Source organism: Papaver somniferum, unplaced genomic scaffold (assembly GCF_003573695.1).
Source record: "Papaver somniferum cultivar HN1 unplaced genomic scaffold, ASM357369v1 unplaced-scaffold_137, whole genome shotgun sequence".
NCBI lineage: Eukaryota > Viridiplantae > Streptophyta > Magnoliopsida > Ranunculales > Papaveraceae > Papaver > Papaver somniferum.
The window spans coordinates 13,675,576-13,747,664 of NW_020622934.1; the positions used below are offsets into that span (position 1 = coordinate 13,675,576).

A 72,089-nucleotide genomic window follows, 5' to 3' on the forward strand; every position below is an offset into this window, starting at 1 on the left:
AATAAAGACATGTGATAAGAGTGTAAAGTGTATCTACACATGTGTAAAGAAAGATCGGATGTTACGACTACTAATCACCAAGAGATAGTTTCTCAGGCTAAGAACCGAGGTCGAAATCTATCTAGCTGTCCGGACTTTACGAGAATTGTGAATGAGTTGGAGGTATTTCACAATTACTCGCGTTGTACATCAATGGCATACACCCTTCCTTGCTTATAACACAAAAACACAAAAGATGACTCTTTACATGACTCTTATTTACATTGGCTACTCTCTTTTATTTTTGGAACAAGAGAGGATGGAATTGATAAATACTTGATTTTTTTTTTACTTTTTTTTTTTTGGAAAAAAAATATTTACAACATGGTAACTCTTTTGATACACAAGCAAAAAGAAACAAAAAATTACATGACACTTTGCAAGAGGTAGCCCTTTTTGATGCACCCAGTTAAATTCAATGATTGTCTTTCTTAATGTAACCTCCACCTGCTATCCCAACCAACCAAAGAACAAGCTAGTCAAGTTTCGTTCAGTATTCTAAAGTGATTGGCAATCGTGACTTCCGATAGAACACCTCAAGGATGAGGCTATACATGTATTGGTAGATCGTGCGCGTGCAAGTTTCTTATCACTATATGAATTGTGCTAGAATCAGGGTGCCTAAATATCTAGACTAAGAATCCTTATGTTTACATACATGCACAAGAGTCAACATTTCAAGGTAAATGAGCTCCATTTTTATGTTTTTTTTTCAATTTTTTTTATTTTTTATTTTGATTTTTTTATTTATTTTTTTTCAAAAAGAAAGAGTTCTGTTTTCAATTAAAGCATGTTATCAAAGTATCTACTTTTCACCCCCAAACCTAAACTAAACATTGTCATCAATGTTTCAAAAGATAAACATGATTATAACACATACCATGAGAACGATGCTAAGTGTAGAAAAAGGAAAGAGATTACCGGATATTGGCGAAAGCAAGTTTTGAACTCCATTATTCAAGGAAAAACCCAACAGTAACTCAACTGAATTCACATTGGGTTAGCACAATATATACAAGAAACATATGATTCCACTAAACATTACCTTCCAGATTATATACAAACAATTCACTATATACATACAGTCTAAAGAGTTGAGGATCAACCCAAAAGACAAAGTGTTGAAACATAGACAGTTTCAAACAACTATAGTTGGACTGAAATGCGAGTGAGAGTGAAAAACCAAATGAATCACCCCTAAACCTATATTTTTCAACATGTTTACTTTTAAGCACAAAATCTTTTAATTTTAGGGGTTCAGGATTCACAAGGTCTAACTCAAAATGGACTTTTTGCGGGATGGTCAGAGAAATTAATTCCAACTGTGGCTCTTTAAAAATGTTGTATTTTGATGAAAAATAGTCCAAAAGGACTTGGGAGGCACACAGTTTCAATCCTAGGTTGGGAATTTTCAGAAAAGTTGGTTTAAAAGTTTTGTTACAAACCAAATCTAGGTTGGGTGGAATAATCTCAATATGCGATTTAGGTAAGAAAGTTGGTACTTCTAAGTTATTTTCATGGATAAGATCAATAGTACCAACACATACTTCCCCTAAATCAGAAATTGGTAAATCATGCTCACATTCATCGAACAAAACATCAAGACCTAAATCGGTATCATGATTGTCCGTAGTACTCAAATAAACATCGGAAGAAATAACATTTTGTGACTTAGGCAAGGAATCATACACATCAAATTTGTTTTCATGCATATTAACATTAGTGTCTACAGAAGATTCAACTATTCCTATGTCATGCTCATCTTCGAAGAACAATTGTACGAGTACCATATCAATATCAAAATCATATGATTTGCTATGAGTATTAGAAGAAACAACATTCATGAAGGTCGAGGGAGAGAAGCCATATGTTATTGAACCAAAAGGTTCCACAATATTTTCATGTTCTTCTAACATAACATCATTATCATCATAATCTTCATAATCATCATCATGGTAACATGCATATTGGTCCTCATTAACAGTGGTGGTGTCATTAGTCGATTCATGTTCCTCTAAATTAGGTTTATATTCAACATCATTTACATGAATGGGACTAGACACTTCATTAGGGACAACATACATTTCCTCATGAATTTCCTCCTTTTGTAGGTGAAGCAAAATCTGATCTAAATATGCCTGAATTCGTGATGTAGATCTAGCAAAGTTTTGCTCACTGAGTCTGAAAGCTTCTGTGGTGGAGTCTAAATTCATGGGAGTACAAAATTCTTCATGTTCAAATTGTGGTGAATGGTACATGTGTGCATGGTCATTAGGGTTTATAAAAGATTGATCGCAACCCTCAAAGGATTGATTATGGTCCCAATAACTATCAGCCTCACAATTTGTGGGCATTTCATAATTTGATTTTCATGGGATTCTCTAAATTGCCTATAATCATGCAAAATATAACAATATTTATCAGGGTGGTCTAAACCACCACATAAGGTACATGCATAGATTTCAGGTCGTCTATGTGAACTAGATGCTACATATTTCTCATGTGTTTGCATTTCTAAAGCAGTGATCCGAGCCTCTAACTGATTCACAAGTGACGAATGTGTGAGTTGGATATTGTCTAGATGTTCATTTTCACTCAATGGTGGATGATACATGTGTGAATAGTCATTAGGGTTTGCATATTGAGGTTCATGACCTACAGAAGGTCCATAATAATAATCCCTATAACTATTGACATCATGGTCTGTGGAAGGCTCATAAGGTGAATCTTGCCCGTAAGCTTCTCTAATAGATTTATTCCCAGTGGCAGACCAAAATCCAGACATGTTATGTTTATCAAACAATCCCACAATTCAAAAAGAGAAATAAGGCCCACACTTTTCAGTTATGGGTTTCAAAATTTTGGTTTTTTAGGCTTTAAAGGTAAAGCCTATTTGGGATTTTTGGTTAAAAAGAGGGAGAAAAATTTTGGTTTTTGAATGGGAGAAAACTTTTGGTTTTAATTGGGAGATAAAAAGAAAAATTTGGTTTTTAATATTGGGAGAAAAACTTTGGTTTTAAAATTGGGAGCAAGCCCACATTGGTGGAGCAAGAATTTGGTTTTGAGTTGGGAGAAAAATTTGGTCTTGTTGTTAGGAGCAAGCCCACATTGGTGGGAGAATGCACAACCCACTAGAAGTTTGAAAAACAGCCTACAGCTGTGAATTTGGATGAAGTTTGAACAGGCCCAGTTGGTATTTTAACAGGTCCCAAAGCATAGCCCAGTAGTCTTCAGGAGGCCCAACAGGTTATTTGAAAAGTGAGGATCCCAACAGGAGTTTTTGAAATTGGAAAACTTTATAGATTTTCAAAGATTTTAAGCCCACTGTTCTCAAAGTTCCAAAGTTGTTGTTTTGAGTACAAGGCCCAGTTAATGTTCAAAGTTATAAGCCCACAGTCCAATTAAAATTACAAGCCCAAAAGTCCAAAAACACAAGCCCACTGTTGGGTTTAAAATAATATTACAAGCCCAGAAAAAATATAAACCCAACAGACAATAAAGAAGGCCCAGTTGGGCTTTGCTAATGGGTTCAGGCTTACTTGTTTTTGGAGGGAAGCCCAGTTGGGCTTTTATCCCCTTTTCTTTTGTTGCACAGCCCAGTTGGGCCTTGTTCAATCTTTCAACTCCAACAGCAGCAGGATCACCTCTTCAGTGGCAGTAAGCTAGCTCACATCCCACAGCAGCAACAGGTCATGGTCTTTGGCAAACCAATGCAGCACCACAATTCAGAATTTCTTCAGCTATTTTCTTCACAGCACCACACCACCTGTTTGAGGCACTAGAACATTTTTGTTCTGCTTCTCCTTCTCCTTGTTTTGCACAGCAGTTGCAGGTACCTGGTGGTTTTCAGAAGAGAGAATTAGTTCTCACAACAGCAAATTTCATGCATTCAAGATGACACTGCTAACTCAGCATACAACTCAGGCATTCACAGCATTAAATTTCAGCAAATTTCACAGTTGACAGCACCACACCACATTCACAGCAATAGATTTCAGGCATTCAAGATGACAGCAGCACATTCAAGCATTCACAGTATGTTAAACTTCACAGTTGCACTTGTTATAGAACCAAAAATGACCCAATGGTCAATATGCAGACTTAATTCTCAAGTACTCCAAGCAAATGCAGTAACAGATGCAGTTGTGGCAAGGACAAGACTGGGAAGCAGGCAGTTACAGGGCAGGGCAAAGCTACAGACAATGACAAAATGAGCAAAGCCACTGATGCAGTGATGCTTTGCAGGTATGCAGGTGACAGAACAAAGAGAAAGCTAACACATATATACACAAGGTTACTGTTTGCTAAGTATGCAAATGAGGCAGACTATGTTACATGGCATACTAAGCTAACACACGGCAGGCTAATCTAACATATATATACAAACAGTAAGCCAAGATGAAGTGGAATGCAGGGAAAATGAAAGTGCAGAGAAAATGAAAATGCAGTGATGCTAAGTTAACAACTACAAAATGGCAGATAAACTACAGCTACGATGAAGTGGAATGATGATGTTATTAAACGATTACAAAATGGCAGATCAAATAAACTAGTTACATATAACACTATTAACAACAGAAAAACCAAAAATCTAACACATATATACAAGCAGTATATTAAAAATAAGTAAAGTGGAAGAAAAGAAACAATCACACCGCTACCGAGTCCCCGGCAGCGGCGCCAAAAACTTGGTGTGGTTTTAAAAGAACCTACAACTTAGACCTGCAAGTATACAGGGTCAGTTGTAGTGAGTGAGGTAAGAAGGGGTTTGTCCTCAGGGAAAAGGTGGGTATTAAAGTTGCTTCTAATGGTCTTTACTAACTGATTCTATGCAAGAGTAACACAATTGTTGTTTGGTTGGGTGTCGATACGACGAAGATGATTGATAGTAACAGAAACAGTAAAGTAATATGCAAAGAAAGTAAATAGATCAAATGATGAGAATGGTACTAGGGATTTTGAGTCCACCACTAACTTACACTAGTTATTCTTCTCATAACACTAACCTTGTCCTTATATCTGATAACAAAAGGGATGTCAATCCTCTGTATATCTAAGGTCACCTTGATATGAATGATTCAATCACAACTAAGGTATTTCTCCTAAGCATTAACTGTCTTTTCAGGGAACTCTAATCAAAAGATCAATATATGGGATTAAGTATGAGTTGCAGTTCTTCAGCACAGTATTATTCTAACTACAATGGATACATGGCATACACTGTGAACGTAAAGTACTGAAGCCCTAAGATTGAATTTTATTCTAAAACAATTAAGCACAACAAGGTTACTGCCATTAACAGGAATAAATAGTAGCAAACTAAGGCTTCATCTAAACCCTAGCAGGTGAATTTAGAACAAGATGAAGATGATGAAATCAAACATGAACTACTGCTTGGTGCACCGGCTAATCCGGGCATACCCCTAACATTACAAACACCATGTTCTATTTATAGTGCAGAATCCCCAAATTTCTAAACCCTAATTTTTGAAAACCTAAAATTTGATTTGGGGATTTTCAATTTGACGTACCCACTTGCGATTTCACCTCGACCCATACCTTCTTCTGTTCTTCCCACTTGTTCTGCTGCTTTTGCTGCTCTTCTTTGTGAACTGTGAACCCTAGCTCGAGTCGTCTCATCAACTCCACACCCTAGGTCAGTGGGATGTGAATTTGATGAAACACCTAGGCTAGGTAGATAGATGGTGGAGTTGTCGGGTGGTTGTGGTGGTGGTGTGGTTCGAGGTCTGGTGGTGGCAGTGATGGCAGGAGATGGTGGTGGCGGAAGTTGCAGGTGATGGAAGAGAGGAATTTGGGGAGAAGAGGAGAAGAACCCGATGGAGAATGGGTTAGGGAGTGTTTGTGTGAAGTCGATAGGTATTTGGCGATTGGGTGTTGAGCGGGTGTAGCAAATTCGATGTCCAGCGAAGATGATACGTTGGATGATCACATCTGAATTGAATCGAACGGCTAAGATGGAACAAGCTTGCAGCGACCATTGGATGCGTGATACAACAATTCTGACGGCTTAGATTGGAGTTAGGTACTATGATGTTTTACAGGAGCTTCAAGATTTGATGCTCGGTGATGAGGCGAACGTTGGATGATGGATGGATCCAATCTGACGGCTCTCATGGAAATGGTTATGGATATTGGAAATGGATTTGGGTAAGGGTTTTGGGCCTTGGGTATGCCAAGCCCATATCTTCTTTAAGGACAATTCTTCCTCTTCAAGCCCACTTCTCGTTGATCCGGCTCTTGCAAACATCATTCTTCGCTGCCTTTCTGCGGGAGTGTTTGTCGTTTATTTGCTCTTTTCGCTCCGTGAGTTAACCAGGATTTATTTAGTACCTAAAAATGCAAAATTAATTGAGAAAAGTATTTATTCTTAAAAACAAAGAAAACACAGAATATGGGATAAAATGGAGCGTTAGTGCACAAATGATGAGTTAAATGCCAATAAAAAGGTGCAAATATATACAATATTTGGCACTCATCAGTTTACTTGATACAAAGGTTCAGACTTAACCAAACACAATTGGATTGCTTATCAAGTAAATAGGAATTAACGTTTGTGTAATTTACTTTAATTATAATAAAACAATTATAATACAGAAATATAAAGTAAATGACATAGCAAGATTTTGTTAACGAGGAAACCGCAAATACAGAAAAACCCCGGGACCTTTCCAGAATTGGATACTCTCAGGATTAAGCCGCTACACAAAAATACACCAACTTCGTATAGTTGAGACCAAGCAACTAAACCTATAGTTCACCTAGTTCCGTTTGTATTCCCGCGCCTCCAACTTATAAATAAGTCACATACTTGGAACAATTCCTTTGGTTTGTATTCCAAACATTAAAGGAACAACAAATCTATTTGGTATCAACTCTATTCAACCAAGTGATATGAGTCGGACAAGGGCTCTTCTGTTTATCTTAACATAAACTCCTTCGTCAAGTCTTTAGATCCATCTTATATTCAATTACCGAAGTAATCGTTTAAGATTAAGCCGATAACACTCTTAATCCAAAGAATTGTGTTGATGTCGATCTACCCAATTAATCAATCCAATCTACCACAAGAATAAACCGATTATTAATTGGATCCTCTTTTACCAAAACAAGTATTGTGCACACCAAAGATTATAAATCCAAGTCAGAACTTCAATTTCTTCTTTGTCTTTAAATCTTCTTAAATCTTCAATAAAAACCTGCACACAATCACTTGAATCTCTTGTGATCAATCATGCACAGAACGGAGTCTGTTAACAATGGATTATCACAAGATCGTCTTTAGAACTAACAATAGTCTAAAGATCCCTGTCGAAACTCTGAACTAGTTTGAGTGAATCTTATATCATAAGAGAAGATTCTCAAGCATAAACAAACTAGGTGCAATCATATTTCAACCACCGTTAATCATTCAAATCAATCGAAAACAAAAGATAAACCGCAATTATCTAGTTTCCCACCAACGGTACACGCTAGAGCTTCTCAATCCCAAAGAAGACTTTAAACTGAGCGGTCGTAAGAGATTTTGCCTGATTAGGTTACTCTCCTCTCCGAATAGGAGGCTACACCAGTAACAACAACAAAAGAGGAAGTCTGTTGTTAGGAAGGATTAGTTTGCTAGAAAGGCAAACTTCAATTATTTATAGACAAGGAAGTTTGGACACCAAGGAATTTCCAAAACCGAAAATATTCTCAAGATATTCATTAAAGAACAAATTCGGTTTCCATAATTCCTAGAAATGCTATGTCCAAAAATATTGATCGAAATCTCTCGGAAAATCTCTAATTAGTAAATGCACATTACTTAATTATTTCCTTACAAAATGAAATTAATAATCTTAATTAAAAGATTCTTAACTTACTTATGTTTCGATCCTTTGATTTTCTTCCTTTAGATATTAAGAAATAACTTTGAACAATTAAATAAATAAACATTCACAGCACGTGTTCAAAGTATGTCGACATTCTTACTTTGTAAGTTTTCTTTCATACTTACAACCTTGAAACCGATTTGCTACACTTCCAAACAAGTTTAGAATTGGTTCATATGACTTTCAAGAACTATGTGATTGATCAAACAAACATTCAATCACAATCATGGGTTTAACGGTTCTACCTAAACAAGTTTCGGTTCTACCTCCATGTGAGTATTGTGCATAGTCACACTAGATTTCAAAAAATTCGGTTGACTAGGTACTAGGATCGGTTTCCCACATATATATGGTATATAACTTATATGTGTTGCACATGTCCATAGGATCGGTTCCCCTTTGCCTAAAAACGTGTTGCACATGTCCATAGGATCGGTTCTCCTTTCTTCTATAAACCTTGTTGCACCTCATACAAGGATCAGTTCCCCTTTGTGATGTACAACACTTCTTACTAGGATCGGTTCCCCTTTCCCAAATTTGGTCAGACATAATACAAACCCGATCATACCATCTCAGGTGATTACTTAAGATCGGTTTCACTAATAAAAGTCATACCAATACATAAGTCAGGCCTTTGTGAATAGTTCTACCAAGAACACAAACAAGTTGTGAGCGGTTATACTCAATCACACATATTGGTTGTTCATAAGATATGCAATGAATAACAAAACCAATAACACCTGGCAATTTCCTTTTCAGTTCACAAACAAGTTTATGAACTTACTTCCTTAGAACACATGTAAACATTGTTCCCAAGGATGAAATACTCACCTCATACCCATACATAATCACAATAGCATTCAAATGATTATGGCGATGTCTTATCTACAAAGTTTAATGGTTAAGTAATAAACCTCGTATTGTATTCCTTAATACTATGTCTATCGAGAGTTCAAATATGCTCCGCAGTTATGTTTTCAATATGAACGACTTGAAAGATACGTTAGGGAATGAAACAGTTCAAGTCAAATATCACTAACCTCAACTAGAAGGATGATTGTTGTCGTTGTAGCTCCTTGCTTCTTCACATCTTCAAGTCTTCAGCAATACTTGCAATGTCTCATATCCTAATACTTTCAAGCTAACCTATACGAAGTTGACTCTAGTACATAATCAAGCGACTCTTAACATGAGTTTTGATTCACTAAAATATGATAACCAAACTTGGCATATCAACGCTTGGTGGTTTCAACCGAGTAATGCTCTAACATTGTCGAAAAAAAAACTTGTTGAATCTGAAGCAAGGATTAATTCTCAACCAAAGAATTTTGGAGAGAAAGAAGGTGTACATCTCTCACGAGAAAAACACCTTAAGGATGATCTAGCCGGTGCTCTTGATAAAATCAAGATGTTGGAAGAAGAAATTTTGGACCTTAATAGGTTCAATGTTAGCTCAAACAATTTAACCTCAATGTTAGAAGCAAGTAGAAATCATCGTGATACACGAGGATTGGGCTATAAGGGAGTAGATGCTTCAAATATTAACAAAGAGGTAAAATTGTTAAAGATACTAATGCTTCTCAACCAGAGTCTTCCGTTGATGTCAAAGATGCTACTGTTCCTTGTAAATAAGTAATGCATGACAAGCCCAAGAATTGTGTTCAACCACATTCGTCAAGTGCGGAAATCAAAGAGAGCACTTCTGCTAATGTGAAGAAAGCAAAACCGTTGAACGAAGACAAGAAAAAGAAGAAGAAAACTCGTCGAGCTCCAATGCAAGCGGACCCACAAAAAGGTAACATTAAAACTCATACTTCGTATATTTATACTAAGCATTGTTATTATTGTGGTAATAAAGGACACTTGTAATAGGTATGCAAAGTTCGTAAGATGCAAGATGCACTTTCTTTTGTATCAAGCGAATTGTCTAAGATGGCTCCCCAAAGGAACTCATATCGGTATTGTCCTAAGTTTAGGCAAACTAATTATTATAATGATAGTTCAAATTTTTCATATCACTCGTCAAGGTCATTTCATAAAAGACCCAATTATAGAAAGAGAGATGACTTTTTAAATGCAAAATCAAGATTTGATGTTCCAAGTTGGAGAAAAGTTGTTTCGCAAAGTATTCAAAAGGACAATCGTCCTAATGGTATGAAGGAGAAAGCTGCTCCTGCGAAACCGAACTCTAAATGGGTCCATAAATCCTCCATAGCCAAGAAGGGACCAAAAGTTAGTCACAAGAATGACTCTCAACTGTTAATTGTTGGTGACAATAATTACAAGAGTCTTCTTGAAAGACTAAAGAAATACATCGTGTCTGAAATATCTTGTACCAGTGAACGTTGTGATAATGACACTCTTCATCACAAGTCAAAGAAGAAAAACAAGAGATAGAACAAGAGAAAACAAACCAAGCAAGAGGTCAAGAATGATGATTCTGTCTTAGTCACTTGTGACGAACAAGACAAGGTTCAACTCAATATAACCTAGTTGTGTTAGAATGTGCATGCTCACCTTGGTGCTCAATCTTTTGAAAAGGTGTGGACGCACATGATCTCTCGGTTATTATATGACTAATTAACATCTTTAGGGAGATTTCTCTTCTTCCATTCTCATATCTTATCTATCTATATTTGGCCTTTGATAGAAACGGTATTTTTGAGTTTATGATGTTGATATCTACTGATCATATATGTGTAGTTGTTTCTTTTACGGTTAAAACGATCCAAAAATCACTGAATTCGGACACCGTATGCAAAAGTTATGTCGAAAACAGTTTAGGGATGTGATCCGTCACAAGTAACTCTTGGGAACCGATCCTAGTACCCTGTCCTAGTGAGGGAACAGATCCTAGTACCATGTCATAGTATGGGAACCTATCCTAGTGAGAGGTCCCCATGCAAAGAATTACAAACTTCTTTGCGCATAACTTCTTCGTCCGAACTCGGAATAACCTCATTCTTTTTCGTTGGTTTCGCAATTCAATTTCCTACAAGATTGAGGTAATTGCAATACTTGATTTTATGTCGAATATTTATGGTGTATTTCAAATTTATGTATGAGATGTATGATTTCGGTTTTCATGACCTTAATATTCGATCTCATATGTTGTAAACCCTTGTGGTTTGGGTGACTTTCTGATTTAGCAGGATTAAGTTCTAGCCCATGTTGAGAGGCTTTATCAAAGAATCATGAGAGGTTCTGGTAGAAACAATATGTGAAAAAGTCACAATATGTTGAATCGATTTTGGTTTAGCATAAAAGCATGTGTTTCGACGGTTTTCAACTTTTGCTTGCAATTGTTAAAACCGATTTTCAACCTTTTATGGTAAAGGTTGGTTGTTGTTATTCTTTTGTTTTTGCATAAGGATGACAACATGATGATATTTCGATATCAATTCTCCCTAGACGAAGATGTGAACTTATTGGAGAAGTGGATGCGAAATTTGAGGTAACAATCTTGTTAATTAATTGTTTTCCTGTTTAAGAAAAGCCTGAATTTATTTCATATATATTTATTGCTTTTGCTTAACAAAATTTCGGTACAATTGATGTTTATTCCATTATGTGTGTATGGATGTATGTGTGATTCAATTGGTTCCAGTTAAGAAAAACAATTGTTATCTTGCTTTATTGTGTGGTATCAATTGTTCAGGCTTACAAAATTTCGGTGCAATTGCGGTGCTATAATGTCTATGTTGTTTCAATTGCTTCCGGTTGAGGTGAATAATTATGCAAGTTGATTTATTTGGTTTGTATGAATTGTTATGGCTTAACGAAATAAAAGGTTTACGGGATGAGTTGTTTAGTTTAATTCGATTCCGGATGAGAGAAACTAAATTAATTCTGATCTTAGTTAGACTTATCGAAGAGAGGTTTCGGTTATTCAAGTCTAATCGAATGCCTTAAAAATAAATGCTAGTTAACTAAGCTAGTACTTGTCTTGTTTAAAATTGAAAGGTCCGAGTTTATGGATAATTAGAACCTGGTGAGAAAAATAGAGTTATCTTTATTTTGGTCTTATCGAATAAGCGATTTTTTTTGTACAATCGGTTTAGCAAAGGAACTAAGGTGCTTAGTTGATTTTTGGTTTTCTAAACTAAAATGGAAAAATTGTTTCGGACAATTGTTTCCTTGGTAACATATCAAAATAAAACTACTTGTAGTTTCGGTTTTGATATTGGTTATCAGAACATGGTGTGTGGAACCCTCGTGCCTAACTCTACAGGTTGCAAGTCTATTTTAATATTTGTAAAATTCTTTTCGTGTTGTCCTTTATTTTTTCATTTCTTTGTCATTTTGTGACAAAAATGGGGAGAAATATATGGAGTAAACAAGTGATACTAGCGTTGATTTTGGCGTTGATTTTATATTGATTGGTATCACTAAGGAAAAGAACATTGGTGCTTGAACGTTTATATAAACGAAAGAGTGAAAGAACACACTAAGGGGGAGTAACATGTCATATTAGCGGTATAAAAAAGACGTGTGGATTGAATATCTACCTATCTTCCTTAGGGGGAGTATTAGCTTTGTTATTATAATGTCAACAACGACATTTTTGAGGATTGAATGTATGCAGTTTACTGTGTTGTTGAATTCAGGAATCAAGCGTATGTGTAATGAATTCTTGTAATTTGTTTATCCATATGATGTAAGAATTTTGTCACTAATATTGACAAAGGGGGATATTGTTAGAGCATACTCGGTTGAACCCACCAAGCGTTGGTATGTCAGGCTTGGTTGTCATATTTTAGTGAGTCAAAACTCATGTTAAGAGTCGCTTGATTATGTACTAGAGTCAACTTCGTATAGGTTAGCTTGAAAGTATTAGGATATGAGATATTACAAATATTGCGAAGACTTGAAGATGTGAAGAAGCAAGGAGCTACAACGACAACAATCATCCTTCCGCTTGGGGTTAGTGATATTTGACTTGAACTGTTTCATTCCCTAACGTATCTTCCAAGTCGTGCATATTGAAAACAAAACTGCAGAGCATATTTGAACTCTAGATAGACATAGTGTTAAGAAATACAATACGAGGTTTATTCCTTAACCATTAAACTTTGTAGATAAGACATCGGCATAATCATTTGAATGCTATTGTGGTTATGTGTGGGTATGAGGTGAGGATTTCATCCTAGGGAAAAATGTTTTGCATGTGTTCTAAGGAAGTAAGTTCCTAAACTTGTTTGTGAACCGAAAAGGAAATTGCCAAGTGTTATTGGTTTTGTTATTCATTGATTATCTTATGAACAACCAATATGTGTGATTGAGTATAACCTCTCAAAACTTGTTTGTGTTCTTGGTAGAACTATTCACAAAGGCCTGACTTATGTATTGGTATGACTTTTATTAGTGAAACCGATCTTAAGTAATCACCTGAGATGGTATGATCGAGTTTGTGATTTTATGTCTGACCAAAACTGGGAAAAGGGGAACCGATCCTAGTAAGAGGTGTAGTATATCATAAATTAAGGGGAACCGATCCTTGTATGAGGTGCAGCAAGATTTATAGCAGAAATGGGAACCGATCGTATGGACATGTGCAACACGTTTTTAGGCAAAGGGGAACCGATCCTATGGACATGTGCAACACATTCAAGTTAGATACCATATATATGTGGGGAACCGATCCTAGTACCTAGTCAACCGAATTTTGGAAATATAGTGTGACTATGCACAGTACTCACATGGAGGTAGAACCGAAACTTGTTTTGGTAGAACCGTTAAACCCATGATCTGTGATTGAATGTTATTTGATCAATCGCATAGTTCTTGAAAGTCAGATGAACCAATTCTAAACTTGTTTGGAAGTGTGGAAAATCGGTTTCAAGGTTGTAAGTATGAAAGAGAACTTACAAAGTTAGGATGTCGACATACTTTGAACACGTGATGTGAATGTTTATTATTTAATTGTTCAAAGTTATTCCTTAATAGCTAAGGGAAGAGAATCCCAGGATCGAAACATAAATAAGTTAAATATCTTTTAATTAAGGTTATTAATTTCATTTTGTAGAGCAATAATAATCAGTGATGTGCATTTACTAATTAGAGATTTTCCGAGAGATTTCGATCATTATTTTTGGACATAGCATTTCCAGGAATTATGGAAACCGAATTTGTGCTTTAATGAATATTTTGAGAATATTTTCGGTTTTGGAAATTCCTTGGTGTCCAAACTTCCTAGTCTATAAATACTGAAGTTTGCATTTCTAGCAAACTAATCCTTCATAACAACAAACTACCTCTTATTGTGGTGCTACTGGTGAAGTCGTCTATTCGTAGAGTAGAATAACCTAATTGGGCGAAATCTCTTACGGACGCTCGGTTTAAAGTCTTCTTTGGGATTGAGAAGCTCTAGTCAGTATTGTTAGTGGGAAACTAGATACTTACGGTTTATCTTTTTTTTTCATTGATTTGATTGACTAACGGTGGTTGAACTTTGATTGCACCTAGTTTGTTTATGCTTGGGAATCTTCTTTTCTGATATAAGATTCATTCAAACTAGTTCAGATTTTCGACAGGGATCTTTAGACTGTTGTTAGTTCTAAAGACGATCTTGTGATAATCCATTGTTAACAGACTCCGTTCTGTGCGTGATTGATCACAAGATATTTAAGTGATTATGTGCAGGTGTTTATTGAAGATCTAAGAATATTTAAAGACGAAAAAGATATTGAAGATTTCTGATTTGTGAGTTCATAATCATTGGTGTGCACAATACTTATTTCGGTAAAAAGATGATCCAATTAATAATCGGTTTTATCCTTGTGATAGAATTGGATTGATTAGTTGAGTAGATCGGCAACAACACAATTCTTTCGATTAAGAGTGTTGATTGTAAAATATTAACGATTACTTTGGTAATTGAATATGAGATAGATCTAAGGACCCGACGAAGGAGTTTATGTTAAGATAAACAGAAGGGCCTTTGTCCGACTCATATCACTTGGTTGAAGAGAGTTGATACCAAACAGATTTGTTGTTCCTTTACTGTTTGGAATACGAACCAAAGGAATTGATCCAAGTACGTGACTTATTTATAAGTTGGAGGCGTGGGAATACAGACGAAACTAGGTGAACTATAGGTTTAGTTGCTTGGTCTCAACTATACGAAATTAGTGTAATTTTGTGTAGCGGCTTAATCCTGAGAGTATTTAATTCTGGACTAGGTCCCGAGGTTTTTCTGCATTTGGGGTTTTCCTTGTTAACAAAATCTTTCTGTGTCATTTACTTTTGTTTTCCACATTATAATTGTTTTATTATAATTAAAGTTAATCACACAAACGTTAATTCCTATTTACTTGATAAGTGAATCCTATTGTGTTTGGTTAAGTCCGAACCTTTTTATTAAGTAAACATACTTCTTTATTGTATTGTCTCGATATTGTATCCATAGAAGATCACACGATGTGTGAACCGGTTAGTTGTATTGTATCGACTCAGTCCATAGACAATCACTTTCGGAGAAAGGACTTATAGGTAGGAAAAGTTTTAGATTGAGGTATATTTGGGTACCCTCATCTTTTCATGAGCAATTACAGAATCACAATGAGAAGGATTACAGTCAATAATAATGATGTCATCCATGTAGACTTTGGTAAGTTGAGTACCCAACTTTTGGAAAAACAGAGAAAAGTCGGTTAAATAAGGAACGAAGTCTAAAGCAACTAATTAATCTACCAATTTTTCTTATCAGATATTTGATGCTTGCTTAAAGTCATAAAGAGATTTATGAAGTTTATAAATATATGTAAAATAATCATTGTCTTGGTAACCGGGTGGCTGACTCATATAAATATATTCTTTTAAATCACCGTATATAAATTCATCGCTAATGTCTAATTGTTTAAATTTCAAATCAAAGTTTACAACAAGGAGACAACTAATTTAATGGATGTGGATTTAACCACGAGCTGAAAGTAGCATTAAAGTCAACACTTACTAATTTTTTTTTTTATTTTTGATCGGTAAATAATTTGGTGCTGGCGAATTTCGAACTCAGATCACTGGTATCATCACCCAATTACTTTACCACTATATTACAGTGACACCGACAATCAAAACCTTCTAATTGATGAAAAACATTGCTAACAAGTATAATTTTATGCCTTTCTATGCTTAATCTGAAGACCTATCTACAACCCACAATTATTTTGAAAAGAGTCTAGTGTTACCATAGACCAAGTACCAAGTTGTTCTAGAGAAAAGTATTCATTACCATATCCTTATGCCATGCAAGAATCTTAACTTCATGAGAATAACAACTGGGGTTAAAACCAAAAATAATGCCCAAGTAAGCAGTGGGAATGACATATTTAATAGAAAATAAGATTTTGGGTTTGAAGATCCCATCTTTTGCTCTTGGCCTTGTAGGATGACTGACAATTCTAACAGGAGCAGGACCAGAAAATCCTGAAGTAGAATTAATATTGCTAACATCTTAAGTGAATTATATGTTGCTCGGGAATCCATTTACTATGGATTCTAACCTAAACATTAGTAGTAACAAGTGTTGCCTAAAAATTACTCGGTGATTCTCTTCCCTTATAAACAAGTTCATTTTATTCTAGCACTCATCGGCGGCATGATGATACTTAAGACAAATTTGACATAAGGGATTATCACCAGATGGTAAACTTGATGGTCTTGGCACTGAACTAAGATATGAGTAAAATCCTGCAAAAAAACTAGGTAGAATACCAGAAGACAAACGACCAGAACCTTACCGTTTTTTTGTTTACATGCAAATTGAGCATTACTTCGACCTCCTCTTGGGAAATTAGGATTAAATCCTCTATAAAAACCTCTAGTAAATCCACGACCATTAAAATTAGTAAAGAAAAAAATTAATTATAGATTCAACGTGAGAGGAATTGTAGATTCAGCATTGAGATAATTTCTTCACTAAGCATGAGATTTTGTAATTAAGTGTTGTTTACTGGTGCATTTTGAATTCTAATTGAGATAGAAAAAGATGCATAATTCGTGAAAATGAGAGGGTAAATACTATACCAAAAAAAATTCGTTCGGGAAACTATATGAACAATCTTTGTATAGTCTACACGTTCGGTTACGAAACTATATTTATGATTGTTTCAATAAGATAAATATAATATATACCCGAATTGTTCACAAACCGAATTCCAACAAGAACAAGTCTTGTAATCTATACGAATTCAACAAGAACATGTCTTGTAGGTACTTTACAGCTGAGTTAATACTATCAAGGTTTAAATATGTACAACCTGTGATATTTCAATTACAGAGATTAAACAATATAATGTGAAAAAGAAATAGTACAAACACTGGAGATTTTTGTTAACGAGGAAAACTACAATCTTGTATAAAAACCCCGGGACCTAGTCCGGATTGAACACACACTGATTTAAGCTTTTACACCAATTACCTACTACCTAATTTCGGACTAATACATGCTTCAATTGTATTCATTCACAAGTAGAAATTCTAGGACAACACTGGTTCCCCTTAGGAATTTCTCTTGTAAATCTTCTATCAGAATGCCAATTCTATTTAGAATATTTTCTTGAAAATTTTCTACCATAACGTTAATTCTCTTTAGAAGATACCTTTTAACAATTAGGGTTTACACGTTCTGTAACCTAATCGATTCTCCTACACGAGATCACATTAAAATAATCGTGAGATATCTTGATCTATCAAATCTAAGGTTTATGAAAAACTCCTAGAAGAAAGTTCTGTAACTATCAAAGAAGATAACTTCCTTGTGCTTTACAATCCCGAAGTAAAGTCTTTTGGAATCTCACTCTTGTTCGTGAAGAAAAAAGATGTGGAAGACAACCTTATGAAACACATACACACTTTTCCAACGGATAATTTGTATGGTTATATGAAACCTCTATTTATAGTGAGTGATCAAGGCTAGTTTGTTTGGAAACAAGGCTACCTTGTCTAGGAAAGGAAATACCAATTACTTGACTAAAATAGTCCTTTAGTCACTTATTCCCGTTTTTAATTCGTGAACTTTTTCCAAAAATTATACACGAAATAAAACTTAGCCACACATATAAGTGTTGCTTTAATAAATTACTCGTCAGTCCTTTGTAATAATTCGGAATTGAGTGATTCTTGGCTCGTTTGAATTTGCATGTTCATTCACCGCAACAAGAGGACCTTTCCAGGGACAAAAGTCATTCTCACTAAAGTCTAAGACTCAAATATCCTTGAGTGTATATGTAAATGTATATTTACTGTTATAGGAAGTGTTCCATAGAGTGACTACTTTATTTTGACATATAGAGAGATAGAGTAAATAAGATAATCAAGTGTTTTTCACTACCTTTCATGAAGTTCTCCGAGATGTCTTCACTACCTTTCATGAATCTCTCCGAGATGTCTTCATGTAGTCTTCAACCTTCATTATTCAATGATTATAGTTTTGATTCCATATATACTTTACTACTTAAACCTAATTTAATCCTAAACTGGATTTAGTAAACTAAATCAAGAATGTGTTTTGGCATCTAAATTTGACAATTGACTTGACATACCAACACCGCGCGGGTTCAACCAAGCAATGCTCTAATAATTTGGATTTAGACCAGCTAAAGTAACAATAACAACCTTATCAACAGAAATTCTATATCCAGATGTAGCTAATTGATCAATGATTTGTTTAATTTCAACATATAAGTAGAAACAGAAGATCTACCTTTCTTTAAAGTCATCAATTTAGCTCTTTGTTGATAACATGAGTAGAACAAACACGATCAAAACGTTCTTCAATACTCTTCAAGAGTTGATGAGAGGCAGTAGATCTAGAAAAATATAAGATTATTATATCAAAAACAGTAGTTTCAATCCACATGATATTAGTTGAATCTTCATCCAACCAATCAGTATGAAGCGGATTTTCACGACCGTTATTCTCATTTTCTCGACTTGTGAACTGAACAAGACATGGATAAGACCCATCCAAATAATTAATGATTTTGAATATGCGAATCATCAAGGATTTCCATGTCAAAGAGTTGTTGTTTTTCAATTTGTGAGAAACAACATGAATGAGTTGATTGATAAGAGTTTTGGTAATTAAAAACGAAGTAAGGTTTTCCATTTGATAAAGAGAATCGAGAAAAAAAAGGAAAAAAATCCAGATCTAAAAAGAAATGTTAAAACAAAATGTGTCAAAGACAAATTGATGAATAGAAGTTTGATTGAGAGATTTAGAAAAATAAAATTAATTGAAGAGTGAGAATCAGAGAATTTGAATTTTTCTACTTTGAAGTCATAATGATAATCAAATTAAAGAGAGAAAATAGGGTTTAATTGATTTAATAAAGAGATAGAGTTATTACAAGTTATAAATATCAAAAAAAAAAAAACAAGTACTAATAGAATACTAACACATGTTAACAAAACCAATTTAACTAGAGTGTAAAAAAGGACAAAATGAAACTGCTTTATTTGTTTTGTTATTACTATAACCTGAAAGCTTCCTTGTGACCCAAAAAAGCACAGTGCGGTTTGAAACTTTCTTATTGATCCCAAATGTATCCGAAGTCCCAAAATCTATTTTGTCTCGACACAAAATATGTTATTTTGATTATAATATGCCTTATGACCATAACATTACTATTAGAGTGTTTATTATGTATATACAAGGTAGCCGAGGTCATTATGTAATAAAGAAGGACCGAGGCAACCGTATAGTAAAGACATACGCAGACAAGTAGCGGAGGTGCATAGAAGGAACGGGGCAACTATATCGTGAAGTGAAGACGAAGTTAATTGACCGTGCAGTCAAGGCACTTGAAGTGAAGCACATGTTAAGGAATATACCTAAGATAACTACCTTCCTAGTTTAGTTTACTTTAACTTTATAAATATGAGTTCTCTATGTAGTTGGAAAAATATCCCAGAATTATCTTATACTGATGATCAAGAACATTACACCATAAGGGGTTTCGTCTGTGGACGTAGGTCAAGATGGGCGAACCACGTTAAACATCGTCTTTCTTTATAGTTTTGGTATGTAGATTTATTTCTTCGTAATTGTAGTGTAATCTGAAATGTATCCGTGATGAAATTTGTAATATAAATAAAAATTGAAACAGCGGGAGTCTAATAACCACACCCAATATTTCGCTTAGCAATCTGTATGGACAAACTCCAATATACTTTTAAGAGAATCAACTAGACAGTCAAACTCAATCTTAATAAAAGGTATATCAAGGAGTTATATCTCAATTTCTCGATTCAATACTTACTCAAGCAAATAGAAATCTGCGAGTCTAATTGAACACAGGAGAAATTAACTTAAACGGTACCAAACACCAGTGTTCAAGTATCAATCAATTTCAATCAACAAGCAAAGGTCGGATTTACCAATTGATCGATTCTACGCACAACCTGTGATATTTCAATTATATAACAAAATATAATGCGGAAAAGAAATAACCCAGACACCAGAAGTTTTGTTAACGAGGAAACCGCAAATGCAGAAAAATTCCGGGACCCAATCCAGATAGAACACACACTGTATTAAGCCGCTACAGACACTAGCCTACTACAAACTAGCCTCAGTCTGGACTGTAGTTGAACCCCAATCAATCTCACACCGATCCAAGGTACAATTGCGCTCCTTACATCTCTGATCCTAGCAGGATACTGATTAAGATTTTTGATGGGGTTGTTGTAGTAAATAGGATTCGAACTCAAAGATTTGTGAAGATTAAATTTAAAGGTTTAATAAAATTATATACAAAAAAAAAATATTAACAATGGTGAGAGGTATTGGGACTAAGAATTTCACCAAATTCCATTCATGTGATTCAAATAATAATTCCATGCAATTATAGCTCAAATATTAAAAATATGGACTCTTATTCTTTGCCAATATAGATTCTCAAAATATTAGTTATAAATCGTAAGCATGGAACATCAAACATTTAAGCAAGCATGACCCATCAAATAAAATGATAACTAATTAATTCGAACCATAAATCAATTAAAAACAAGTGCAAAAGTCATAAAAAGAATTATTAAAATTACCACATGCGTGAAATAGGGCTCCATCCGTCGTCCCAGTGTTGGGATTTAGCTTCTCATATTAATCACTTGCTCAAAATACATGTTTGTTGCTCAAAAGTTGATTAAAATGATAAAAATGAGTAAAACAGTGAATGTACGACCCACAGAAGGTGCCACAAAAAGAACGATAAGAGACAGGTGCTGTTGATGTTGAGACTGCACTGCGACCCTTCAGTGTGCGTCTTAGACATTGTTGATTAACGACTGTCTACGCCAGTCTGTTCTTCGTGTTCTTGGTGTTCTTCATCATCAGAAGCAGCAGAAACAGAGTTTGATCAACTCGTGATTTCTTGCTCCTGAGATATCCTCTCGACCTCCAACTCTCGACATCCCCTCTAGGACTCCCAGGGAACCTATTTAAACCAAAAACACGCGTTGAATCTCCTCCATTAATCCCAAATAATCTTCTTTTACTCGGGATATTTTCTTTCCTTTTTCAAAGAAATACGGGATTTTCTTTCCTTTAATTCCTCTTCCGCGCTTCTGTTGATGTGGAACACACTCCAAACAAGTTTCTACAGCATCCCAACTCCATCCAAACACGTACAAACACGCTGAATCCCGTGAACAACTCTTCCCTGCACGTATTCCCCTTTTTCCAGCTCGTGGATTTCCTAGCCAATTCAAGTCAATTATGGTCGAACCAAACACCCATACCATCTTTATTATGATATATCACATCTTTCCACAAAGTTTCAGCGATTGAATCGCACAAAATCACGTCCAAATGTCCGATCAAACTTCTGCCAGTTGCATGCATCATTTTTCCCGCCTTTTTCTGATTTCAAATTTTGGAAGAAAGGGACCTCCCCTTTATCCATTCCTGGGGTCCCTTTAGCAATTGGGGCGGAAATAGTAATTTTTCTGGGTGTTTTTAACAACTCCCCCGGGTGCTTTTAGCGTATTTCTGGGGTGCCTTTAACACTTTATCCTGGGGTGTAAAACACCACTTTTTAAGCCCATTTCGCCGCAAGGGCTTATTTCTCTAAAATTTCCTACAAAGACATAAAATAACACAATAAATACAAAATCGAGCACTAACAATACATACAATTGAGACATATTAGACACATAAATGTGTCTATCAACACCCCCAAACTTATTATTTGCTAGTCCTCGAGCAAAACTAATATGGAAAATAAAATCCTAACTCACTAGGTGTCCCTAGTGACCGAGTTAATCTCGGGAGGGTTTACCAGAGTTGTACCCACAAAACCAATACTCCATACCCTAGCTATCTACGCAGAACCTTGGAGTAGACTTTTGAGTGATAGATAAGTTCAAGTCTCCACATACCTTTTTGTCGATGAAGTTCCACCAGTTCCTTGAGTAGTTCTTCGTATTTTCATGATGAACATCATGGAGTCTAGAGCTCAACTGTACTTTTTATCCTAGTCCGAGACTTAGCTATTAATAGACTAGAAATCAAGACTAAACTTGAGATAGCAACTAAACTTGACAAACAAGCTTGAGATAGCAACGGTTGCGAGTTCGACCGAGCAGTGCTCTAACAAAAATGTTTTTGCGAGCTAGGATTTGGCATGTGAATTTCTTCTACTAATTCAAAATTGTACCGACGTTACTTATCTTTTGCTCTGCAAACCAAAAAAATTCCATGAGCCGAAATCTACATTAATTGTGCTATAAAGCTTGTCTTCTGGTTTACGGTACAAATATTTTATTTGTGCCTTGAAACCAAATAATAGCGGATCATGCCGGTTACCTCCATTTTGTCGAATGGTTCCAAATAAGGTTGTAAATTTGATCAAAATAAAATAGATGTAGTAGAATTTTATTTTGCATTTTTTCTAATCCAGACAAGGAAAGGCGGGCCTCACATTCTACTACCCTAATGCATGTCAGGCCAGGCCAGGCAGGTCAGGTAAAAACACTTGTTTTGAGGTACAATGCCTAACCAAAGCTCATTCCATAAAGCAGGCCAGGCATACCAAACAAACTACGTTTTTTTTATTTTTTTGATGGTATTTGTTTTTTTACCGAAGCTCCATATTTAGAAATGAATAAATACTCTAAAGTCTTGCATAAAAACGAATCATCGCATAGAAATTTTATCACCTTGCCCAAAAAGGAATTACATTACAGAAAATGGATCAAATAAAGAAATGAAAAGAAAAGTATTACGCCCATCTCAAGAAAAGAGACATTACCACTTTTTCATTTTAGTCTTTTTTTTTTTAACAAACGAAGCTTTTCATTAATGGAAACTCAAAGTTTCATTGGATTTGAAATGACAAAATTAGAAAATAAAAAGAAACAAGAACATGCCATACAAGTACAACACCGAGAAATCCGACAAGAGATTTAGAAGAATTAGCGGAACATGACGGATGTAAGCATGCATAAGAACTGATCAAATAAGTGGAATAATGGTGTTTCTCGAAAATAAATTCAACCATTTTGTTTGTTTTTCTTCTTCATAAAGAAATGCTCTTAAAGTTGGAGTGATTTTCCCATATCTCTTAAAACTTGTGATGAAGATTCCATCGCCGGATAATCCAAGATTGAAGATTTCGGTGATGATTATGTCGCTGGAGAAAAGAAATGATGAAAACCCCGTTGTTGGAATACACCTCAAGTGATCTTAAACTCTATAGTAACAAAGAGCAGCCATTAAAGACGAGAAAGACCTATGTAATAGAGGAGATATAAGTACCATAAGGATGTACAAAACTTACCAAATAGTTAGGAGTAAACGTAAATAAACCTATCTAAATTGAAGATCTGCCTAAAAACAAGTAAGACCAGATCTGAGAAGAAAGATTGCCAATAATGAGAGATGAGAGATTTAGTAAAACTCTTACGTCATTTTAGCCCATATTTGTACGATGTTTTCCCAAATAGATTTTCATGGTGGTTATGTTTAAGGGGTTAGACATATTCGATAATTAATTGACATTATTATGTCTGCCAGCCGAGTTGTTTGGGCGGATAGCAGTCTAGACTTTTATAGAGCTCCCGTTTAAGCTAACCAGTCCAAGCCAGATGGCTGATAATGAATTGTAGCGCTACTACATGTACAAGCTAGATCGGAAAGATACAACCAGACCGAGTGTTTTTTGGCTATTTTTTACATCATAATTCTAAGACAAATTTAAAATTTTCTTATTATTCATTATTTTCCTCTTTGCCAGTTTGTTCTGTATCCGGTTCCTCAGCACTTCAATGGTCGCTGAACCTTGAAGCGATCGTCCTTAATTTCTCGTCCTTAATTTCTCGGGAAATACTAGACACACTGGGATTTTTCGGCTGGAAAACCCACCGATCGAGAAAGCCCCCAAGCTCATCAGGAAAAAAAAAAGTAGGAAGTGCTTTTTACCCGCCACCAACGTACCTGTCGGTGTGATTCACATGATTTCATTCCGGGTGGATCTATAGTAATACTTACTGTTATTTCTAAGCGTAAAATTGATTTTGTGGACCACAAAATGTTGGGGTTCCCAACTCAAAATTAGGATAAAAAATGGGAACAGTTTGGTATTCTCAATAATTTGAAACGATATTGGCTATAGATAGACATAACCACATTGTTTGGTGGGGAAAGTTTTCTTCATGGGAATCCTGAAAAGTCCATGTGAAAGATGGCTAGGCCTTTGCTAGATTGGGCAAATGTTGCTTCCCCCCGTACGGCCATACCATAACCATACTTTCTCCCTTCATATACATGTGCATCATGTGGATATGCGTTTTGTCAAATACTGTTCTCGAAGCTAATGGCCGTGCGTGCAACAAATGAAATGGAACACGAGAAATGTTGAATAAAGGGCAAGAAAATGAGGAAATACAGAAAGAGGCTCGGTTTGCACAACCTTTCGAGTTGGTTATCAGTCACCTGAACAATAATAATATTGCGATTACAGTAATCTGGAGTAGACTGGACCACCTCGAATTTTCATACCGAGTTCTGTGAGTTGAATTCCTGCGGACTTATGACATGGAACGATCTTTTCTAGATTTGAAATTGTCTGTCCAAGATATTTCTATAATCTTTCCCGTGATAAACTATATCAAGTGGACATTTCTTTATATGGCAAGTAGACAAAAAGATTTAGGACTTCGTGTACCTGGTGAAGGCAGAAATTATGAAACCATGACCCCGAAATAGAATTAGAATACAGGTGACCGACCATGTCATGGGGGAGATGGGGGCCATGGTGGCTGCGGCAGGAATCATCATCATCTGATCCGAATACTCTCACAGCAAAATATAAAATAATATTAAAAAGAGTGAATTATTAGGGGGATAAATTTCGTTGTTGTTTTGTGTCCGACAGAAAAAGATACAGATGTTCATGGGTAGATGAAAAAGGGTGATGTCCTTCACGTGAAATCCATATGCCATTCAGATGGGGTGTGCAGTGTGCTTTGTTCTGGCTGGCCACCACCTCGAATCAACAACGGCCCACCACCATGCTATTTCCCTATATTAATCACTTTAACCGTGTGGTAGTTTTCTGTTTTTTTTTTCTTTTCTCGGAAAGGCATCAAAATTCATATAAAATAAATTAAAACTAGTATCAGCCATAAGTCCTGGTATAACTGCGAATGCTCCTATTTTCAGCTCCATAAAACTTCACTTCAAGATAAAGATGCGGATCCAACTATACGCTTATACTGATTCACAGTGAAAGAAGCATCTTAAATAACACGGACCAAGATGGTCACTGTAGTGTTCTCCCTCCCTAGGGTAAATATGTTTCCGGGTTAAAGCGTCACATCCAGATAAATTATGTTCGCTGCATGACCCTGTATGATATTACTAGATTTTATTCTTTTTGATTGAACATACTCCATGACTATTTATGTCTTGTATAAATGAGATTTTAGAGTGATCAAAAACCATCTAAATGATAAAGTGATCTGTTCTTGCTGTTAAATACAAAGTGAAAAGAAAAGCATATATGTTCGCTGCAATTCATGAGTATCCTTCTTGAGAATTTTTTATTTTTATTTTTTTTCCAAACTTAACTTTTATATATGAGTGAGGATCGGTCGCACTCTTAAATTCACACTATCTCACGAAAATTTCGGGAATATGCTCGTCTTACAATACTCTAAATACCCACGAAAAATGAGCACATTCTGAAGTATCAAACGTCACCATGTATCAATCTTAATTTTAACTGTTGAAAATTCGTTGGTGGAGTTATACATTTCGAAATGTGCTCATTTTTTATGGGTATGTAAAGGTTTGTAAGATGAACATATCCCAAAAATGTTAGCTTCAAATACACTATTGTTTGGTTTTTAGAAAAAAATTGCCGTCCAACAACATGTGAGATAGTGTGAAAATAGGAGTTTGAGGGGATCCTCCCTCTTTACATACTCCCTCAGTTTCAAAATGATAGACTGCTTTGACTTTGTCAAGATATTAAGAAGACCGTAGTAGTTTACATGCCTACCCTCAAGTACTTGCCTAATTTATTTCAATAAAAATGTTAGTAATAAAAACTATCAAAAATTGATATGGGATTGTAAATAGGAACTAAAAAAAGAAAATTAAACATATCCGATTTATGAAAACAATATCACCAAAGTAAAAGAGAAAATATTGTGAACGTTGTGCGGCAAAATAGGTAAGCTAGCTTTTCGTAGTCCATGGTGTTTGGAAAAAACAGAGATGAAAAGATTATAGAGATAAAAATGGTATTTGGAAAAAAAATGAAAAGATTATAGAGATAAAAACATTGTATATTTTATGGAGTATATACCCTTTATAAGGAATTTAATTTTTAACCATATACATTGTCTTCGAAAAGGAAAGAATGATATATTTGTTTCCTTCATTATACAGATTTCATTAATATTTCAGATTGGGTCCCATTAAAAAAAAATTATGAATATAAAAAATTTAAGGGTATATTAGAGAGTTCATCAGAAAAATATGACTATAAACAGAAGCTGGACATAATTTTGAAACATACCAAAATGGAATAGAGGACGGTCGAGTATAAGATAAACATACAAAGCTAGCTTCTTCTATACAGAAGCTTCCTCCTAATCATATTAGGAGGCGTTACACACCACAATCTAGTATACATATTAGTTCTAGCAAACCTAGCGAATCTGTCGGGTTTATTACATACTCTATTTATATAGGAAACCACACAAGAAGGAAAAGAAAATGACAAATCTCTAATATGGGATATGAGATTCAGATCTTCTCTCCTGCAACTAGAAAAGAAGTGAGAAACAGCTACAGCCACACCTTTATTATCAGTTTGTACAATGATTTTATTAAACTGCAGTTGTTGCAAACATTGCAAACTCTCCAATATTGTTAAAGCCTCAGCTTGGTCAATATCTCTCGCTATAGTAGAAGATAGCTTTGGAAGCTAAGAACTCTCTTGCATCATTACGAATCACAATACCCGCACATCAGAGTTATTTTTATGACACATATATGCATCAACATTGATGGAGATCAAACCAACAAGAGGAGAAGACCAATGCATATGTTGAACAGGGATCCTGTAACGAGAATTATGATCCAAATGACCTAATACGATGTCTATATGATATGTGGTACAAAATTTTAAAATGCAGTGCATAGTAGTAGTCGGATTAGGTCTAATATGTTGAAAAAAACAATGTGCATCGAGATTTCTAGATATGCCACATTTTGACCATCACAAAATTTTCCAGGGGAGCCTTGTTGTATGAATTTGGGTTTTGCTCATTAGCCCAAGAAAGAAACCACTCTTGTAAATTGTTTACTGCATATATATGGTGCAGAATATACTATAAAGTACCTATATAATGGATAAAAATATGAATAGTAGTTTCATTTGCTTCACCACAAAGAGGACATAAATGAGCCTGTTGTTGAGAATACCTGAACACCATTATAGCAACTGGGAAGATACTATGCCATATTTTTCAAAAGGATAAAATCAGTTTGTATATATGGGAGCTTCATGTGCCATAGTTTAAGACAAAAATTTTCATACATAGTGAGCTAACATGCATTGATTCTCGATAATTTATGTTCGGAATTTAATGGCATTGATTCAAAAACCCCGTTTCCTTTCTGGGCAGATAATTAACTACTCAAAGTCTAGTGTATGTTTTAGATATAATCTATCTCCAATAGCTTGTGAGGATATTTTGAATATGCTTCAAATGCAACAAAAGACTCTGGATGAAAAATATTTAGGAATCAAATTATTCACTGGCGCTAGTCGCAATGTTTTACCACTATGATTGATAAGATGACATAAATCTAGATTACAAGGCTAGTAAGGCAAAATTCTCAATCAGGCAGGGAGATCAACTCAGATTCAGTTATCAGCTCGATGACAAATTTTCATATAAATTATTTCCTTGTGCCTCAATCAATAATTGGTTATTTGAATCAAATTCAGCGGCAGTACTGGTGGAACAAGTATAATTCAAAAGGTACTTGGTATGAATCTTGGAATTCATTTTGTTTTGCGAAAAGGCTTGGAGGTCTTGGTTTTAAAAATCCCCGTATCTTTAGTTTAGCTATGTTAACAAAGCTAGCTTGGAGGTTAGATACAGAACAAGATGTTAAATGGGTTCAAGTTTTAAGAGCAGCATATTTCAGAGACAAAGATATATCTTTTTATGATCCACCGACCACTGGTACATGGATATCGAGGATTTTACTTCAAGGAGTACAGATTGTTAGACAACACTATATTTGTATTTTTGGTGATGGCAACTCCATTTATTCTTGGAAGCATATTTTTCCGTTCACCTCAACAATAGGTTCATCACATCAACATCAGGGATACACATCATCCTCCAACCATGCTTTATGCATTTTGAATTTATAATTTTATATTTAAACATTTCTTCTTCGTCTTTTTTATGCAAATATATTAGTGGAATTTAATAAATATCCCTCTATCAGATGGCTTCACAAATAAAACTACTTAACCAAGTGGCGGAGACACTTTTCTTCTGAGCATACTTGGCTAGGGCACAATTATTAGCTATTTTGTTTGTAAATATACATTTACAACTACTAAATATTTAAAATAAAGATAATATCTTCAACTATACTTCTAAATTCGCAGGAACATCAGAATCTCTTCTTTGGATTGCCTTAACTAGGATTTGATAGTATGTTTCTATGATGATCTTCTTCAACATAAAGATTTGGACCAAGTGACAGCTTCTAACACTGCAAGACATTTTAAGCGTTCAGAACCCATTGCTCCCATGAAATTACAACATCTTAATCCTAAGTGGACAGCTTCACAATTGTGACTTATTAGTCCAAATTAACCAACCAAAGTTATATAACAAAAAGAGGCATCACAATTTATTTTAATAAAGTTCCTGTTATGTGAAATCCATTTCGGAGTTATACAAACTTTAGTAGTATTACCAGTATCAGTTGAAACTCTGTTAGAGCTTTTAGGAAAGCTCTTATGTCATGAAAAAGTTGAGATGAATTGATAAACTTTTTTTTTCTTTTCAAAAACCACGTTACATCTATATCCTTCCATAAGAACCAAGTTATGGTAGGTATTTGATCCATAGTTTTAGCTTTAAACTGAGCAAACCAATTTATATCCACTCATAAAAATTATTCAAGTTTTGGGAATTAATTATATATCTTGCAGTCGAGAACCAGATAGATATATGGTAAGGACACTCAAAGCGGTTTAGTTGTTTCACGCTCATGATTGCATCTATCTCAAATCAAAGAATCATGTCCTGGATTTCTGTTCATTCTTTCTCCAAATGGAAGAATATATCTTTCGTACTTCATAGAAACAACTTAATTCCAAGGATTATTCTATGACTAGATTTTCTCGTAGAGATTCAAACAATATTTTAAATTATAGAGAGCTTTATAGACTGGTCTGACTGAAAATGTACCATTTTTGATAAAGTATACACAACTTTATCTTCACTGCATATAGGAATCCTTATATTCAGAATCTTCTGAGCAGTGGAAGTATCAGATTCCGAACAACATATTTATTTCAGGAATGGGTCTCCTTGTAAATAAGCTCAACAATGTAGAATAGTTATTAAACTTTAGAGTTGTAGAAGAGGGTATTGGTGGCATATCCATCTGAACAATCCACTTATCATTCCGGATTAAGATTTTGGAGCCATCATCAACAAACTAAAAGTTATCATCTTTAATAAAATAAAATTCACTAATGATATTTTTGCAACTCCATATGGAATATTTTTTTTTCTTGACACAGCGTAAAGGATGAGAATTCTCGAAGTATTTGTTTTTGAAGGAAGAAACCAAAAGTTATCATTAATGGAGATTGTTGGTTCTTGGAGTTGGTTAAATCCACCTGGTATTGTTTAATGGCTCAGTTTAAACAATGTCAAGTGTTAAACATATGTCGAAGAAAAAGAATTCCACTCAAGATGGAAAAATGAGTGATCATGGCGACAAAGTAATCTGATACAATTTGATGCAGAAACTTATATAAATTATATTTTTATCTTCAAATTGTTATTTTTACTTGTTGTTGTTTTTTTTTTATGTGAAAAAATATAAAAATAGGAAATACAATAATATGTACACAAATATTTTAGAACAATTTTGGCGTCTTGATAAAATAGCAAGGTTAGAATGGAAAATTAATTAACTAAATTTGGGTGGATCCATGATCTCTGACTTCGTAGTTACAAAATTGATACAATTTTCAATGTAGAGATTGTTTCAAATGGAATCTAGGCCATCCCCTTTCCAAATATTTTATACTTTCAATTACAAAAAGATAAGATATCAACTTCCTTCCTTATATTATATCTAGAAGTTTAAACAAAAGCATTTACTTTAAAGTTAATAGCATACCTACTTTAATTTCCAAATCATTACTAATTTTAGATTTATGTTCTATAGCTTTGATATATCTCCTCATCAAGAACATTAGAGTCGGTATAAAATCACTTTGAAAGATAACCTGATAACCCATCCATTAAGTTGTCCACTGGAAGGCGACTTTCGTACCCTTTTCCTCTAATTGTTCTCTTGTATTGCAATATGCATAGGATCCCTTGGATTCGATTGTGGTACCCGTGTAATCAATAAGAGTAAGCCCAATACATGAAATAGTGATAGGATTTTTCATTTACAAAGCTATATTTATTTTTAAGCTCATAAAAGTAAATTCTCTTGCTAGTTCTATATTTAATATCTCCATCTCTTCATCTCACACATGGTTATAGTAGAGAGTTTGTATAATATTATATGTTAGATTGTTACCATGCATCAGACTATTAATGAATGTTCCTATTTATTTTGTTGTGTTCGCACTATTTTTCCATATTTTTCGGAATGTAGTCTCACATCTTGCTTTCCAATTGTGCCAACTAATAAGATTACAGATTTCTTCCCAAGCTAAAATGCACTTCCCTTTGTTTTCATCATTGAACCAAGTATTTAACCGTTCATGGGAAGTATTACAATTTTCTCACTGACACGATTCATATTATAATTCAAATGCATTCATACCCGTGTTTTTAAGTTATATATGAGAAAAATATGAGTTAAAAATTCATCACTAGTGTTGCATATGCAACATTTTGTAAATATTTGAGGGTATATGGAAACTCATTCTTGTTCCTATTGGTAGGATTGAGTGTACGGATTTCCATATAAAGAGTTTGATAGTTGGTGTTATGTCGAGATTCCATATCTTTCCCCGAGCATTTATATTGTTACTATTTGTATTATCTATTGATTCATAGTGGGAATGCACAATGAATCAATCTTTAGTGTTTAAGTTCTAATTAGAAGTATCCTCTTCATCACGGGTGAGAATGCTTATTTGCACTATCTTTTCTACTTTCATTTGACCAAAACACACATGCAGTTTGTTTGTATCCCATTTTTTTTTGTCAGTGAACAAGTGCCTCACCTTACTTAAGTTTCCAGTACCAGTTTTTAGCTTTAGAATATGCACTGAGGTGTCTGGGATCCATTGATCTTCCCAGGTATTTATAAGATTACTATTTTCAGTTGTCTAGCTGCAGTTTGTTTTTATATGTTGCACACCACTATGTAATTCTTTCCAGACCCAACTATATCCTATTTAATTTTATATATAATATATCATTATTTGGAAAATACTTATCCCCAGAGAGCTTGGATTTTCCTTTAACCTTAAACTCATCTTAGCTATCATTGATAAGTTAAAAGTTTTGTAAACCTAAACCACGATGTTCTAGAGATTTACAGATCGAGTTCCATATTTTTAGATAGACACTGTTTTATATATATTTTTCATTTTTTCTCCATTTTCTTTTTTCCCCACTAATAGTATCTTTGAAATTTAGTTAAGGTTTTACAAATAAATAAATAAATGAATTTCAAAGCAATTGTTGAGATTGTTTCCTTTTTAGTTCTGTAATCTATTACTCTTTTTTCTTTGCTAAGGGCTCAAAACTTTTAAAACTTTGGAGTTTTGATCTGGTTAGCAAATAAAGGAGATCCTAAATATTTGTCATTTAAGGGAATAGACTCTACCCCTAGTATTCGTTTTACTTCACTATGATAGTTGAGTCAGTTTTGGAACTAAAGTAAACTCCTGACTTACGAAGATTTATTAGTTGGCATGAAGCAATTCCAAAGTATTTAAACATTTTCGCTAGATTACAAACGGTTGTAAAATTTACTTTAAAAGATTAGACAGTCATTTACAAATAGCCGATGACTTACAGAGAGAGCAAGTCTAGATATTTTAATTCCTTTTACGATCCCTTGGTTTCGGCATTTAGGATTATTCTGGATAATAATTCGATACAAAAGAGAAATAGGTAGGGCGATAATGGATTCTCCCTGTCTTAACCCTCTTATAGGTTTAAAGAAATAAGTAGGAGCCCCACTCAAGAACATCGAAAGAGTAGTGCAGGATATGCATTGGAAAACTAAGTTACATCAATTTTAAGAAAATCCTAGGTTTTGCATAGTTTCTATTAAAAACTCCACTCGACTCTGTCAAAGGTCTTTGACATACCGATTTTTAATTCCATCAACCCTTTTTTACTTTTTGTATTTCCCATTTTATGTATTATTTTGTGTGCTACATTGCTATATTTTCTGAGATTTTGAGCATTCCTTTCTTTCTATTAGCCATCAATTTCGAGATAATTTTATAAGAAGTATTATTTAAAGCTATCGGTTGAAACTTCGCGACGATAGTTGGGTTCAGAGTTTTAGGTATAAATAAAAATGAAAGAAGTGTTTAATTCCTTTGACAGTTAAACCAGTTCTAAAACCTAATTTAATTGGGGGCCATAAATATTAAATAGGGGCCATGACATTTTATTTGTAACCAAAATTTTAAGGGCGTATTAATGCGATCGTGAATATACTGTTTTACCCTTAGTTAATATTTTTTTTTCAAACAACGACCCTAATTAACGACCCTTCATAGACATTAACGACAGTTTAGAGTCGTCACTGAAAATGTTCCAATACCATGACGACTCTAAACTGTCGTACATTTCCGCAACTAACGACGAAGATAACGACTCTTCTAAGAGACTAACGACTGTCTGTAACGATACTTCTAAAACATTAACGACTGTTTATAGTCGTCATACACGTAATCAAAACAATAATGACTCTTCCAAAGGGTCGTCGGAGAATTGATTATGTTTATAACGACTCAAAACTGGTGTACATTTCCGTCATTAATGAATCTTCGACAGTTTAGAGTCGTCACTGAAACAGTCGAAACATTAACGACTGTTTAGGTTCGTCACTGAATTTTTTTTATACCATGACGACTTTTCATACAGATCTGGGCAAAAAAAAAAAATCATTCAAAAAATTGCAGACAAAAAATCTGAAAAAAAAGAGAGAATTAAACTTTAATTAAATAAAATTATCACTAATTATTTAGAGACATTTCATCCATTTAGAATTTTTTTTATGAGGGATGATCCAAATTAGGGTGGGGTGACATTTTTTGTCCTTTAGTGCAGGCCCCAATTAAATCGGGTTCTAAAAGTCTTCACCATCATAATAATACTCCATTCGTACCATATATGTAGTCGGAGAGAGAAAATTCCCTTAAATTAAGAAAAATACATTGTATTAATAATTTTTTTATGTTTTTCATACCTTTTATGCTTTTAATAATACAATTATCTATGTACCATTAATGAGTATATGTGTAGAAATATTCATCTTAGAAATAGTAAACCGCTTATTTAATTGGACAAGCAAAATTCAATATCCCTGCTATATAATAGATACGAAGGGAGTATCATTTTTAATGATCTCCCACTTCCGTTGGAAAAAGTTAGGCGAAAAACTATTCCGACCTGGACTTTTGTCGGGCTCCACGAAAAATAACACCTTTTCAATTTCATACCTAGTTGGTATTGGACATAGGAAAATATTACCATCATCATCGTTTATGCATTCAGGTATATAAGATCAATCATGTGTTCCTATCCGTACTTGGTTTTAGCTAATTATTAAATTAACCTAAACTAATTAATTTCATTTACTGCTAATTAAGTAAAAGCAGTTAATAAGTCAGAATACCACGTGAGTTAAAATATCTATGTCCAGGAATAGAATGAAAAATAAAACAAAATGTCAGTAGTTTGGTTAAAAGGCAAAATAAAAGAGATAGAAAATAACAAAATTAGAAAGAGAAAATAAAAAGGGCAAGCAAAACAAAAAATTATGGCGGTGAAGGTCCGAGTTCCAACTGAGTTTCAGACACAGCCCATCTCTACTCTCTTAATTGCTTAACATGTCGTTTGCAAAAGCTTCCAAATTCCTCTTTCTCCTCCTCCAGCAGCAGTGATGGACTACTAGATTCATTTACTTGGTTAGCTTCTCACTTTTAGTTCAACTCTCATCTACTCTCTCTGTGTACATAAATATATATATATATGAAAATGCATCTTTCTAGTTCTACTGTGGTAGAAGAAGAAGAACAAGCTTAATTTGGGGAAAATCATATTTTTGTAATAATTTCTCTCTTTGAATTTGGTGTTTAAACAATTCAAAAGTGGTCCCTTTTACTTATTACTAGTACTCTTTTATCAAAAAAGAGCTTTGGGATCATATCAAATTTTCTCTCTTTCTCTCAAAAATCTTCTTTTTATACAGTTCCTCATCGTGGGGTATCTTAGATTTTCATTTCCTTAAAGCTTTATAATCCTCAGTCACTTGGACAGAAATTTCTGTGCTTCTTCTTTGTTTCTTGTTCTTGAAATACAATTAGGAGATGTCTTCGTCTAGGCCAAATCAGTCATCTTCAAGCAATTCAAGCAGATCGAAACATAGTGCTCGGGTCATAGCTCAGACCACAATTGATGCTAAGCTTCATGCTGAGTATGAGGAATCAGGAGGTACTTCTTTTGATTACTCTAGATCAGTTACTGTAACCTCTAATCAATCAACACCTGATCAAAACCAACGAAAACCTAGGTCTGATAAAGTTACTACTGCATACCTCCATCATATCCAGAAAGGAAAATTCATTCAACCCTTTGGTTGTTTATTAGCTCTAGATGAAAAAACATTCAAAGTCATTGCTTTCAGTGAAAATGCACCTGAAATGTTAACCATGGTTAGTCATGCTGTCCCAAGTGTCGGCGATAGTCCTGTTCTCGGCATTGGTACTGATGTTAGAACCATTTTCACTACACCAAGTGCTTCTGCACTTCACAAGGCTTTGGGGTTCGGGGAGGTTTCTTTATTGAATCCAATTTTAGTTCACTGTAAGACTTCTGGAAAGCCCTTCTATGCAATTTTGCATAGAGTCACCGGTAGCTTGATTATCGATTTCGAACCAGTGAAGCCTTATGAAGTTCCCATGACTGCTGCTGGTGCACTCCAGTCGTACAAGCTCGCCGCTAAAGCAATTGCAAGGTTGCAGTCTCTGCCCAGTGGGAGTATGGAAAGGCTGTGTGATACAGTGGTTCAGGAAGTGTTTGAGCTAACTGGTTATGACAGAGTGATGGCTTATAAGTTTCATGAGGATGATCATGGTGAGGTCGTCTCCGAGGTTACGAAACCTGGTCTCGAACCTTACTTGGGTTTGCACTATCCAGCCACAGACATCCCTCAAGCTGCTCGATTTCTGTTTGTGAAGAACAGAATCCGTATGATATGTGATTGTCGGGCCAAGATGATTAAGGTCATCCAGGATGATAAATTACCATTCGATCTCACCTTGTGTGGTTCCACACTTCGAGCTCCACATAGTTGCCACTTGCAATACATGGAAAACATGGATTCAATTGCGTCTCTGGTTATGGCGGTTGTAATTAACGATGGTGATGAGGAAGAACAATCTGAGTCTGCACAATCACAGAAGCGGAAAAGGCTTTGGGGACTCGTCGTGTGTCATAACACAACTCCAAGATTTGTTCCTTTTCCTTTAAGGTATGCCTGTGAGTTTCTAACGCAAGTATTTGCCATCCATGTTAGCAAGGAGTTTGAATTAGAAAATCAGATGGTCGAGAAGAACATTTTACGTACACAGACACTCTTGTGTGATATGTTGATGAGAGATGCACCTTTGGGTATTATATCACAGAATCCTAACATAATGGACCTTGTAAAATGTGATGGTGCTGCACTATTTTACAAAAATAAAATCTGGCGTCTTGGAATGACACCAAGTGATTTCCAGATACATGATATTGCCTCTTGGCTATCCGAGTATCATGCCGACTCCACAGGTCTGAGTACAGATAGTTTGTACGATGCGGGATATCCTGGGGCTCTCTCACTTGGTGATGCAGTTTGCGGGATGGCTGCTGTCAGGCTAACCTCAAAAGATATGCTTTTCTGGTTTCGATCTCACACAGCTGCAGAAGTTCGATGGGGTGGCGCTAAGCACAATCCAAACGAGAAGGATGATGGGAGAAAAATGCACCCTAGATCTTCATTCAAGGCATTCCTCGAAGTGGTCAAGACGAGAAGTTCACCTTGGAGGGACTTTGAGATGGATGCGATCCACTCTTTGCAGCTTATCCTCAGGAATGCTTTCAATGAGATGGGTGCCAAGGATGAAAGTCCCAGTGTGTTAATCCATTCAAAGCTCAGTGATCTTAAGCTTGAAGGGATGGAGGAATTGCAGGCGGTGACAAACGAGCTGGTCCGTTTGATTGAGACTGCCACGGTGCCAATCTTGGCTGTTGATGTTGATGGACTCATTAACGGGTGGAATACAAAAATTGCAGATTTGACTGCTCTGCCTGTTGATCAAGTAATTGGGCAGCATTTGCTCACACTTGTGGAAGATTCTTCGGTTAATGTGGTCAAGAAGATGTTGCACTTGGCTCTGCAGGGTATGTCGTATATTGTTATTTCATTGTCATCTGCATATGATTCTCTACTTAATTTTTTTTCTCCTGGCGCTTGTTTTTCAGTGGTGTTATTGATATGACTAACTCTCTTGCACTGTCTTCGTTGATCAGGTAAAGAAGAGCAAAATGTTCATTTTGAGATGAAAACTCACGGTTCTCGGAAAGATAGCGGGCCCGTCAGCTTAGTTGTGAACGCTTGCGCGAGCAAAGATATTCGGGAGAATGTCGTTGGGGTTTGTTTCGTGGCACAAGATATGACCACTCAAAAGACGGCCATGGACAAGTTTACTCGGATTGAAGGAGATTATAAAACAATTGTGCAGAATCCAAGTGCACTAATACCTCCTATTTTTGGCACAGACGAATTTGGCTGGTGCTCTGAGTGGAATCCAGCAATGACCAAGTTGACTGGGTGGAGACGGGATGAAGTGATTGATAAGATGCTACTAGGTGAGGTTTTTGGTAACCATATGGGATGCTGTCGTCTCAAAAACCAAAAGGCTTTTGTGAACTTCGGGGTCATACTCAATAATGCAATGATGGGTGAAGAAGCCGAGAGAGTCCAGTTTGGGTTTTTAGCGCGAAGTGGAAAGTATGTGGATTGCTTGCTGTCCGTTACCAAGAAAATGGACGCAGAGGGTACTGTAACTGGACTCTTTTGCTTCCTGCAGCTTGCTAGTCAAGAATTGCAACAGGCACTTCATGTGCAACGTATATCCGAACAAACTGCAACTAAAAGAGTGAAGGAATTGACATATATAAAGAGACAGATAAGAAATCCTCTCTCTGGAATTATCTTTTCCAGGAAAATGATGGAGGGAACTGAATTGGATGATGAACAGAAGCAACTCTTGATTACCAGTATGCATTGTCAGCGCCAACTGAATAAAGTTCTTGAAGACACTGATCTTGAGAGCATCATGGACGGGTAAGTGAGACTCAAACATAAGTCTTGTATTTTATTGGATGATTGACATTATTCTGTTACATTTCCTTCATCCCTGGCACGTTACGTTGTTAGGATATGGTCGACCTGTAACTCAATATTAATTTAGAATTTTAAAATTTAAATCAAGCGAGGAAGGTTTGTTAATGATGCTCTATTGCTCGGATTGAGCAGATTTCCCATCTGGAGAACAGGTGACTATAAAGTTGCTTTCTCTTGACTGATACTAGTTTTGTTTCACTGTTATTAACAGTTATCTGGATTTGGAAATGGTCGACTTCACCCTGCAAGAAGTGTTGCTTACTGCCATCAGTCAAGTTATGATTAAGAGCAGTGGAAAGGGTATCCGCCTTACTCATAGTACTTCTGAGGAGATCATGGCTGAAAGACTTTATGGAGACAGTGTGAGGCTTCAACAGATCCTGGCTGATTTTCTATTGATTTCTGTGAACTGCACTCCAAATGGTGGTCAGCTTGGGATTGCTGTCAGTTTGACAAAAGATAGACTGGGAGAAAGGGTTCATCTTGCTCATCTGGAGCTCAGGTATTTAAACTGTCGCACATCTTTCTGTTATTTTTGTTCATACTTGCATTACTCTTCTTTTCTATTAACCAACTTCCTAGTTGCTGAAATAAGTCACTCACTCTAATATTGCATAAAGTCAGCACCCTAATTGTGTTGAAGACCTAATGAATATGTGGGTTAAAATTTAGCTATTAACTAAAATGGTGCGTATGAAGGGGATGCACTAAATTCTTTGTTGCATATATCCGGCAATTACTCATTGAAGTTCTCAAACTTTAATTTTTACCATTTGGAAGAATCACACATTCTGGAGGTGGAGTGCCTGAAGAATTGCTGAGTCAGATGTTTGAAAACTACACTCCTGGTCATGAGACAGAAACCCCACAACAACAACCACCTATGATTTCAGATGAGGGGATTAGCCTGTTGGTGAGCCGGAAGTTGTTGAAACTCATGGATGGTGATGTGCGGTTTCTGAGAGAAGCAGGGAAGTCATCTTTCATTATATCACTTGAGCTTGCTGCTTCTGCTCCCAACCAACAAACCCAGGTCTCTTCTTCAAGTGCTTCTCGATGCTAATCAGCCAGTTTCAACTCTCACGCATCTATGTAGCATCAATGTGTTAGTTTCCAGGGGTACGTTCTACTTGTATGTAGATAGGAACTTAATGGCTTTCATCTGTTTCTAGTAGAGCTACTCGTCGTGCTTTTTAACCTAATCATCAATAAGAATAGTAACCATAGAAATAAATTGTTTGCGTCTCGTAATCTTTATCTTAATAACAAGCTGGTTTTTTCTTTTTCCATCTTCATAGCAGATAGATTCCATGGATAGTAACTGTTTTGGTGACTTTATTTCTCTTTTTCTTTTCTTTACACCCTACATGTCAGAGACGAGAAATATGAAATTGACAATGCATTAAACAGCAACATGTTTAACCAACTTTATTGCACCTCCATGAATTATGAAAAACAACATTAACTGTGACCACGAGGATTTCAAATTGTTATTACATTGAAAAATATAGTTCACATGTACATGTATCATGTATGTATTCTTTAATTCTTAGGTGGTGGTGGTGCAAGTCTTGACTTGATCTTCTGAATCTGTTTGGTCCCAACCTGGAAGGCCTTGGTCAACACATGATCTGGGACGGGTGGAGTTGCAGCAAACAATGTTGCAGCAATGGATTGTGTACCTGGCAGCTGGCTGTTAAATCCAGCAATGACAGAAGCAGGCACATCCCCATTGTTCTTCTGGAAGTGGACCAGACCCTTTGGGAACACAAACACCTCACCTTTGTTGATGGTCTTTGAGATAAGGACATTAGCAGTGGTAATGAAACCAACATCAAGTTGACCTTCCATGACGAACACTATTTCGGTGGCTCGAGGGTGAGTGTGTGGTGGGTTCAGGCCACCAGGTGCGTAGTCAATGCGTGAAAGAGACACCCCAAGCGTGTTAAGACCAGGCATGTTCTGAACATTAGCACCAGTCACCTTGGAACCCACGGAGTTGTTTGTTGCTCCTGGTTTAGACAGACTGGTTGAGAAGAAATCCTCTGCAGTGACGTTTGTTGCCGGTTTGCAAGCGAACCCGTTCATCTTTACGCCTGTAAATCAGCAAAATGATACATATTATTATGAACTCTGTTGTTATAGCAAACAAACCCAATAACAGTATTCATATATAAAGTAAGTACCAGAAGCAAGATCAGCAACACAGATGTCTTGGAGCATGTCTGGATCTGCTGCAGCTGCAGATAAGGAGACGATGATGACGAGTAACCCTGCTGCTACTGCTGCTGGGACGCGTAAAGACGCCATTTTTTTCTTTGCTGTGTAATTGAAGGGAGAATTATTCAGAGAGGATGGAAAAAGATTAAGAAATGAGTAGTGAGATGATGAAGAAGAAGAAACCAAAATGTTTTTATTTATAAAAGGGTGTGGGAAGTGGTGTATTTCTAGGAAGGGGAGAAGCTTTGAAGTAAATTCTTGATTTACTAAAATTGAGCAAAAACAGCAAAGCAAGCATGAAAGAGGAAGCAAAAACGAATCTGAAACAATAAAAGAAAGAAGAAGAAGAGAAAAAAAAGTCATGTATGTGGAATGGAGAGAGCTAAGTCCAATTCAAGGCAATAAATTCACTCTGATGACTGATCCCCTCAGATCAGACCAGTCCACATGGGACCTAGCTAGTTAATTGGGCCTCTTTAGATTTTATTTTCTTTTTAGCTTCTAGAATCTAGTCAAACATAAATGTCTACAGTGTAAAGTAAACTCTACTTGACTGGTCTTTGACTTTCAATAAGACTTCCTTGAGAAGCCAATCCAGTCCTCATTTTAAAGAGACCTTGATCACTCCTCACCCTCTCAATTCATCTTCCTTCAGAAGCCAGCCAGTCCAGTCCTCATTTGCACAAGGTAAACACTCACCTCTTTGAACATGAGTTTTTTTTTTTTTTTGATCAGATTTTAAACATGAGTTCCCCCAAACCCAGACTTCAATTTTCATTTTGATCGCAAAATGCAAAATTTTCAGGTGGTATGTTTGGATATATTGTAGTTTCATATGATATTTTATTTGGTTTTTGATCTTTTGTGTAGATGAATTTTGAAAGTGTTGGATCAAATAGTCCAATTCTAGAGAACGATCCAAGAAATGTAACCCTTAATGGAGATATTTGTTATCACTGCCGCAAACCAGGGCATTGGGCAAGCAGATGCCCTGATAAACAAATGAATGTACGCGACACGCCAAATCTTTCTTCGCGAAATTTCTTCGAAGATCAATCTTCTGTTCCTGCTAGGCAGTGCCCTTGTGGAGGTGGAACTTGCATTGTTAGGACCTCACATACTGTGAGGAATCCAGACAAAAAGTTTTATACGTGCCCGGGTAAAAAGGTATGTAATTTTTTTTTACATTTTACAAGCTGTTCCTAACTATGTCGTAGAAACTTGACATCATTTAGAAGAACATCGGTATGCACACAAAATCATGAGGAGTTTCTCTAGTTATTATGCTAAACAATGAGTTATGAAGTTTCTTGTGACCTTGGGTTGCGCTAAACTGTGAAGTTCTCTCATTTTGCTTTGTTAATTATGTCTAGGACATGAAATGCAATTTCTTTCAGTGGCGTGACGATGCAAAACCAGAGGATTTCAATGAGGTCCCATTGTCACCATATCCTATGTGCCCTTGTGGAGCCGGATTGTGCCATCGGTACACGGAGAGGGGTCGGCCATGTTTTCGGTGCCCTATTAAACCGGTAATCCGCTGCAACCTTTTAGACCTCTTTTGCTCGATCATCTAGTTGTCCAGGCTTCATGTTGTGGAACTGATTGATATAAGCTGAAACTTTTATGTCAAAACAGCTATTGGAATAATGCTAGAACAATGTCCTTTTTTGTGTGCATGTGTTTGTGTAAGCTCAGAAGATAATGATAGAACACACAGCTATTTTTCTGTTAACCAATATAGGGTCATTGGTTACGGTTTACCGAATAGTGGAAATTTTGTGTGAGTTATTGTAGGGAGAAGGAGCATGTGGTTTTAAGCAGTGGCTGGAGACTCCAAAATTGGCATATGGTGGCCTAGAGGAGACCAATAGAGCAAATGAAGAATACAAAATTGGAGAAGGTGGTAATAAACTAAAAGAAATTCTCTCTCCTGCATCGTCAAAATACGGATCAGAGTTGCCATTTAAGGAGTATACTGTCAGATTGGATTCAATGGCTTACGACAAAATACTTTCTCCAATCGGCAGACTCAAACTGAGTGATGATAAAATAACTACTACTGATGCAAAAACAGCCCAATGTTCTTCAGGTGAAATATACATCTATTTGTGATATTTCGAAATGTTTAAAGTGGTTTCATTTAGCGTTTTTTTTCTTCATGAAATGTCCTGATCAAAGATATGATATCATAGAATCTCCATACCCAATGTGCCGTTGTGATGCTGGAAAGTGCAGTCGCATAACAGATTCAACCGGTCAAAACTATTTTGTTTGCCCTGTGAAAAGGGTATCCCCCGAAAACCTTCCAACTTAGTTTGCATACCAATTGATTAGTACTCGAAATATTTTGACGACGTTGCGTGTGCCCAGGGAGAAGGAGCATGTAACTTCCGTCAGTTGGATGTTCAAGATACCATAAGAAAAGATGAGCACAAACACACCGATGGGGATAAACTTAAGGCGAGAATGGCATCTACTTCATCAGTGAACAAAGGGTCAGACTCGAATTTGACTAGGGAATATCATGTGAACGATGACAAGGTTAATGTTTCTTTCCCAGCCAGACATCTCACGTCGAACGAAGAGAATGGAGCTGTTCCAAGCAACAAAGCAGTGAGTTGTGTATGGTGCGGTGATGAAGGGCATTTTCTGAAGGACTGCATCACTAAAAACCCTCCTTGTTTCAGATGCGGTGAATTTGGTCATTGGATGAAAGACTGCATCGCTTAATTTGCGTACTCAAGCAGTTGAAGTGTTTAGCTTTAAGTCGGGATAACTTACTTTTAACAGTCAATGTATATGTATGAATGTGGGCAGCAGTCAAACATCATAACTTTTATATCCCCTTATGTTTTTGGTACTTTGAATCATTTTACTTGGTGCCTCATCTAAACCAAGTTATCATGCATCTATTTACTTCACTACTGAGAATGCCTTGATCTTCCTGGAATGCCTTGTTGAACACATGATCTGGGAACGGTTGAGTCACAGCAAACAGTGTTGGAACAATGGATTGAGTACCTGGAAACTGGCTGTTAAAGAAAAATTCAGAATTTTGTGTTTCATTTTTACAGTTGGACCTCTTTAGCAAACTGCTAAAACTATTAGGTGGTGACCTGACCTGAATCTGAAATCGGTCAACTTCTTAACTTGCGGATCATTTTCAAGATAGAAAAGCGAAAATGATACATGGCGCCCGGCATTAGTGCATCCAATGTTAGGTGTCGCCAACGTGGCTGTATTTGCTGTTTTAAAACTATTAGGTCGTCAACTTTTTTTTTTTTTTTACAATACCGAGAAATCTCATAAGAGAAAAAGAAAGATTATCGGAGTGAGACAAATACAAGTATGAATAAGATCCGATTAAATCCGAGGAAGAATGGTTTTTCGCGGAATTAGAATCCAATCATTTAGTTTGTTTTTCTTCTTTTGAAAGATATGCTCACAAAATAGGAGTGATTTGTTCAATCTCTTGAAACTAGTGCTGGAACTTCCGTCATCAAAGAAATCACCGATGAAGATGAAGATTTCGTCGTTGGAGAGCATCACTATCGATCTTGAAACCCTACCCAATAACCAAGAACCGTCATTAAAACGAAGATAAACCTCAAAAGAGTAGATAAAACCACCATAATGGTGTAGATAAGATAAAAATATAATAAAATATTAAGGTATAACAACTAGCTAACCTAGATTACAAGACATAGTGAAGAAATCTGCTCCGATCCAGTCCAAAATGACTAGATCTGAGCAGAAAAAGATTGTTCTTGATGATTTTGTTGTTGAAGAAGAAGGAACGAGGGAGGAGAGAGAAGGTTATTCTGCATTTCATGATCCGTTGACTTTAAATGCTTGTTTCTGGACTGTGGATGAGAGAATCGACGGCTTGAGTTTCATACTTTATGTTTCGGGATATTCACAGTCGACTAGAGATTCTCCAAGTCCCTTCGAACTTACGGCCCTGAAATACGATATCCAGATGAGACTCGTAAGACAGACTGGAGATGCTAGCTTCGAGGAGACAGTGGTAGAATAAGTTTGTCAGATAGAGGAACAAATGAATGAGATGACCATTATTAGTGCCAAGTTTTTCATTAATTTTGTCTGAAGATGAAATCACAAAAGTTCCTCCCTTGCATTTTAATTATAAGTGTGGGCACGTGCGTATGCACGTGCTGAGATCGATGGCTGGAGACGATTTGGGAGGTGGGAGTTCATTAATTCATGCATTACCCTGTTATATCGTAAAAGTTGGCTAAGCGGCTAAGCCTATTCTTGTCACTTTAAGAAGTATCAAATCCAATGTTCCGGCTACTCTATCTACACCACGTACCGCAAGCAGGCATGCATGTTCAATCTGTGTTATGAGATTAAAAAATGTTCTTATATTTACATTAAAAAAAAAAAGGAAACGCAGCCTTAAACTTTTATCTCTTGTTTAGTTTTTCTTTCTCTCTCGCCATTTTTAGATGCAGATTCAAACCTAATCTTGTTCTTTTGATATCCCCGTAAGTTCTCATAACCACTTTTTTTCTTTTTTTTTATCTCTTTGATTGTTTAAAACTCTTGAAATCTAATTTAGTATATATTGGGAAATTTTTGGGGATTTCATTTTACCTAAATATTTCTAGGGCTTTTAAATCAATATAGCAATGGAGATTTGTAGAATTTTGAATTGAAGATTTGTAGTTGTTCTTTGGATTTCACATCTATTTGCAATAATTGCATAACCTTTTGACTTAAAACCTAATTTTATGTGCTCTTCTTCCTTCTCCCCCAGTTACAGGCCTCCACCACGGCACCACCTTCTTCCTCTCTTTTTTTTTTTTTTGCATCCCTCCCTCTGTTTTGGCCCTGATCCTTCTTTCTCTATAAATCTATATGATGATAACAAAGGCATCACTTTATGGAAGCAGAACCATTGTTTTTTATTCTTTTTGTTCAATTAATTAGCTATCCATTATTTGATGAATCTAGGAGTTCATATTTTGATTGATTGTGCATAGATTCAATTATTTGAAAATTCAAAGATCTGATTTGATCAACAAAGATGATATAATACTAATCTGAAGAACAAATTCAGATGTAGGAGATTTAGTAATGGAAAATTAATCTTTTAAAATAGTCAAAATTACGTTAATGACCCCCATATATTTAGCTAATGTCTTTAAAGTAAAAATGGAGCAAGGGTAAAATTGGAAATCATTTTTTACAGCTTCACTTGCTACGGGTGTTGGCTTTATATAATAGAATAGATAAAGGATATTCTCTTCAAAAAAATTTTTATAAAGGATCTTTGTTAACATCACGAGCCTGAGACAGAAATTTTATCAATAATCCACTTTTAAAACTTCAATAACTAATGTAATCTAAGATAAGACGTTCGATGAAAAAAACAAAAATTGTTCTATGACATGAGAATGCTACACTAACATTTATGCATGACGATATCTTGGAAATAATGAACTAATAGCTTTGTTCATTTTATTGCATGTTAGAAGAAATAATGTCGTTAGACAATCTTCTCTTATTTCAATAATTAAATATCATTCTTTCCTACAGTCTCAATTCACAAATCTCTCACTTTTAAACACTTGAACTTAATGACCGGTTTAGTAGGTGACCAATTCACACTCATTAAAATATTAACCGACGCCTGACAGTTACACACGCACGTACTCCACACACTTACATTGATCACTCACACATAAGGCTGTCAGTGAATATCCGTTATCTGTTAGCCGAATCCGATTATTCGGAATCCGTTAGGTTAAGTTCCGTTATATCGGTAATCGGATATTTTTATCCTACCGTAAGGGTACTGGTTAAGGCTATTTCCGTTTGCCTTATTTTCGATATCCGATAACGTGTTTTTAGCACGTGTAACCTAGGTAAATATACTTCGATTTCATTGATTCTTCTTCAATTTCAGTCGACCCAAAACATGGCAAAAAAAAAGAGAAGAAAAACTCATTCGGCTCCTCTTCAGTTTCAATTCGTGCAAAATCATCTTCTTATCTATACAAATCTATACAAATCATGTGTGATTACTGATTTGAAAACTAGGATTATTGTTGATGGTGGTTTATAGTCTAAGGCGAAAGTTGTCAAAGTATATCTACCTGACCCGACATCGGAAGTAATAGACCTTGATATGTCCATATTCCGCAAGGAATTTGAAGAATATATCAAAATCTGATGAGCGCCTATGTTGCTCTTCATATATTGTATTGAAACTCAAGCTCCTAGATGAATTGTTCACTGGTATAGACCCTAACGAGTATTTAAGCTCCTAGTTGCATTATTTTGGGAGAAGCTCGAACGAGCATAAACTGTTCAATGCAGTCTTAAAACCATCACAACCGTCCAACTTCGCCAGCCTGGTTGGACGGATTAAAAAAACTAAGAGTTGCTACGACCCAAAGTCGAATACTTGACAATAAAAAAATCTTTCTCACACAGACAAGTCTATCAAATGATCAACCTGTCTCCCACAGATAAACCCTAAAAGGTTTTGTTCCGTCTTTTGATAATAATCAAGGTGAACAAGAACCAATTGATAATCCGGTCTTATATTCCCGAAGAACAGCCTAGAGTTATCAATCACCTCACAACAATCTTAATCGTATGGTAGTGAAACAAGATGTTGCGGAATTACAAACAAAGAGACGAAGATGTTTGTGATTACTTTTTATATCTTGCCTATCGGAGATATCAATCTCAAGCCAATCAAAAGGATTGTACTCATACGATAGAAGATGCAAGATCAGATCACACAACTATGATAAAAGTAGTATCGGTCTGGCTTCACAATCCCAATGAAGTTTTTAAGTCGTTAACCTGGTTTTAGAAGAAGAAAACCAAAGGTTAAAGGAGAACCGACTCTAGTATGCAAACTAGTATCACACGTGAGGTGTGGGGATTAGTTTTGCACAGATACTAGAGTTCCCCTTATATAGTCTTTCAAATCAGGGTTTGCAATTAAGTTACCTTGGTAATAAAGCAATCAATATCCACCGTTAGATGAAAACCTGATTTCGATTCAAGATAATATTTATCAACCGTTAGAGCGAAAACTTAGCTTGTTACACACACTTGACAATGCACGCCTTTAGGTTTGTTAACCGTACACAACGTATGCACTTGTTGGTTCAACAATAGTTAACCAAATGGTTAGCATATGAGCATTCCATATCAACCATGTTCTTCTTCACCATAACTAGTTCAAATGATTTCAAATGAACTAGTTAGAGAGTTGTTCAATTCCAAGGAAATCTCATGTACTACACAAGACACAATTGAAGCAAAGATGATTTGATTCACTTGAATCGGTTCATGAACTTTTATAGCCACGGTTTGAAAACTGCATTCCTTAGTCTTTTTAAGTTTAAGTTCAGAAATCATCTTCAGATATATAACCTTCTCAAGTTCGCGGACTAGGTTCGCGGACTTAAGTTATCGGGCAGAGTTTACAAACTCCAGCAAAAAATCTCGGGTATGAGAACTTCGCCGGTTCGTGGACTGGGTTCGCGGACTTGGCTCACGCCATTCTTCTGGTTCTCTTGATCAACAAAGTTCGCAAACTTTGGTTCAAGGAATAAGACTTATACATAAATGTGTTTCCACAACAATGCTTATGTCCACCACTGGTTATGTAATCTAAACTCTCATTTAAATCATTGAAACATTCTTAGAGGACGTTATATAGTTGTTACACCATTTCTCGTCAAAGAAATTTTCAAGATGATTGAAACATATCATGACTTTCGTCACATGGTAAAGATAAACTTGGTTAAAGAGAAAATCTTACCAACTCATATTTCGAGATATAGATAGGCGAGTTATACTCGGCTCGAAATACCAAATGTGTATAATCAAAGTCTATATATATAGCATACGACTTCTTGTCTCAAAGAGTAGGAGATAAACTAGATCAACTTTTGAGTGATAGATAAGTTCAAGTCTTCCATACCTTTTTGTCGAGAAGTTCCACCGGTTCCTTGAGTAGTTCTTCTACTTGTATGATGAATCGCCATGAAATCCTTGAGCTCAACTACACTTTCTATCCTAGTCTGAGACTTAGCTATAATAGACTAGAAATCAACACTTATAGTTTTGATCACTAACATTGACAAACATGCTTGAGATAGTAACGCATGCGAGTTTGACCGGGCAATGCTCTAACAACAACTATCAACAATCTAAGCGTCCGACTCTCATTTCACATAGGTCAAATGAGACTCCACCATTCCCAGATTTTTCCTTTCCAATGGAAGAGGTGATTGAACTCTTGGAGGTCTGGATACAAGATGACGCCGTCAAGCTACCTCATGTCAGACGTCTTCCAACTAAACAAGAAATGGAAGATCCAAAGTGATGCCGCTTCCATAGGTTTGTCAACCATCCTACAAGTGACTGCAACAAATTGAAGCACATCTTCCAGGAAAAGATCGAATCAGGGGAACACCAACTAGGCGCTGAAGGAGTATACAAATACCATCCTCCTATTAGAAGCTGTTGCATGCTTTCTGGGGACTCCGTCTACAAAACTATGCACTCAACCATGGGACATGTGTGTGAAATTCTCTATTTCTCCAAGGCACAACGTCAAAATATATTTGCCGCTCTAAATTGTGTTGTATCAGGAAAACGAATACCTTCAATCGATGAAGCTGCCCCCCGGCCTAAATCTCTTCTGGAAGACATGATTGGCATAACCGGCTGGGAACTCTTGAACACTACTTATCTTAGAGATGTCGAGTAGGGAAAAGCATTGATTAACGCATGGACTACGAAGGTAAGTCCACAAGAGCCATATCGTATATCCCGAGGCTCAGACGCACGAGTAAGTCTTCTCGAAAAACCTCTTTTACAGTCTGTTAATCCTCATCTCACCAAGAACTGGACTTGATCCGATCGTCAACCCAACTGCGACTAGCCGATGTGAAGAGGAAGCTGGTCCCTGTCAATATTTTGTCAAATGTTTAGAAGAAGTCTCAATCGAGGATAAGAGGTCCAGAGGTCAAGTAGCAGGAGCCTTACCTAGTTTCTGAAATTAAACAAGGTGACTATTTCAAACTCTTTAGTAATGAAAACTAGGAGGAGTAACAATACACACTAGATAGCTTCCATCAGTTCCTGAAACATTATATTGCCATTTTCTGAGTATTTCCCTTGTTTTCATACAATACTTACAATTCATCCAAAATGTTTGCACCAATTTGCATTCATAGTTAATATTTCAGTGAAACACCATTTCTTTCAAAAAACAAAAACCTCTATTCTTCAAGAGCAGCCGCCTACCTGTTCAAAACAAAATCAAACCACAAAGGAACGTCTCGTCTTTCCAAAAAACCTAAAGGGAAAAGTCCTGGGAAGGAAATAAATGGGTTTAAGGGAAATCATTCAGCAACATTTCATTTTTTTATAGAAAACAATTTTATATCCCGAAGAGTAGCCTGCTTCAACTTCAACTTCTGAGACAGTTTCTCAATTTTCGATTTATGATTAGTGAGATTCATGGAAGGAATCCTATCCATTTCAGTTCGCAAATTTCGGATTTTGGAAATCCCTTAACATAACCAGGAAACATTAAATTCGAAATCTACACACATGTCTTGAGGATACTTCCGATATTCGATCACTCATCCAGAAGAAGCGTGCCTGATCATACTACACATTTGGTCATGGAAATGTGTCCATACTTCTTCAATATTCAGGCGTACAATTCAACATACTTCTTGACACGCTGAACCCCCCCAATTAACACGTGAATTACATGAGGAGCATCAAATTGAGGGTCGAGGGCGCAGTCACATCCTCAACATCGTCGGTCGCCTCCATTACTTCTCGGTTTTTCCTGCAACGTCATCCCGGATACATGCAACTCGCGCAAATCCAACAAAGACGTTCATCTTCTCAAAGCATTAAAACTATGAAAGAAGTTGGGCAAGACTAGTTCAAAGTTATCCAGATAATTCAACCAGTCAAACAGAGCAAAACATGTACATACACGTACATCCGAAGAATTGGAGATCACTGTAGTTGTTCGAGCGCCACCTGCAATCCTCTTTGACAGAACCTATTTCCCCTGGGGACTGCCTCCACCTTGCCTAGAGGATACCACTCATACAACCACCGAACAACTTAAAGTCAAGGCCTCTCTCAATCGAGCATAACGGAGTTCGGAAAATTTTGAAATTTACCGGAGAGGCTGGAGACAGAAATTACACATTCCAGTGAAGATCGATGGTACAACTTCTACACCCTCTGGTCCAGGAAGAAGAGTCGTTACGTGATTAAGATGAGTCCTAACAGTCGTATAGGACACTTTGAAGAAGTCATCATCCATATTGGGCGTGTATTTGGAATCAAAAATTCCCCTTGGCTTAGTAACAGAAATATTCCCAGATTGCTTTGTTGTTGTTGATACTCGCTCTACAGCTGCTAACAAAGAAAGTCAATCACATCGAATTAAATTGCAAAACAGGAAAGAGCATAAGCTCCCTTTACACTCGAAAATTTTTTAAATCCAGAAAGGATTTCTTCCTCTTGCTCATACGAACGGGATTCAGAGAATCTAGTTGAGATCCAAAGACTTGACCGGACATGCCGCTTCCTTTTTTCCTACCATTGATGATCAAGAGCATTAATTTGTTGGTATCCCCTGATTAGAAGTTGCTTCACCAGTACGACTGCAAGGGAAGTTCGAACCAAACGATATACCTTTGGTAACATCTATCTACTTCATCTTATTGGTTTTGTTTTTTCGTCCGTCACCATCTAGTGCTTACCCGCAACAGTGTCACTGTTACGTACTAAGCAGGGGACTTAATGTTGATGGTGGTTTTTAGTCTAAGGCGAAAATTGTAATAGTCTATCTACCTGACCTGACATCGGAAGTAATAGACCTTGATATGCCCATATTCCGCAAGGAATTTGAAGAATATATCAAAATCTGATAAGTGCCTATGCCGCTCTTCATATTTTATTGAAACTCAAGCTCCTAGATGAATTGTTCACTAGTATAGATCCTAACGAGTATTTAAGCTCCTAGTTGCATTATTCATTAATGAAATGGAGCCATTTAAAAGTGTTGAGTGCCTAAGCCTATTCACTCATATATGTATTCAGAAATTCAATATATTTATGTGTATAAAATTTACTCAGAATGGTGCATGTAGCAACAATCCCAAATATTCTATAAATTTTATCTTGCACTAGCATTATTCACTAATGCATGGTCTTCCTAGTGTTTTCCTATGCTATGTTCCCCAACGAACTCTCAATATTGGAATGACATGACGATTAAATGTTCGCTCGCAACAGAGTATCATGAATTTCCCGAAGTGTCAGTATTGAGACCTGCATGAAAACACTCACATAGGCTACACCACCCTCTGACAAAGAGATCAACGCGTTCGCACACCTTTTAATTAAAAATTGCGCGACCGCGCGATCGAACGCGTTTAAAGTCCTTAAGGAAAATCCGGACTGTTCACATCAGTCTCAAAAAATAATCACGGCCACACGATTTGGCCGCGTGACTTAACAAACTTAGACTACTCCTAGCAGAACTAGGCAATCACTATAGGGACCACCGACGGAACCACCAGTGCCCTAGTCAATCGAGTATTCTTTTGCTCATTCACAAACACTTCAAACGCCAACCTAAAGAGGGGTGACCGTGCTGTTTTTGGAGAATCTCGAACGAGCATAGACTGTTCAATGCAGTCTTAAAACCATCACAACCGTCCAACTTCGCCAGCCTGGTTGGACGGATTAGATCATCCCATGAATGATCAGAAAAGCGCTAACGCACACGTTGGCGGGGCCACTTTTCCTTCACCCAATCGGTTTCGCATGGCAAGGCCATGGAGCAATGAAACGTTTGCTCGAATCATGGCAGGCGTGATGCTTCTAAGGGTCGCGGAAGTCCACTAGTGTCTTAAATCGATCACAACCATCCAACTTTACCAGCCTGTGTGGATGGCTTAGATCGCATTTAGGACAATCAGGAAGGTGCACATGCGTTAAGCGTCATCCCAACATGGGCCTCACGTAATCGATCTCCCAAGAGGAGGATCACGGCGTGCCAAACCGCTTGGCCAAAGTCACGTGTGTGTGACTGATTCAAAAATCTAATTAGGGTTTGCGGCAATGCACTTCTGTCGTAGTTCGATCATGACCATCCATCTTCACCATCCTAAACGGAGGGTGTAGATATAGACTCAAGAGGTCCCATGGGTGTCAACGTGATCACCGTGGGCCCACCTTTGTGTGTGATCGGACGACCTATGCAGACTAGAGCCCCGCGCCTCGGAACGCACGCCCAAAGGTGGCTTTTAAACCTTTGCGGCAATGTACTTCTGTCACAAATCGATCACGACCACTCATCTTTGCCGGTAAAATTGAGTGGCCTAGATCGAACCTTTGTGGGACAGAGAGGTGTATACATGCACGCCGGCGGGCCGTCTCCATGCATGCCTGGTCGGTCCCTCCAAAATTAGCCCCCATGCTTGGATTCGATCAAGCCAAAGAGGGGATGTTGCGCACCTCTAAAAAAACCCTAAAACCCATCAATGGAAGCAAATATGTGCCATAAATCATCTCGTCCGTCCAACTTTTTCAGCTTGGTCGGACGGCTTGGATTAAAATTTAGGCGATCAATGAAGCGTCTCAATGATTACCGTCCGCCACTCTGCCACAGGGAGCGATCGACCAGATGGTGGCCCGCCCATGCGTCCTCCAAACGATCACTCGAAGATGGTTAGATGTGATGCCATTTTAAGACGCTTAATCCGCGACTTGTTCAATCAAGCCTTAAAACAACGATGTTTCATACATATCGATTGTTTTGAGCTGCTTGCTTAAAAGCGATGCATTACATGCATCGAGCATACACGATATTTCATGAATATCAATTCCATAAATAACTTAGTTATTTAACCGGATAGCAATGTATGCTATTTCTTGCGGCGGGTCCCACGATTCGACCCACTCATTCGAGACATCAAACATGTCACAAACTGGGGGATACTTACTGGGGTATTGGTCTGGTTGTTTACAGCGTGCGGCGTGCAACAAACCCATTACGAGAATGCGTCAGGAGGCATGGACGGTTAACGATGATGAGGGAAGTGGGCAAAGGCGTGATCGTGTGACAATAACCTACACGACCCCACTACTCCATCACTCAACTTCCTACACTTCCTACGAGATGAGGATTGCACTCAAATGACTTGTATAAATAGGTTCTTCAACCTATTTTAAAAAAACACGAACAACACAAGTGTTGTCAACACAGTATCCAGAAAAACACCCAGAACTGATAGCTTACATTATGCAAGCCAGTTCGACATTCTGATACAAGTCATAAACAACCAACACCTTCATAATCTCAAACACCTTCTTCGCTTCCCTCCCTAAGATCAACCCTTCTCCTTCACCTTGTGACCGAATTGAATCTGGAAAGGCCATTTCTTGGTTTAGGCTAGAGTCTTACAGATTGATCTCTCGAATCTAAAAGTACTCCCGTGCAGTGCATTGTTTAGGGTTTGAATTCGTTTCTCATCAACACACCCAAGTTTACCAAAACCAGTAGAAACAGTTTTCACCCGTAAACAGTTATCTTCTTCTATTTCTTTTAAGTTTAATTTCAATCCTAAAAACTCCATTTTCAATTTAGGGTTTCTGAAATTAGGGTTTTCAGAACAGATTGAGATTCGTGAAATTAATCATGTCCCAAAGCGAAAGAGGAGCATCCAATCATGTTGGTTCATTAAGAAATCCCTCAGTTTCAGTTGCATCACAATTACCTGTTGCATCAAACCAAGTTCAAGGTTCAGGAATTCATTCAACACTTGTTGTTGTTACACCTGCGATTCGTCCCACAGAAGAAGCATAAGAACAAATAGAAGTAGATGAAGATCCACTTATAGCTGAAGAAAAGAAAAAACTACGTTCAATAGGTCTGATGTATGGATTGATTTTGAAAGGTCAGTTGGAAAGAAGAAACTGAAAAGTGGGAAGGAGGTTGGGATACTGATAGTTGAATGCAAACATTGTAAGAAGATAATGCCTGCACCCAGTAACCAAGAAACCAGCCGCTTGCATCACCATTGTAAAACCTGCAAAGAAAATCCTGAGAATAAGAAAGGACAAAGAAAGATTACTATAATCAAAACAGGTAATGATCAAACAAGCTAGCTAATTGGAAGTATGATGCTGGTGCTATTAGGATACTTGTTGCCAAAATAATTGCTAAGCATGGTTATCCAATCACTATAGTTGAGCATCCATATTTTAGAGAGTTTGTTAAGTTTCTGAATCCTGCTGCTAGGATTTACACTAGGAATACAGTTAGGGAAGATATCATGAAACTAACAGCTCAGTTCAAACTGCAATTACAAGAACAATTTTACACAATTACATCTAAATGTAGTTTAACAAAAGATATATGGTCATGTAAGCATACAAAAGATGGTTATTGTTGTGTGACAATGCATTACATAGATGATGAGTGGAAACTGATTAAGAAAACACTAGCATACACTTTAGTGCCATCACCACATTCTGGAGAAGTTCTGGCATCTGTAGTGAAATCAGTAGCTCTTGACTGGAACATTGATAGTAAGCTTTTTGATGTAGCTGCTGACAATACTAGCTCAAACAACGTTATGATGGAAAATCTGAAGTCATGGCTTGATGGCAAAGATTGTCTAGTTCTTAATAAGGATTTGTTCCAAATGAGGTGTAGTAATCATGTATTGCACTTGATTTTTGGGTGTGGAATGAGAGTAGCTGCTCCATTTATAGATGCAGTTAGAGAGTGTGTGAAATATGTCAAGTCAAGTCTGGCTATAAAAGAGAGATTTGAATGTGTTATTGCCCAAGTTAAGCTTCATGCTTCAAGGTCTGTTGGTTTAGATGTGGATACCAGGTGGAACTCCACCTATAAGATGCTTAAAGGATGCAATTTTTTTGAGACAAGCTTTTGTTAGGCTGCCTGATTTGGATAATGACTTCAAGACACTACCAACTTCTCAGCAGTGACAACAAGGAGTGCATATATGTTAATGTTTGGAATTATTTGATGTGATTTCAACCAAATTTGCTGGGATTAAGTATCCCACAACAAATTTGTATTATAATGGGGTGCAAGAAGTTAATAGATGTATTAAGATCTAGGAATTAAGTGAGCATGAGTATATCAGAGACATGGACAAGAATATGAGGACATAGTTTAATAGCTACTGGAAAGAAAGTAACACTTTGATGGGTATTGGAGTTGTTTTAGATCCTAGGTATAAGGCTAGATGGGTGGAGTTTCTTATGAAGAGAGTATATGGTGTGCAAAACTATCAAAGTCACTATAACCAATTTGAGCTTGCACTTAATGCTCTTTAATGTGCTTATGAAACCAACACCACAGTTCCAGATTATTAAGATAGTGGAATGAATTCAGCTGGAATTGAGATCTCTGCATCTACAAAAACATCATATGAATTTGGTTATGATGATTTTATTATGGAAAAAAATGTGTTTGAGGTTAAGAAGTCAGAATTGGAGACATACTTAGCAGAACCAGTTCTTCCTAAAGGCACAACCACTGAAAAAATGAGATTTGATATCTTAAGTTGGTGGAAGAATCATGCTCCTATGTACCCAACTCTTTCAAGGATTGCAAGAGATGTATTGGTTGTTCCAGTGACAAGTGTAGCATCAGAATCAATGTTTATTGTTGGTGGTAGGGTTCTCACATCTCATAGGAGTTCATTAGCTCCAGATCTTATTGAAGCATTGCTTTGTTTGGGTGATTGGCTGCCAGATCTCAGTTTCAGTGACAGTGATAGTTTTATTAATGGTAACTTTCCTTACCTTACATCTTAATCTTTTATTTGCTTTTATATTTATTGGCCTATTGCACTGACATTTCCAGCTTAACTAGCACTTTTAATTTTCCTTTCAAAATGCAGAAGTTCGGGACTAAGGAGGAATGCATTTGCAGATGCAGTTGGCAGTGGTGATGGAGGAATGCATTTGCAGACTTATAATTGCTGCAACACATGGAGATGGAGTTTCTTTGTCTTTTCTTTTGCAAGAACGTGGTTTTTTATTTTGCTAGAACATCTGAACATGTAATTTGGTGGCATGGATTTAGAAAATGAACATCTGTATGGTTTTTTTTTTGTGGCATGGATTTAGAACTGGTTTTCTTGGATTTAGAACTTGTTTTGTGTAATTGTATGGCAGTCTGGAAGATTTGTAACCTGTTCTGTATCTGTTCTGTGACATACCGGATGGTATCGGAAAAATATCCGATATCCGGTACGTCCAATGTAACGGTAATGGAATTGAATTTCAGATTTCCGTCGGAACCTAACGGATATCGAATATCCAATAATTTTAATTGCAGCGGCAGTGGCAGAGCCAATATTCGTTACGTTTAGTGTTGTTGACAGCCCTATTCACACGTACTCATCACACAGATAAACATTTCAGTTATCTAACACCCCCCACAAGTGCAGAGTCTATGCATGAGCAGAAACACTGAGCTTGAGTCTTAGAGTGGAGAAACAAGTAGTAGAAAGTCCTTTGGTGAAGATATCATCCAACTGATCTTGTATAGAGAAAAATCTCACAACTAGAGATTTGGAAGCAACCAATTCTCTCAAAAAATAAAAAGCAATCTCAATGTGTTTCATTCTATTGTGAAAGATTGGATTAGCTGTCAAATAAGTGGCCCCCATATTGTCACACCATAACACAGGTACTCCACGTGCATTGATTTCTTCATCCATAACAGCTCTCCAGTTTGGATCTTTGCAGGCTTCAGTGTAGCATGTTGGAACAGTTATATCTTCACAAATAGATTGAACTTCAGATGCATAAATTCTTACTCTGGGTTTGAGAATTCCCATTTTGCCTCTTGTATCCATTGGATGTGCATTAATGACCTCAGAAATAGGTCGTGCAGGGGCATAAGTAGTATTTGAAGGGGATGGTGGCACAATATCTTCATTTGAAATAGCAGGCAAACTAGTAGAGTATGATAAGTCATGTGCAGATACAGGTGCAGAAGTAACAGACGTAGTTGGTAGTGTAACACCAGTTGGCTCATTTTTGAAGAAAGAAGCATACGGAAATTTGCCTTCATCAAACCTAACATCTCTTGAAATGATAATCTTGTTTGTTTTGGGATTGAAGCACCTATATACTTTATGCAAGTGACTGTATCCAAGAAATATATATTAATTGAACAGATCTAGGTTCCAATTTGTGATGATTAAAGTTTCTCAGACATGGATAACATGCACAACCAAATGTGTGTAAAAATAAGTAATCTGGTTTGAGGTGAAATAGATATTCTAATGGAGATAAATGATCAAGTTTGGGTGTTGGCAGTCTGTTGATCAGAAAATTAGCAATTTCAAATGCATATGACCAGAAAGACAAGGGTAAGGATGCATGATAAAGTAGATCCAAACCAGTTTCAACTATATGTCTGTGTTTTCTCTCAGCTGTGCCATTTTGAGCATGAGCATGAGGACAAGAGACTCTATGTCCTATGCCACAATAATTAAGATAAGTAGAGACATTTCTATATTCTCCTCCCCAATCTGATGATTGAACATATTTGATTTTTCTATTAAGCTGATTCTCAACAAGAGTCTTGAATTTTATAAAAGTTGGGAGAACTTCAAATTTATGAGCAATTGGATACAACCATGTAAATCTGCTAAATGAATCAATAAAGGACACATAATATTTGTACCCATTCACCGAACATAATGGTGAGACCCAAACATCTGAGTAAACTTAATCTAGAGGACCAGTTACATTATTTGAAAAACTAGAAGGATAAGGGAGTGCATGACTTTTAGCTAACTGACAAGATGAACAAAGTGTTGAAGATAAATAAGAATCAATAAGCTCATTGCCTGATGACAGAACATGCTTGAGAGTATGGTAAGCTGGATGACCAAGCTTATTGTGCCAACTTACTGAAGAAGAAACTGCAGAGGAGAATGCTTGCTTGAGTTGAGCTGATGTGAATTCCATATGATATAAGCCATCTTTAACAGGACCATGGATAAGAACTTTGTTGGTAACCAGATCCTTTATAAGAAATTTATCAGAATAAAATTCAAAGTAACAATTATTCTCTTTAGTAAATTGAAGCACATAGATTAAATTCTTGGTGATAGAAGGCACATGAAGAACATTAGATATAGTGAATTTAGTAGAGTCATTGTGCAAAACAGAAGATCCAACATGAGTTATGGTCAAACCTGAGCCATTTCCAACTTTCACTTGATCAGAACCTTGATATTCAGAGTGCAGGTTAAGGTTAGAGAGATCAGAAGTGATATGATGTATGGCTCCAGAGTCAGGAACCCATCCATGAGAAGAAGAAGGAGAGCCAGAATCATCTTGATAAACAACAAATGCCTCAGGTTCAAGGTACCAATATTCATCACAATCATCACAATATGAGTCAGTGGAAGTATAATAAGCATGCATTGCAGAGTTGTCACTAGGTGCATATTTGTATTTGCATTGTGGAGCCAAATGACCAGGTTTCTTGCACAATTGACACTCTATGTAGCTGTTGTATCTCGGTGGAGGAAAGAAATTGTTGTAATTTCCTTGATGACCAAATCTAGCACCAAGCCTTCCATCTATAAAACCTCCTCTGAATCTTCCACCATTTTTGTTGCATCTAAAACCAGAATTTCCAGATCTGCCAAAGTGAGGAGCAAGAGAAGAATTGGACCAAGATGAATTACCATAGTAGGATGCACCAGATGGATTTTGATACTCATTGTATGAAGGAGTATTGTGTGGGTAAGCATTTGAATTAGGGTAGTGGTGATAAAATTGAGGTGTTGGTTGAGAAGGTTTGTGTTGGTGTCTTACATTTGCAGAAGCAGCAGTAAGATCAAGTTTAGACTCAGCAGTGACTCTAGCTTCTTCAGACAACAACAAACCTAAAAGTTCTGATGAGGTAATAAGGTTTTAATTCTTAAGTTGTTGAGTACATATGGAGGTATTAAAGGCATTGTACTCAGATGGTAAACCTTGAAGAAGATGAATTATCAAATCTTCATCAGACACTGTTCTGCCAATTTGAGCTAATTGATGTAAGATGGAACATGCCTTGTTAAAATAGATCAACATCGAGTCTGAACTTTTCTTTAAACCAATCAAATCAGTTTTAAGTTGTAATAGACGAGATTTAGTAGACGAATTATAATTTTTTTCTAATCGATTCCAAATCTCATGATAAAAAGTGCAATATATAACTTGAGAATGAATTTCTTCTGTACAAGCAGAAAATAACCAAGATAAGAGAGAAGAGTCTTGATTTACCCAGTAGGTGTAAGATGGATTTTGAACAAATTCATTCTCAGGATCATTATCAACAAACGCATCATCGGCGACAATCTTAGCTCCTTCTGCAGATGTACGACGAAAATACTTCACAGGACAGTAAAGAGATCCACCTACAAATTGAAGTAGGTTATAACTCTTTAGTAATGGAGCAATTTGAGATTTCCATAAAATATAATTGGTTGCAGATAATTTTGATGGGGGTTTGAAAGTTAAAGGAATATGTTTATCAGAAGTTGTCATTGAAAGCTGATTTAAGAAAGAGTAATGGAGTTAGGATTGAAATCCGGTATCTAATACCATGTTAAAAGAAATAATGTCGTTGGACAATCTTCTCTGGTTTTAATAATTCAACATCATTCTTTCTTACAGACTCAATTCACAGATCTCTGACTTTTAAACACCTGAACTTAATGACCGGTTTAGTAGGTGACCAATTCACACTCACCAAACATTAACCGACACCTGACAGTTACACACACACGTACTCCACACAGTTACATGATCACTCACATGTACTCATCACACATATAAACATTACAGTTATCTAACATTGCAGGTGACTAAATTTCAAGGGGACTAATTCCCTTCATGTCAATAACAACTCTAGATTACGTAATAAACATTGACATGAAAATCGATCCAACATGAGGAAAAAAATAAACTCAAAGATGGAATATACAAACAAGTATTTTACCTCTCTATACAGATCCAAGTGAATCAAAGGGTTTGCTTCAGTGAATCTCCTTAAAATTAAAATGGATTGTTTTGCTTGAGACAGAAAAGAAGAAAATTTTTGTAGATGAAGCAACATTTCGTCTCCGTTTTTAGCGGTATACTTTCTAGACTTGAGAAATATCAAATATCTAATCCAAACCGTCTATTTTGATCCACGGTTCAGAAACAAGTAGTAAAACATGTAAAGTTTACAGAAATGATTAACCCACCGTGAAAAGAAATCGTGGAACATACCATGTGAGAGGGGGTGGTGGGGCCCGCTTCAGCCCACCCATATCCCAATGCAGAGAAGGTTTAGCTGGGACCGTCCATCCTCATTTAGGTGCATTCTACGGTGTTGGTTCACGTCGGTGTGTATAGCAAAGCTGTAAAGTTTGACACAAAAAGATATTGGCACCACGTAACATTGGGTGCACTGATGCCGGGCGTTATATATTATTTTCGATAAAAAAAGCTTAGAGACAGATAAATTCTTTACTTTGCCCATATTAGAGGTTAAAAGATGTTGAAACTGATTTTCACCGACTGACTACACTACAAATTTGGGGAGCTGTAATTGCAATAAATTGTGCTTTCACAAAAAACGTACACCAAATTGGTTCTATGGAGTAGTGGTTAGCACTCAGGACTTTGAATCCTGCGACTTGCGTTCGACTCCCGGTAGGACCTCTTTTTTTGGTTTCCATTTCTGTTTTCTTACTTATCCTCGTTTTTCCCTTAGGAGTGTCATTAGGTTTTTCATTTCTCCATCCTTCCTTCCATTTTTGCTGCTGCTCTGAAATGTAAGCCCTCTTCAAACTCCTCTTACACAAATTTTATCTCGAAACCTCATATCTCCCCCTCCCTTCCTCTCAATATAAAATCTCATTTATCACATATTTTCATAAGTTAGGGTTCCAATTTTCATAAGTTGGGGTTCCAATTCGAAAAACTATGACCCAACCAAACAGTGAATCAACACATCACGAACCAATAATCCCAGGATTACCAGATGACTTAGCTTTCAGATGTTTAGCAAAGTTATCTCACGGATATCACGGTCTGCTTGAATCTGTTTGTAAAACATGGAGGAACACAATCCGGAATCCAGATTACTTTAGTTTGAAATCTAGAGAAAATTGGTCCGGGAAGTGGTTATTTGTTCAAACTGAAGGGACTCATAATCACTGGATTGCTTATGATCCTGATGCTGATAGATGGCATCCGTTGCCTGAGATACCATATCAGAATCCGGGATTGCATCATTATGGGTTTTCGTGTGTAACTGTGGGTAGTAGGTTTTTGGTTATTGGGGGTTTTTATGCCCCAAGGGATGTGGAGATTGTGCATCAGAGGCATTTGGCTACTAATGATGTTGTGATGTTTGATGTGTTTAAGAAAGAGTGGTCTAGAGTAAGTGGGATGAGGACGGCAAGGGGAAACTTTGCTTGTAGTGTTGTTTGTGGTAAGGTTTATGTTGCTGGGGGACGGGAAGTGCATGGAACTATGGGAATTGATCTTGCTGAAGTCTATGATCCATCGGAGGATAGGTATACTTGTTTTCCAGTGTTTTATCTTCTGTTTTAGTTTGTTTAGTACGAGATATGTTGCGTCTGCTGTTCATATCTTCATTTTTAAATTGCTTGCTACTGTCTTATTTTTTAAGACAAATTTTGGTTGTGGTTACAAACTTTAGATGTGAATTTTTGTAGCTTATCATGTATGATAAAATGCATTCGGTTCTTTTGGGATTGACTGTCATATGTTTAGTGTGCTTGGAACTTCCATGTTTAGATTCCTATTTCGAACAAAAAAAAGGTAATGCTTCTGGGCGCCAGACAGTGCGGAATCAGACACTGAAAAGCTTACGATTATTTATACAAGTTTTTATATCTGAGGAACTAAACAATTAGAATAACAATTAGCTCATCGGAACAAACCAAGTAAACTGCTTTTCTGAAATTTAGAATTTATTGTATGTCATTTTAGAGTTGTCCATCTGTCGGAGTATATAGAGACATCTGGTCACTTTTGATATTTAGTCGAATTTCTTTCGAGTCTAATGGAGTATGTAATTAACTCAATTTCTTTAAATTCACTTCCTTGCTCAACCTGCCTGTTTGCAGATGGGAGGAACTGCCGCCTATGCCTGTCCCGCAGATGGATTGTATTGGAATGTCTTATAAAGGTTGTTTTCATGTTTTAAGTGACCATGTAGGCCTGCCTGACCAGAATCCCACTGTGATTTTTAGCCCATCAGATAAAACATGGCATACGGTCGAAGATATCTGGCCTTTCTCTAGGGCTATGCAATTTGCAGTCACAGTTGTTGGGGATGACAGGGTATACACTGTAGTTGATTGGGGTGAGAGCTCCATCAGAACCAGGGACAGGGATCAAGGGGAGTGGTACAATGTAGGTCCTGTTCCTCCTGTGCTTCTCCCAGGTCACAGCAGGCCGCTAGAGGCATTCGCTTATGGTTTTGCTGCACACAGGCAGAACTTGTATGTTGTTGGAGGGAAGGTTCTTAAGTGGGAGGAATTGGGTGCTGGGAGGTTTGACATTGTGAAGCTGGATGTAGTAAGAGTTTGTGATCCTACAGTTGTTCCGTTGAAGTGGAGGGAGACTAGACCAATGCGCGGGGCTTGCGGAGCTGTCACCGGATGTGCTTTCCTGGAAGAGTGACTAATAACTTTCTTCTTCTTCTTGGATGCTTATTAAGATCTCTGTTCAAACTATTTACCTGAACTGAATACACTTGGAGTTAGTGGCACAAATGCATGAGCTTCGGATTCCTTTCCATTGATCTGCAAACTCGGGGCACAAACATGTATGATGTTTTGCGGTGATATCTGACCAAGAATAACTGTTTGTCTCAGTGTAAGTTATCTGTAGGTGTTGGAAAAAGCAAAGCCTGGAAATTGCCAATCAAGGATTTTAACTTCTTGTTGAACTGGGAGCGCGACCGTGTTGTCAGAATAAAGATCTGTGAGGAGTCCGAGAGGAAGAGAATGCTGGTTGAGGTTGAGGAGGGAGAGATTTGCTATCCGATGTAAAATGCAGGCAAACCACTCTTAGTTCTTACTCGGCCATATTTAACTTTCTTTTTTTGTCATTTCTTTTTGCATCTGTCCTGAAATCGAACTGGAAGTGATGATCCAATAATGTGCATACACTAATTTTACAAAGAAATCATATGTTGGTTTCACCAAGCAAGTGGAGTTAATCTGGAATTTTACAATTTTAGCGAGCTGATATTGCAACTTGCAAGAGAGAATAGTATTATAATGTATGCCAAAACTGAATGAGTCGAATTGCTTTGATTCCAAGGTAACACCAAGGAGTCCAAGGACAATTGATACTGGAATTATATACATATATGGACAGGACAAGCAACATCAAGGTACAAATAAACTAATGCAATTACTTGCAGAATAGAAGCAAAATTGGAAGGGAAAAGTAAAAAATGGATGCATACATGCCAAGCAGAGTAGCTACCCAGAACAATTGGACAACAAGAATGAATCAGTCTTTCAGAGGATGGAACATTCTCCTGGAGCATCGTTGCATACGACCTTGTAACACTCGGGCTGCGTCCTAATTCTGGGAGGACACTCATATGTAATTCTGGGAGGACAGTAATCATATGTGGTTCTTGGAGGACAGTCATAATAAGAAGAGTCATAGTTACAATTGTTATTATACCTATAATAATCACCCCAGTTTGGGCGATTCAATTCTTGAACGCTCCTGCCAGTCTTAACTTCAAGAAGGTCAACTGTCTTCCCCTTCCCAGACTTACCAACCTTCTTCGCAATCAGACAAGGATTCACCTCTCCGATCACCGTTAATTTTTGTCTCTCACCATCCAAGGTTACATATTCAACTCCTGCATTCATATACTTGTAAATATAAATCAATCGGAAAAGGGAAAAGAAACATAAAGCAAGAAGTAAAAGTTATACAGGTAGCACATACCCTTGAGCTTAGCAACAGCCTTCATGATATCAATCTTGTCCTCTGGAGTCTTCATGCCCACCTTCATTACTGCTTTCTTCTGCAAATTTATATAATCATGAGTGATTTTCACCTTCAAGAGATATATAAGATTAACCATTCGGTATAAGAAAGTACACGTACCTTCATATTGGACATGGTTGGTGCCGGACTGGTAGCTTTTCAGTATGGTTGATTCGGGCACTTTTTTCTTTTTTCCTCCTTCAGAATGAGCAGCAATTGAACTAATTAGCAAGCAGGCAGGCAATAATGTTTGCTTGCTGCTCTCTGCAATGATTAGGAGCTGATATTTATAATAAGTACATTACACTGGCGCTTCCGCAAGTCAATGCCGCGGTGTAACCAAATTCTTGGAAATTCTGCTTAGCTACAAAGATCTGGGGTTTGTTAGAATCTACGTATATTAGTCAAACCAGTAATCATCCAAATTTCTTAATTAGAAATGCAGTACTCGTGATGATGCGAGAAAGATACATATATTATGCTGTAATACTTTTTCAAAAACAAAACGTATACTACAGGAGAATTCAATTGTATTCAAATGAAACATCACTGTAATCCCAATCTTATTCAAATTTAGGAAATTAACTGCCTAACTTTAATAAATGTTTAACAGGAAACTTGTTATCAACAGGTATTTGATTGCTCGAATTGAGTATGAGGTAAGGCTACTGATGGGTATATACGACGTTAGTTGAGAGAACTTGAGAAGAGAAATGGTCATAACCCGAGTTAAGAACCGCATAATCCCGCGTTCCTGGGGTTAGTAATGTCGACATTAGTTTTCTTCTTTGGTCTTCTTGTTTAATGTATTATAATGGCAATTGCTATTGCAGTTCAGGAACTAATATCACAAGTGACACAAGCTGAGCAGACTAATTGGGGACTAGAAGGCGCAGTGTCCACACCAAGAATTTCGAAAAGCGGTAGTTGTTGTTGGATGTGTCCTTAGGTTAGATTCTACTGGTTGCCTGTCCAACAAGGTACTATTGGAGCTGCGGATCCTTCCTCCTTGTCAAGACTTTGTGGAAAAGCGTCCAACATCCCTTCATTATATTTTTAGGACCTGCTCAGTAGTACACATCCTAATGCATACCCGACAAAAGACAGCTCCAGGGAATCTAAACTTTCTAGATTGAGGCTTGCGTAGATGGCGGTACAGGAGGTTGGAAATTATTAACAAATCCCCAATCAGATTAGTTGTTCAAGTCAATCCAAGCAAGATCTCTGAGTATTTATAAAAAAAAGTTATTTTATTGGCACCTTGAATTAAAAAAATATATATACTAAAAGGGATTATTACCAAAAACTTTTGTGTACAGATTTAGGATTTTACTATTTGGCGGTGGGTTAGTAATTCGGAATTTGGCAGATGTCAGGAACGAGATAAACGTACAAGTGTTATCTGGATTCATGAAATTTAGATTCCGTCAAAAATCCAATCAATATTCCGTGATTCGAGGATAATTCGAAACTGCATATGTAGGTGTATACATTTAAGAGATATAAATTCAGTACGCGTAGTATTGAATAATGAATATATATGATAATCGAGTAGTATAACGGTTAGTGGTTTAAGTGCAATATATATCTCAACCTCCCTTCCCAATTCTATTACCTCTGTTTAAGGTCTGGGAGAAGATCTCCACTTCATCAATGACACCCAGGTCAAGATATGTAACCCTTAAAGACAATACAGATTGTCATGGTAATCACAATTATGTAAACTCTTTCATGGAAATTGTCGGAGCTAACGAAACTTATCAAAATTTCTTCGAACCTCAGCCTTTCTTTGAGGATCCGAGTTTATTTGATAATCCATTGAATAGTTATGCTAGAATCCAATCTTTGAAATCATACTCAGACATACCACTACCTGTAGAATTGTTATTAGGAAAAAGAACTTTCCCTTTCAATATACTTGAAAATTGCAATATTCTTTCAAACCAAATAGCGGATTCAAATCAAGAGAGTAGTTCAGATCTTAACCGAGTCAGTGAGTTTCACCGATCCAATGATTTGGAATCATTTCCTATTACGGGGTTACTACATGATATCTCTAACCCTGTTTTGGTTAGAACTAGTTCTCCTTCTCTTATTCAAGGTAGAATACTTTTATTTTCTGATTATTAAAATGTTAGGGATTCATTTGAATCCCCAATTTCAACTTGTTCTTCATTTTCTTTCATTACAAATCTTAATTCACCAATTTGTACTCCAAACCCTGGATTCAAGTTATCTATCTATGATTTTCCTGATACTGTCACTGAACCGACTTTTCATATTTTCATTCTTGATTTTTCAAACTCATTTTTTTCGGAAATTTTATCTCTATACCTTTTGACAAAGAATTTTTTCCAAATTGACCAATATGGATCCAACTTATAAGAACAACAAAAGGAACAAACATCATACCTCCCACTTTCGTTCTCACTATCACCCTCACCAATGCGACATGATAAGTTACAAGTTTTTCTTTCTAAACTCTCTATTTAAAGTTACTGCTTTAGACCTAGTATTTCATCTTTCACTTTATAATTCCTTTACGTCTGTTAATTAAAATTAAATGTAGGTAAAACTCAGAACTAGCTTTATCGGTTTCTTGATTTCCAATAATAGATATTTCCACTACATTAGTTAAAAATGGAATTATTAGCATGGAATGTGCAAGGCCGTGGTAACCCATACTCAAAATTATCCAAAACAACTCAATCGAACTGAAAACCAGATTTTTTTTTTCTTTTTCTTTCTGAGACTAAGTCTCAAAGACCTTTAGTTAAATCCTTAGTGTCTTCATTCCATAATTATCATATAATAGATCTTATAGGTTTAGCAGGAGACGTGGTTATCTCATGGGTAGATTATTTTTTTTTTGATATAGTACAATGGAACATAAATATGATCAACATAATAGTAAAAACTAACTTTGATACTAATAAATGGAACATAAACACGAATCGTCTCACTAACGGTCCTAGTGAATTTTTAGCAGATATGCAAAGACTTATTTTTTAAATATGTTTTGGCATTGCTATGACTCTCATAAACACCTATAAGACATCTATGATCACTAAAACACTTTGTGCATGTGTATCAAGATTAAATTCTTAGGTGTTTAAATGAACACGATATTGCTTATTAGTGTGAAAAGCATATTTGCCAAGAACTATCATTATACACGGTTCACGTACCCGAACCATTGTGTATATCCTTCTATGTGATTTCAAGATAAACTTCTCATATGATTGCGAAAGTGTTTGCATGAATCTCAAGTTATCTTATTAGCTTGAATTATAAGCAACCCTCGGTCTTGAACATTTATAAATAAAGAGGCCCGTTCAACTGAGAAATTCAATCCCTAACACTCCGTATCCTAGTTCATTGATAGACTCGTCCTTTATTGAGCTAGGTTTCCTCTGAGAAACATAATTAGGCTTATGACTTAAAGACTTCACTTGGGGATTCGTGAAGCTAGCTCCGAGTATCTTTACCTTGATAGTTTATGTATGCTGATCTTGTTTTCCTGTTACTGAGGTTCACGTAATCTCTTTCAGGAAAGATAGATATAAATCACAAAGTTCTCTTGTCTCAGACTTTGTGATTCTTTAAGATAGATATTTGAAATTTTTTCCTAACTGATTAGTTCACGATTGCTCTTGAAAGGTGGTTAAATCCAGGCTTCTCAGCTAACTAAGTGTAAGTGTTCCGGATTTGTGAGGTTTGCTAGCTTTGTCTATAGCATACATATTTCCAAGCCTTGATCTTTGATCTAAATGGAAATCAAATAGGCTTATCTGTTAGAGGCATATTGGTTAAAAGGTATTTACTTAGGTTGAAGAAACTCTTAGGCTGTAAAGGACGTCAGCTAGGGGAATCAATTGCATAGAGCCTTGCGAGATTCAAGAGACGTAAGGAGCGCGACTGTAACTGAATCGCTTGGAGGGTGGATTTAGTATCAACTACATTCCAGTGTGAAGTATGATAGTAGGATAGTATTTATAGCAGATTAATACAGTTTGGTCTTCAAATCCGGACAAGGTCCCGGTGTTTTTATGCTATTGCGGTTTTCTCGTTAATAAAACTTTTGGTGTCTTGTGTTTTTCCTTTTCCACATTATTTATCTTTATAATAGGATTTACACAAGTAGTACTGTTAGAGCATTGCTCGGTCGAACTCACAAGTGTTGCTATATGTATCAAACTTGTTGTCAAAACTATATCTTGATTTCTAATCGACATGAAAAATTAAAGAATCCTCTGCAATTATTAAAAACAAGAAACGTCATGTTAAGAGTAAGAAGCTTCGTTGTCTTAAAAATTGCTAAACAGTCTGTATAAGGAATGCAACATAAGGAGATATGTTGACGAAGATGTTTTTATGGACTTTAAAAAAACATTGAAGTTCTTGGAATACATTGTTATGATCATAACTAAGGAGGTGCCCATCCATAGTTCAGTATCTGATAAGACTTGCTATCAGTGTGGGAAACCTGGGCATGTCAGAAAACGTGTACAACTGCTACAGTTTTGACTACTTCAGATGATATCGTTAAATCATCTCTTGATCACCATGAGGATGAAGAAACTACTCCAGAAAACTATCACGCCAGATTGGTTTGTGAGTCGGCTGCTCATCCAACCTCTTGTTAGCAAGATTCTGGCTTCACCCCATCATGTATCAATTTTAGATGGGGAAAGTTATTTTAAAGGGTTGTTTCTATTTTTTATGTGTTTCGTATTTTATGTATCATGTGTTTAAAATCCATGATCACATCACTAAATGAAAAAACTTGTAACAAACTATGATCATAACATCACAAGTTAAAGTTGTCGAGCTGGCTCCAATTTCACGATGTCGTAAATTCAATATAAATTACGGGTCTTCTATTTTGTGTGATTATCAATATGTTTTCTTGTGTTCTAGAATTTTTCCATACAACTAAGAATAAGATTAACTATCTTATTAAAATTGATAATCTTATCAAATTTTGGGATTGATCCGAAATTCAAAAACATGATATGATTGTATCTCCTGACGGATTATTTTGTATTTTTTTAAGATTACACGTACTCCCCTACTATTTCTTCCTCTGTAAGTTCTCGAACGGGATTAAAAGTTGAGACTAGGGTTTCTGAACCGGTATGAAATATTCATGTTTTAAAGGTTGATTATTTCACCCTTTTCTTATTTTCTCTCTTAAAAGCAAGGAGGTGTATCAAGAAGAACTCAATCCTGAAAATACGAGGGCAGCCGAACACACCACAATCTTTAATTTATCCACCTATGAGTCCTCTTACCGAAAGTGATTTTCTATGGACAAAGTCGAGACAATACTACATATCGGTATTCACAATTTGTGTGATTTCTATGGATACGAGATCGAGACAATACGACAATCAAAGTGTGATTACATGACAATAGGTTTGGACTTAACCAAACTCTATAGGATCACTATCAAGTAAACCATAGTTAACGTATGTGTGATTTACTTTGAATTATAATAGCAACATTTATAATTTCGGAAAGGAAAAGTAAATGACACAGTAAAATTTTGTTAACGAGGAAACCGCAAATGCAGAAAAACTACGAGACCTAGTCCAGAATTGAATACTCTCAAAATTAAGCCGCTATACAAAATCTAAACCAACTTCGTATAGTTGAGACCAAGCAACTAACCCTAGTTCACTTAGTTTCTTCAGTATCCCTGCGCTTCCGACTTCGATGAGTGCACGCATTGGGAAAATTCCCTTGGATCGTATTCCAAACAGTAAAGGAACAATAAATCTGTTTGGTAACAACTCTATTGATTCTTTAAGATAAAGATATCTCAAGTCATATGCAAAGGCTCGTACGTTTAAACTAATAAACTCCTTTGCCTGGTTAGATCAATCCAATCTCTATTACCTAAGTAATAAGATTCAAATTTGTAACAATCAAAATAGATCTCAAGAGAACTATTAGGCGTTACCGATCTCAAGCAACTAATCAATCGAATAAATCTGATTCTAGTTGGATCCCAGCCGATCAAGGTTTGTGCTACACAAAGATATGAGAAACCAATAAAAAATCTTCTTCGTCTTCAAATCTTCTTTAATCTTCAATTAAACCTGCACAACACCACTTGAATCTCTTGTGATCAATCACGCACAGAATGGAGTCTGTTAACAATGGATTATTACAAGATTTCGTTAGATCTACAAACAGTTCTAAAGATTCCGTCGATACTTCGATCGAGTTTGAGTGAATCTTGTATCAGAAGAGAAGATTCTCAAGAATAAACAAACTAGGTGCAATCAAAGTTTCAACAACTGTTAGTCAATCAAATCAATCGAAAACAAATAAACTGCAATTATCTAGTTTCCCACCAATGGTACTTGTAGAGCTTATTGATCCAATAAAAGTCTTTAAACGAGCGGTCGTAAGAGATTTCGCCTAATTAGGGTATTTTCCTCTTCGATTAGACGGCTCCACCAGAAACAACAATAAGATGAAGTTTTCCTGGCTCTTAGGATAGTTTGCTAGAAATGCAAACTTAGGTATTTATAGACCAAGGATGTTTGGACACCAAGGAATTTCCAAAACCGAAATTATTCTCAAGATATGCAATAAATGCCCATTCGGTTTTCATAATTCCTGGAAATTCTTTGTCCAATATTTTCCGAAATATTTCAAAGAAAACTCCAATTAGTAAATGCACATTACTAATTTTTATTCTCTAGAGATATGCATTTAATTGCTGGTAATTAAAGCATATAAAACTAACAACCTTAATTAAAAGATTCTTAATTTATTTCGGAACGAGATCTCCTTGAGTAATTAAGGAATATCTTTGAACAATAAAAGATAAGAGTTACTGTTCTTGTTCAAAGTATGTTGACATCTTTTATTTGTAAATCATCTTTCATATTTACAATCTTGGAATCGATTATACCACACTTCCAAAAAAGTTTAGAATTGGTTCATCTGTATTCCAAGACAACTATGTGATTGATGAAATATCAAATCACATTCATGGGTTCAATCGGTTCTACCAATCACTGGGATCAATTATACCTTAATATGGGACACTTGTGATCGGTCACACAAGTTACCAGGACCAATTACATCAGTTACCAGGATCGGTTACATCAATTACTAGGACCGGTTACCATATACACATGGTATTGCTTGTGATCGGTCACACCAGTCACTAGGATCGGTTACACCAATTACCAGGATCAGTTACACCAATTACTAGGACCGGTTACATCAATTACAAGGATCGATTAGACAATTCTATTGTGATCGGTCACACCAATTACTAGGATCGGTCACACCAATTACAAATATCGATCATACCATCTCAGGTGATTACTTAGGATCAGTTACACTAATTAATCAAAACTAGTCATACCAAATTATAAGTCAGGCGTTGTGATTATTTATACCAA

General features: G+C 36.4%; 5 protein-coding genes and 1 non-coding gene across 7 annotated transcripts; 4 read left to right on the forward strand and 2 right to left on the reverse strand.

The window, feature by feature from the left end:
* Nucleotides 1-34,638: 34,638 nt before the first annotated feature.
* On the forward strand, nt 34,639-39,645 carry LOC113334756 (phytochrome A1-like). Its single transcript, XM_026580958.1, has 4 exons — nt 34,639-37,301; nt 37,431-38,247; nt 38,519-38,809; nt 39,088-39,645. Exons 1-4 carry the CDS (start codon nt 35,228-35,230, stop codon nt 39,368-39,370), a joined length of 3,465 nt encoding a protein of 1,154 aa, XP_026436743.1. The 5' UTR covers nt 34,639-35,227; the 3' UTR covers nt 39,371-39,645.
* Nucleotides 39,646-39,709: 64 nt separating this feature from the next.
* Nucleotides 39,710-40,904, reverse strand: LOC113334758 (rhicadhesin receptor-like). Its single transcript, XM_026580961.1, has 2 exons — nt 40,494-40,904; nt 39,710-40,403 (listed from the first exon to the last, which is right to left on the reverse strand). Exons 1-2 carry the CDS (start codon nt 40,888-40,890, stop codon nt 39,850-39,852), a joined length of 951 nt encoding a protein of 316 aa, XP_026436746.1. The 5' UTR covers nt 40,891-40,904; the 3' UTR covers nt 39,710-39,849.
* Nucleotides 40,878-43,438, forward strand: LOC113334757. Of its 2 annotated transcripts, none has more exons than XM_026580959.1 (6): nt 40,878-41,214; nt 41,398-41,694; nt 41,901-42,059; nt 42,325-42,619; nt 42,723-42,817; nt 42,901-43,438. In XM_026580959.1, the coding sequence occupies exons 2-6, from the start codon at nt 41,398-41,400 to the stop codon at nt 43,258-43,260; spliced, it is 1,206 nt and encodes a 401-aa protein (XP_026436744.1). In that variant the 5' UTR covers nt 40,878-41,214; the 3' UTR covers nt 43,261-43,438. The 2 variants fall into 2 exon arrangements, with proteins under 2 accessions (XP_026436744.1, XP_026436745.1); XM_026580960.1 differs by having other exon boundaries at nt 41,030-41,214; nt 41,925-42,059.
* Nucleotides 43,439-61,260: 17,822 nt separating this feature from the next.
* TRNAQ-UUG lies at nt 61,261-61,332 on the forward strand. Its single transcript has one exon. It is a non-coding gene; the product is annotated as a tRNA-Gln (tRNA).
* Nucleotides 61,333-61,386: 54 nt separating this feature from the next.
* Nucleotides 61,387-63,854, forward strand: LOC113334958 (F-box/kelch-repeat protein At1g16250-like). Its single transcript, XM_026581182.1, has 2 exons — nt 61,387-62,192; nt 62,769-63,854. The coding sequence occupies exons 1-2, from the start codon at nt 61,597-61,599 to the stop codon at nt 63,325-63,327; spliced, it is 1,155 nt and encodes a 384-aa protein (XP_026436967.1). The 5' UTR covers nt 61,387-61,596; the 3' UTR covers nt 63,328-63,854.
* A 71-nt stretch (nt 63,855-63,925) lies between these two features.
* LOC113334959 lies at nt 63,926-65,201 on the reverse strand. The gene is made up of 3 exons (XM_026581183.1): nt 64,783-65,201; nt 64,621-64,699; nt 63,926-64,531 (listed from the first exon to the last, which is right to left on the reverse strand). Exons 1-3 carry the CDS (start codon nt 64,795-64,797, stop codon nt 64,176-64,178), a joined length of 450 nt encoding a protein of 149 aa, XP_026436968.1. The 5' UTR covers nt 64,798-65,201; the 3' UTR covers nt 63,926-64,175.
* Between the last annotated feature and the right edge of the window lie 6,888 nt (nt 65,202-72,089).

What these genes read in the sequence shown, in the direction of transcription:
- LOC113334959 (XM_026581183.1), bottom strand. An exon ending in GGCTGTTGCTAAGCTCAAGG is followed by an intron (nt 64,532 to 64,620) that starts GTATGTGCTACC and finishes ATATGAATGCAG; the next exon opens with GAGTTGAATATGTAACCTTG.
- LOC113334958 (XM_026581182.1), top strand. Translation starts at nt 61,597, where the DNA reads ATGACCCAACCAAACAGTGAATCAACACATCACGAACCAATAATCCCA. An exon ending in TATGATCCATCGGAGGATAG is followed by an intron (nt 62,193 to 62,768) that starts GTATACTTGTTT and finishes GCCTGTTTGCAG; the next exon opens with ATGGGAGGAACTGCCGCCTA.
- LOC113334758 (XM_026580961.1), bottom strand. Translation starts at nt 40,890, where the DNA reads ATGACTTTTTTTTCTCTTCTTCTTCTTTCTTTTATTGTTTCAGATTCG. An exon ending in TGTTGCTGATCTTGCTTCTG is followed by an intron (nt 40,404 to 40,493) that starts GTACTTACTTTA and finishes GCTGATTTACAG; the next exon opens with GCGTAAAGATGAACGGGTTC.
- LOC113334757 (XM_026580959.1), top strand. Translation starts at nt 41,398, where the DNA reads ATGAATTTTGAAAGTGTTGGATCAAATAGTCCAATTCTAGAGAACGAT. An exon ending in ATACGTGCCCGGGTAAAAAG is followed by an intron (nt 41,695 to 41,900) that starts GTATGTAATTTT and finishes AATTATGTCTAG; the next exon opens with GACATGAAATGCAATTTCTT. An exon ending in AACAGCCCAATGTTCTTCAG is followed by an intron (nt 42,620 to 42,722) that starts GTGAAATATACA and finishes ATGATATCATAG; the next exon opens with AATCTCCATACCCAATGTGC.
- LOC113334756 (XM_026580958.1), top strand. Translation starts at nt 35,228, where the DNA reads ATGTCTTCGTCTAGGCCAAATCAGTCATCTTCAAGCAATTCAAGCAGA. An exon ending in GTTGCACTTGGCTCTGCAGG is followed by an intron (nt 37,302 to 37,430) that starts GTATGTCGTATA and finishes TTCGTTGATCAG; the next exon opens with GTAAAGAAGAGCAAAATGTT. An exon ending in CTTGAGAGCATCATGGACGG is followed by an intron (nt 38,248 to 38,518) that starts GTAAGTGAGACT and finishes TGTTATTAACAG; the next exon opens with TTATCTGGATTTGGAAATGG.